This window comes from Tripterygium wilfordii, chromosome 14 (genome assembly GCF_013401445.1).
Source record: "Tripterygium wilfordii isolate XIE 37 chromosome 14, ASM1340144v1, whole genome shotgun sequence".
NCBI lineage: Eukaryota > Viridiplantae > Streptophyta > Magnoliopsida > Celastrales > Celastraceae > Tripterygium > Tripterygium wilfordii.
Genome location: NC_052245.1, coordinates 4360029 through 4431403, shown reverse-complemented (window position 1 = coordinate 4431403; position 71375 = coordinate 4360029). Strand labels below are relative to the sequence as shown.

Below are 71375 nucleotides of genomic sequence, written 5' to 3'. Positions count from 1 at the left end.
TGATCAAAAATGACATGTAGCCCATTAGTTTGGTAGCCTATGATGGCTTACCATATTTATTAAATTGATTTAATCAATGGAATAGTTTTATTTCTACTCTTTAATCCTATAATTCATTATCCAAAATTTATTGTTTTAGCATAGATTCTATTGTTTTCTAAAGCATAGTATATAATTCATTGTTTTAGTTTTTAATTCATTGTTTTTGAAAATTCCAGTCAAAAAAATAATGGTATTAAGAAATTCTATTGAAAAAAAACAATGGAATTAATATTTATCCAATTAAACTAAATCTATTGTTTTCTAAAGCACAGTCTATAATTCATTGTTCTAGTTTTTAATTCATTGTTTTGAAAATTCAAGTCAAAAAAATAATGGAATTAAGAAATTATATTGAAAAAAAACAATGGAATTAATATTTATCCAATTAAACTAGCTCATCGACAATGAAACTTTTTAGAAAGAGTGTCATGCGTTGATTCTAAATATGAATTTTTTAAAAAAATTTAACATGTATTTTGACAGTCAAACCGTTTTAAAATTTTATTTAAAATACTTGGGCTCCCATGGGCTATCACTATATGAGCTACCTAGCCCTACTCTTGATTGATGGATGGCACTAATGATAACAACTCCACTCAACAATGAATCAACACAACAACAGAGAAATTAAAATGGAGAAAAACAACAATAACAACACAAGATTCATGTGGAAAACATTCAAATACAGAGGAAAATTTGTACAAACACACACCGATAATTTTCTCTCACCAAGATATCCAAAAATACTAAAGAGTCCAAGAGATTACATAAGCCCTAATCTAGCCTATATCTCTAACACCTTAGATCTTGAATCTCTAACCGACAGAAACCTAAGCTAAACCCCAAGAGATACACCACAAAGTTATACCCTTTGCTCTCTCTAACAAACCTTTGATTTCTCTCTCTACCATGAGTTTTCACCACTCATGCACGAACTCCGCTTCAGCTCCATACCCGGCAACTGTATAGCCTTCCCATGGTAGCACAGTCTATCGTTGCACTGCTCTGCCCTCAGCTCCCTCGGCACTGCAACGACCTAGCACTTTTTTGTAAACAACTCTCCTCTCCAATTATATAGAAAGGCAACTTACCGTCTACCACAAGCAAAAGAAATCAAAACCAATTCAAACACCTATTTAATTCAATCCACAAATTCAATACCAATTTGCTTCATAATTGGTTTCCTTCACGTGGTCCCACAATGTCTAACAAAGTCATGGCAAATTAATTTTAATTTTTTAATCAAAATCAACAATCTCCACCTTGATCAAAAAATTTTCCATAACTTGCACTATACCACCATCTTCACCGATAGTCACAACTCTCTACACCAAGAATCATCCTTCATAACTTTCGCTATAACATCATCTTTACCGACAATCATACTCCACCATAAAAAGTATACTCACTTAGAACTTTACCATTCCAAGATTTTTCTTTTCGGCTTCATGTCGAAAAAACGTGTTGAAATTTACGATGTAACCCCCACGCTTGGCTTTTCCCGGGAGTTCCTTAGCCCATCTGACATACCTTTCCACCACACACCCTGCATAACCACTAAACCAATGCCCGTGTGCAAACCCGTGGATCCGCTTTCAGTAACCTATCCTCTTTCATGGCAACATAGAAATGAATCAATATGCCAAATCAACATGCCAAAATGATAACCATCCTCTTATGGAGAAAAGAGACTCCACTATTAGCGAAAATATCAACATCTCCATCTACTGATTTTGGAGCTTTTAGCCGAACATGCTCCTTTTTGACAATTTTTCTTCAGCTGTCAAGATTGTCCACACCTCTTCAACCCTTGTGTAACCCAGATTGAATCAGCACATCCTTGACTTGTACTCGCTACAAGTCAAAATTCATTATCCCATCAAACTTCTCGATATCAACTTTTACCCTTGACATATCTGCTCCAAAGAATTTTTGACCACCCAAGAAACTGAATTTTCAGAATATAAAGTATCGGGCAATAGAGTAGTGCAATTTCCCATGGGATAGAATGAACTGTACGGTTATGTGAGAGCCAATATTGCCTATGAATCTTTTTCCTACTACGGACAAACTTTTGCTCTAGTGGTAAAAGGCACTGCTATAAAGATTTTTCTTGCCCTAACAGCTATGAATAATTGATTTATTCATCATTTAAATGTGCATAATACATTTTTAAATGGAGAATTAAAAGAAGAGATGTACATGAAATTACCTCCAAGACAAAAACAGATAAATGATAAACTAGTATGTAAGTTAAAATATATATATATATATATATATTTATGGATTGAAACAAGTTTTTAGACAATGGAACATAAAATGTAAACATGCTTTACTAAAATTTAGTTTAAACAAAGCAAGGCTAATTATTCTTTATTTTATTATAATGATAAGGAAAGTCTAATTATCCTGTTACTATAGGAAAATAACATACATACATAATTTTTCAGGTACATAATATACATAATCTATGTGACATGCCCACTAAGCATGCCACATAGATATATTGACACAAAACCCTAAATGTCCATTTTCTTTCCCGCTTCTCTCTCTTTAGACACTCGCCTATATTAGTAGTAAAATACGCTGCTAATACGTAATGCATTAAATATTGGAAAATAAATACACTGTCAAAAACATAATGTAATAAGGTACCGCATGATAACATTAAACTTGTCAAAAAATGGGAAATAAATACACTTTCAAAATATAATGTAATAAGTCACTGCCATGATTAACTTGGCTAAATACACTGATAATTTGTAAATCATTAACAACTGAGAAACAAATACATTGTAAAATTATCATGCCCACCGACACCATGACAAATGAATTGTAACTCTTGTTCGGTCAAATTCCAGCAATATCATTAATTTGTAGTTGTCTTTTCACACTCAGGTTTATTTTCCTGGTACACACGAAGAATCTAGAATAACTAGGACTTAGATCGTGGTTGTGGATATCTTCAAACAATGTAATCTTCCACTTCCCATCGACGGAAAGTCTACCAACAAGCCTCGCCTTGCACTCATTCTTACTATAACCACTATGATTAACTGGATTCTTCGAACGTGACACAAATTTATTCGACCTCTCACATGTAAATATCATATATCTGTAATCACCATTTGTATCCTTCGTTATTGACCTCCTCTTGACTGAAAATTCATCTCTTCATGACTATAAAACACTATTGAAACAGACATTTGTTAGATAAATACATAAATTTAGTGATTGATAATGTAATAACTCATATAATATCAACACCAAAATGAAATGACTCTGTCATTATTACACTATCATACTAGAGTGTAATAACTCAATGTCATAAAAAGTGAAACCAATGTATTTAACAAGGAAAATGACTATGTAATGAACAACGACGCTAAATACATTGGTAATTCGTAATGCATTATAAATTGGCAAACAAATACATTGTTAAAAACATAATGTAATAAGTCACTGCCATGAAAAAAATTGGTATACCCAGTAATAAAGTCTCACCATGAAAGACATTAAAGGAATGACAATGTTCATCACTAACAAATTGTTCAATTTTTTTAGCAAATAATACTTCAGTCACAACAAAATCTAAAAGGAATAACATTAGCATCTACCACATCTAACTCAATCACAACAAATCTAAAAGGAAAAACATGAGCATCTACCACATCCAACTTAGTCTCAACAAATCCATACAGAAACACAAACATAAACTCCAATGTTCATCAAAATACGTTGAATAAGAGAATAAGAACCTGGAACAACTAGGGAAACATTATGCATACTGGCAATGTAGTTAGAAAATAGCAAAAATGGTTCCAATCAATTCACCCAATTCAATCCACTTTCTTAATAATTACATTTTTAGTTATGACGGTGCAATAACCCATTGTCAAGTTTCACAAATAATCCATAAAACGTTCAATGAACTGAAAAAAGCTAACCAAACAATAAAAAAAAAACAACATGACCTACTAATCTCAAATACATTATGCATACTGACAGTGTAGTTGACTATATTTTTCAAACAAACTATGAAACAAAATAAACTACTAAATCATAGAATGAGACAACACAAGCTAAATTTTCCAAACTGGCAGTATAGTTAAATATATTTTCCAAACAAACCATGAAACAAAATAATTACACTTTTCGTTATGACAGTGCAATAACCCACTATCAAGCTTCACAAGTAATCCATAAGACATTCAATCAACAGAAAAAAACTAAATACACTGTCAAATTTATAGTGTAATAACACACTGGAGCATACCTTCAACGTGGGTCTCCATTTTTCGGTGGCCGTTTCGGTCGACGTAGGGCTGGGCTAGATGCTCCTCACGTCGGGGAGTCCATTGGTGGTGTCGAGTTGCCAAATCGACATGAAAATCAGCTGGATCTGTGATTTTTGTTCAATGGATACCCATGGGTTCATGGTGGATTTCCGACAAAATCAACAACCGTTGATGGCAAGTGGTGGCTGGGTGTTGCTCCTAAGGGCCAGACGCTTCTTTTGGCAGCAGTGACGGTCATATCGGTGGCCGGACGACGGAGGTCCACTATTGGCCGTGAGAGAAGAAGAGAGAATTGCGTGAGAGAGAGGAGAGGGAGAGGGAGAGGGAGAGGGAGAGGGAGAGAGTGGAGAGAGAAAAATGAAATCTGAGGAGAGATAAAAGTGAATTGTAGGATTTGATTTTTTATTTTTGAAATTTGAATTTGCCTAGTCACTGGTTTACATGGCTTGTCATGTCATTATGTACACTTATGGATACTAATCATATGTATGAGTATCACAACCGATTACTATATGTTGATGTATGCCTATGGGAAGAAACAATAATGCCTTAATTAGAGATTTCAAACACTACATAGCCTCTCGTTTTAAAATCAAAGATCTAGGGCCACTTTAGTATTTCTTAGGGTTAGAAATTGCTAGAACTAAGTTTGGATTGACCATTGCTCAACAAAAATATGCAAAAGGTCTTTTAAAAGACACAGGTCTACATTATTCAAAAATAATCAAATCCCCAATTGATACAAATGCTAAGCCATCTGCAAACCAAGGTAACTTTCTCCCTGAACCTCTACAATATAAAAGACTTATTGGGAGGCTTATGTATTTAACATTGACTAAGCCTGATATTACTTTTGTTGTTAACACCTTAAGTCAATTTATGAAAAAAATCATACAAACATGCACTTAATAGCAGCTCATTGAATCTTAAAGTTGTCAAGGGGACTCTTTTACAGGGTCTCCTATATCATGCTACTAACATTTTACAAGTAGATGGATTTTGTGATTCTGATTGGGATGCATGTGTGTATAGAAGAAGATCAGTTACCGAATTTCGTATCAAATTAGGGGATGCTCTAATATCTTGGAAATCCAAGAAGTGGAAGACTGTTTCAAGATCTTCTGCAGAGGCAGAATATAGAGCCATGGCATCAACAACCGGCGAACTCTCATGGATTGACGGTCTATTGAAAGAAATTCATATCAACCCTGTACGTCTTATACTCTTACACTCCGACAATCAGGCAGCTATTCACATAGTTACCCATCCAGTACTTCATGAGCTCAAAAAAAAAAAAAAAAACATATTGAACTTGATCTTCATTACACGAGAAAAAGTAGAACAAGGATTGATTAGACTGACTCACCTTAATTCATCTGAGCAGTCAGGGAATTTGCTGACCAAACCTCTTGTTGTTCATCGGATTCATTATCTTATTCGCAAGCTGAACAAGATTCAGAATCATGATCAGGGAGTGACAAGATATGAAGACCATGGAGTTTCCTAATTCGAAGGTTTCAGGTTTGTATCTCGATGACAGAGCATGGTTTCTAGTGGGCTGATTTTTTGAACAAATAATCATTGGGCTCTTTTATTGGGCTCATATATATTTTGTTATTATTAGTTCTATTTTACTTTCAGGCCTTATTCAATTTTGTAATATTATTCAAACTTCCTTTTTTATTTCTTTTAAGGTTTTTTCTCTTGACCGTTGTATCTGTCAGAGGTGATATATATATAGATATTTGTACATTTCGACCCGTTGGATTTGTGTGAATGAAATGTCATCTTTCATTTGCAGGTCACTTCTCTAGCCTTTGATTCTTCTTTCATCTTCTTCCTCTATCTTCTTTCTTCTTCATTGCTTTTACCTGCAACAATATGCAAACTGTCAAAATCTATTAAAGACCAAACTTTGTCATCTGTACGAGTTGCCCTAATAGGCCTCACACATGGGCCAAAATTGAATACAAGTCAGCCCACAAATTTTGTAATTAATCTCATCCAATATATTTGGTGATGAGAATGCATCATGGTCGGATATTACTCCAACTCAAATCCCTAGTATAATCTAAATTGATGGGCTATATATGTGAAAAAAGTAACATGAATAAACTCTTTCCATTTTGATGTTTGATTAGTCTAAGGGAAATTACCCAATAATTGGAATAACACAATCGAAATTAACATGATAAGATGGAATCTAGCTAGTCATATCAAGTGGGGTTGCAAGTTCTACAAATATCACAAAGACACATTTCGTATACAAATATAATCATATTCTTGAGAATAAATTCTCACATTCCTATTGTAAGAATAAACATTTTGCAACTTATGCCTTGCGTAATATTATTAAATTCGGTATATTCATTTGACATATTAATTTGATTAAATAATCTCATCCTTCTCACAAACTTAACATAACAAGTATATAATTGTCCACGGAGAAATCTACAATAACCACACATCAGTAGTTGGGGTCCATGCTGTGACATAGATGGCGAGGACATAGATGGCGAATTTGTGACTTGCGAGAACAAAGGGAGGGCGGCCCTTTGTGGCCCGAGGACACTCCGACGCTCAAGTCAATGTCTTTCTCAAGAATGAATAAAAGTATAAAATATCGTAACTCAGAGTGCGTACCTCGTCTGGTTGACCATCACTATGATACAACATTTGTTGAGATTATCTTATTCTGGTTGTGATATGAGAAGTCGAGATTTGAGTTGGATTTGTTGAGATATGAGAGGTTAGGATTTGAGCTTATTCTCCGTCATCTATCTAGATCTTGACTTGACTTCCTAGGTTGACTCCTCTCTAGATTGACTCTAGGAAAAGAAACTCTTCTACATGAACTCTTCTCTTTATGTGCCACCTGTCATGTTGACTAGGCATAGTATTTTTTATTAATCCACAATAATATAACAAGAAGGTTATACACGATTTTAATAAAAAAAATTATAAGAAAGTTTGGAGGCATTTCCTAATCCAATGAAATTTTGTAGCGAAAGTTAGCAAAAACCAACTTTTCTACCAATATTTTCCGTTGAACGTGCATCATATATTTCATAGCTTATTAAAAGCTAAGAGGTTGAAACGATAAGGACGCCAAGTTATTAACTAATTTCCCAAGTAATGTCAAGAAGAAATTAATGATCTTTGAAATGTGTGATAACTACTAAGAGAATATGTAACATAATTACGTAACTAAAACAATAATAAAAGTTGACTCTCACCAAAGAATGAGGAAAAAATTATATAGATTGCGTACTGAAAAAGTCACCAGATTTTTTTTTTAATACAGCAGAGAAATATGTTTGCGGTTGAAATCAAACTTTGAGCATACGTATGCCTAACTTAGTCAATTATCAATCAAATCATTTCTCGTTGGTGAAAAACTCACCAGATTAGTATGAGAATAATCTAATAATTTGATATATTATAATTTGATATGAAAACTAATTTGGCCCAAAACATATCAAAGCATATTCTGTCACAGTTGCAAGCTTTCAACAATTACAACTTTCATGATTATGACATGCACTTGATAAACTTGACTTTACTAGTCAAATTTTCTGGTATCATTATCCATTGATGAGCCTTTTGTTTTGGGGTGGGAGGTGCGTCAATTTATCAGCACAAATAATTGAAAAGGAACAAGTATTTTTGCTGATAAGGTATATGAAGGTATAATAATTGACAAAAAACCAAATATGGAATAACTTCTTTAATTTTTATAAAGAATTCCGGCATTTATTCGAATCAAATACTTGCAAATATGTATGTTCTTTTGAGGGTATCAAATTGGTCTAGTGAACTATATGCAAAATTGCTTATCAAAAAAAAAAAAAAAGCTATATGCAAAATTGGGATGTTTGGATCATTTTTATTCTATCCAAGTCACTTGACAAATTATAAGGTATTAATGTGAAGAAATGAATTTAGACCTCCCTCTCAATTCGGCCACCCCTAATTGGTTGAACTCAAAACTTACTACTTTTTATTAGATATGAATATGGGTCTTAAATATAAAATGTTACATGTAATATATTTTCCTTCAGATGAATTCTTCTATATGCACCTAAAGTGCGAACGTAAAATATGGATTATTTTTTGTGAGTATTGAAAAGTAAAATGACAAGTGTAATACACTCTTTTAGATCCCATTTGTTTAAAAAACATTAGATATTCAGTTGAATTCTGCGTACGAGAATTCCTTTATTCTTACGTATTTGGATACATATTAGAAACTTGTTAATCCATGAATCATTTATTAAATTTATGAGAATATGACTTAGAACTCAAAGACAAATTGGCGACGCATATGCTAGGTCCTACTTGCCAGGGGAAAATCAATCTGCTTTTGTCCAAGGGAGGTTAATATCAGATAATATTCTTGTGGCTTTTGAAGTGTTGCATAGTATGAGTACGAAACAAAGGGGGCATTCTAATTACATGGCAGTCAAATTAGATATGAGCAAAGCCTACGATAGAATGGAATGGAGTTTTGTGGACATGGTTATGAGTCGGATGGGGTTTTGTTTGCAATGGAGAAAGTGGATTTTGGCCTGCCTTACTTCTGTGACTTATGCTGTGATTGTCAATGGTGAACCGGGGGAGTTAATTGTTCCAACAAGGGGGCTGCGTCAAGGAGATCCTCTCTCTCCAATGCTTTTTGTTATATGTTCGGAGGTGCTAAGTTTTTACTTGCAACAGGAGATAGAGAAAAAGACTTTTCGGGGATTTCCTTTTGGTCGTGGTTCACTGCTTGTATCACACCTTTTTTTTGCTGATGATAGTCTAATCTTCTGTCGGGCAACCAAATCTGATTGGCTTTGTATTCGGAATATCTTGGCAGTGTATGAGAGGCAATCTGGACAGATGGTGAATGTGGATAAAACAGCATTGTATTTCAGCAAGCACACATCTATGGCCACAAAGAATTTGATGAAGAGTTTGATTGGGGTAAAGGAGATTAAAGCCTATGAAAACTATCTGGGTTTACCGTCTTTATTAGGAAGATCTAAGAAGAAATCACTGATGTATATTGTTGAGAGAGTTAAACAGAAGGTTAATAGCTGGAAAAATAATTTCCTTTCTTTTGCAGGGCGAGAGGTCTTGATCAAGTCGGTTCTTCAATCAATTCCAACTTATGCTATGCAGATTTTTAGATTTCCAGTTAATTTGTGTCAAGATTTGGATCAAGTCTTTCGGTCCTTTTGGTGGGGAGGGAGGTCAGGAGAGAAACAAAAGATTTCTTGGGTGTCTTGGGAAAGAATGTGTAAAGCAAAGGAGGAAGGAGGCTTAGGGATCCGAAGTTCTCCTTCTTTTAATGAGGCTCTCTTAGCAAAACAATTCTGGCGTATTTTAAAGAATCCAAATTCCTTGGTGGGGAGTGTAATGAAGCTTAAATATTTTCCAAACTCTTCCATCTTATATGCAGTCCATAAAGCCAGTATGTCTTATGCTTGGCAAAGTATCCTTTCAGCTGGTGTTTTAATTAAGTCGGGGTTAGTTTGGAGAATTGGGGATGGAAGATCAGTGAGAATTTGGAAGGACAATTGGCTGGGAGAACCGTTAATATGGGATGAAAATCTGAGACTGCATGGATTCTTGGAGGAGGATAGAGTGGTGGTTTTAATGGATGCCAATATGGGGTGGTGGAATATGGACCTTATTGCTGCTATTTTTCCAGAAGATATTGCATCAAAGATTTTTAGAATTCCTTTGTATCCCAGAAATGGCCCTGACCAGTTGAGCTGGAATGGGACAAAGTCGGGTGTGTTTTCTGTTAAGAGCGGTTACCATCGTTCTTTATCTCAAAAAAGGATGATGGAAGCTTCTTCTTCATTTAGGAATGGCAGAGAAGGCTTATGGAGATCGGTGTGGTCTTTGAAATCTCACGCTTCTACTCAGGTTTTTCTTTGGCGTGTTCTGAACAATGCTCTTCCGACTTATTCTAATCTCTTGAGTAGGCGAGTTATTACAGATGCTCGATGTCCGTTATGCCACAAATCAGTGGAATCTCTAATTCATGTGATGTGGACTTGTGATTATACAGTGAAAGTTTTTGAAAATAGCTCTCTCCCTATCCAGAAGTTGAGTGCAAGTTTCTTGGATTTTGAGCAGCTTTGGAATTCAGCTTTGGCAAAACTTACAAATACTGATCTAGCTATTTTGGCTACAACTTGCCGATTGATATGGCAACGACGAAATTCCTTCTTGTATGAAAATGAATTCATGAACTCTTTACAGCTGGCCAGGTATGCTATTTCCTCTACTCAACCTAGTGTGCTGGACCCCTCTCCTTCATTACCATATATGAATTCTCTAGAGGTATGGCAGCCACCTGAGGAGGGTTTTATCAAAGTCAATTGGGATGCAGGGATTAATGAAGCAAAAAATAAGACAGGTATGGGGGTGGTTATTAGGGACTCAACTGGTGACTTGCTGGGGTCTCAAGCTTTATCTAGGCCGATCGCTTTATCTCCAACTATGGCGGAGGCGGAAGCTGCTCTTTCGGCTGTGTGGTTTGCACTTGATATGGGTTTTAGAGACATTGTATTGGAAGGGGATTCACAGTTAGTTATTAGGGACCTTCAAAGTGAGGAGTCTGGGTTGACGGAATGGTGCGGGATCATTAAGGAAATTAAGAGGGTGTTAAAGGGTTGTTTGTCTTGCCAATTCTCTCATGTGAGGCGGACGGGTAATGGGGCAGCTCATTTTATGGCTAAAGAAGCTTTGAAGTTGGAGTGCCCGCAAATGTGGGTTGAGGAAGGTCCAGATGGTCTGTCTCTCATTGTTCAGAGAGATAAGGAGGCATTTATATCTCACAGGTAGTGAGACACATCAGATGGTTCTGTGGTTTTTGGGCTTTAGGCTTTTTTTGAAAGCTTTTATTTCCTTTTTATTTTCCTTGGTTTGGTCTCTTGGATTGTGGTCGAAGAACTCATGTTCTTTCGTATTGTGTGGATGGATATGTCATCTTCCCCACGTGTAAGTTGCCCCTTTCTTTAAAGCTTACAATTAATGAGAAGGTTTTTCCAGGGTTTTTTCCTGGGTTTCAAAAAAAAAAAAAAAAAAAAGGTCCTACTTGCCACAATCCTAACAACTTGCATGGGACCGATATCATAATCACCAGAGTGCCACCAAATGTCACAACGTTTGAACGGCTATTTAGTTAGGGCATTTGTAATGGTATATAATTATTGGGCCAACAAAGATGTTATCTTTTACTGATGTGATTATATTGTAAAAAGTGTTTCGCTTATGTGGTTGTATTAGGACAAGTGTTTTGTTGATGTGGATGTATTGCTATTTGGTGTTTTGGTGTAATTTTGTTGTGGATAATATGGAGGAATGGAAGGTTGTTGGGTTGGGTGGACAGAGAAAGTGTGTGGGAAGAGAAAGTGTATAGAAATTTGTGTTTTGCTGATGTGATTGTATTAGAATACGTGTTTGACTTGACTTTTATGTAATAGAAATGGGACCCAAAATTAATTTTGTTGAGGACATTTCCCCCTAAACCATTGCAATTGTCCTTAGTGGCCCACCCACTAAACCCCCATAATAACCAAGACGCCAGATTTTGTAAGTATTGACGTGGCAAAATCTACATCGTCCACTTTGGATTGTACCTAATATGACGAAATGCGGTAGAGAATTCATCATAAAATCTCGCACATCCATTTTTATTGCATAATAAGAGAACCACACGATATTAACAAGAGGACATGACCAGTGGAGCATCCCCATCTCGGCCCAGCCCACACAGACACAACTCTCACAGTGTAAAATAAAACAAACGACACAGCAAACAACCTTTAAAAGCCCACACAAACAAGGCCCTGGGTTCACATTGCAACCAACCAAGACCCGACACGTCAGCCGCCGCTTTATTTATTAGCTAGTGCCGCAGCAGCACCGGATCAGAAGTATCCTTAAATGGCCAGGACAAGACCCGGCACGGACTTCCCGGCCCGACCGGACAGGCTGCTCTCCCAGACGGAGGGGCAATGCGATGGAACAATTTCCGCCACCGAAGGTCGTGGATCGGAGTTCCCAAAACGAGTGACGGTGAGAGAAGTATTGAAGTACTCCCTGACTTGGGTGATTATCCCATCAGCGACAGTCCAGGCGTGGATCCAGGAGATCTTGCCGTCGCGGTCACAGCCCTCGGCGAGGACAGTGGAGCCAAAGGAGGTAATCGAGAACGGGACGAACTCGAAGGATGATTCCTCTTCCTTATCCGACGTCGTACCAGAGCCAGTGAGAAGGCGCATCAAGAACTGGTATGTAGGCGGACCGTGAAACCACCACTCCAAATCGGGGGCTAGGATCTGGTGCACCGTTCGCACGTCTCGAGATCTTATGGCCTCATAAAGGGCTATCACCAACCCTTCGTTCTTTGACTTGGACTCTTCCAGTATTTCCGCCAGTTCTAGAGTACCTGCAAATCCGACCAAAAGATGGAAAGGAACCGAATCGTATTACAAAGAACCAGAGAGGATTGGTGGACATTTGTACCCTGGTAGGGGTGGCTTTATATAGAGAACCCACGCCGGGTTTCTGGATTATTCTGTTATTTTGTCAATAATCAGGGGTAAAAAGGGGATTAAAGATTATTCTGACGTGTCGTTTGGCGTTTTATGTGGGGGCCGGAAACAGGCAGGCAGCGTGTGCGTTTGCGACTTGACTTGGTCAAGCTAACTTTTGTTGACCCCTCGTCCCCACCCTAATTAATTAATCGATAATTGCGTGCCAATTTTGTTTAACCTAATTAATTATTGGATAATTACGTGTTTGTTACTGCCAAATATGGTTTTGGGGTTTCTCCCATTTTACGGTAACTAATTCTTAATTAAGAATAGCTTAAGTACAAATTAAGTTTAAAAAATGTATATTTTTACCATTTAAATTTTGAGTTAAAAAGAAGATAAAAGTAAACCACAAGGTATCTATTGGTATCGATAGATGTTTAGTTTGTTTTGTGTTGGGTCTTTTATTGATAAGATTCGTCTATCCATTGGGTGAAGAAAATTACTACATGATGTGATACTCTGTATTAATTTTTATTAATACAATCAGGTCAAAAAGCCTTTTAAAAAAAGAAGCAAATAAACCCTTTTAAAATAAGAGATTAATTAAGGCACACGTATTGCTTATTGCTTTAGGGGTTTCTCCCATTTTACGATAACTACTTACTTAGCAGTCAAGAATAGTTTACCTACCCTACAATTTGTTTAAAAAATGTATATTTTTACCATTAAAATTTTGAGTTAAAAAGAGAAAGATAGAGAAAGCAAAGAAACCCTTTTAAAGGAAGAGATCAATTAAGGCACACATAATGCTTTAGGTGAATGTGGATTTTGAAAAAGAATGATTGCAACTTTGTAATAAGCGTGCATAGGCTCAAATTTGGCCACTTCCTTGTTGAAAATATTATTGGATGGTGCATTTTTCTGAAGAAAATTATGTTCAAAGTTAGTAACATGTTAGAAAGACAATGCAATTGCAGTTTGACTCTCCAAAATAGTTAAAATTTTCTAATTTAACATTATATTTATAGAGAAATTTGACGATCCAAATATTCGCTGAAGATCTATAATGTGTGAGTTGCATGCGGTTATCTCAATTTTAAAAATGAAATTGGAAAGAGAATTTTGCTACAAATTATTATTATCATGACAACATTGTTTGGAATTCCAATGATAATCATTCAAAAGCATCCCAAGAGTGTCACACATTGTGTGAAAGTTTTTGAGATGATCATAACTGGAAGCTTTATTATTATAATTTTCTTGAAATATCACCGAAAAATAAGTTTTTCATTCGAATCGAATATTGGTTACATATTTACTGAAGTCAACTGATTGTTAACTGAACAATCTCTCATTGGTTAACTAGGATATTTATTATTTTTGTTATTATGAGGTGAAATTATAAAGGTCTAGCATTAATTGTATACTATGGTTTTATTAAAGCGCAGCTAAGGAGCCCTATTTATTTGGCCATAGTGAATTTTCGTTTTCATGATACATTATGTGTTTTTTTTTTTCCTTATTATATAATAAAAATTATTATTTTTTACGTCAGACCCGTATAAGAGAATAAACTCATACCCCATCCCACCCTAGAAATAAAATCCCCATTCAAAAAGTCTCCCATGGTATTAAGATCACAGGTCCCAGTAAAAACAATTGATTTGACAAAACTATGTAGTATTAATTAATTAATATTTTTTTAACCGAGAACGATAACATACAAATTTATTCTTTAGACATCCGATATGAATCTAAAACAAAAGTTTTTCATCTGACAATGGAGTAAGTTGGACAAAGCACAACTTGTGATCACGAGGATATTATTCTATGTAGTAATCAAATTCAGGATATGTTGGGTTAAAATCCAACTCGTGGCCACAAAAACATTATTTTCAGTGGGAATCAAACTCCTAATCTTCCGAATCCATATGGTTTGGACTCATAAAAATTCGTCAGAAGTGATAGATGTCCCAGTAAAAAATATTTCAATCATCTCAATAATGGATGTGTCACTATCTGATTCAATCACAAGATTTTATAGTCCCCTATACTTCCATCAATCAAAGAACAAGATTCACTATTAGCCTTAATTTTCTCAACGAAAGAGTGCTACTGGTCCCCCACTCTTTTGTTGAGAAAGGGCTGGGAAAAGATGGCAGCCATGATGTAATATATTACTGTAGTCTTCAAGTGACTGCTAATTTATACACACCCTAAAATCCAAAAATTGGAAAAATATTCCTAGAAAAGACAGAATAGTTTTGTCTTCTCCACTATGAATGTATAGTATGGATGTGTAATGACATAGGAAAATACCACTTTCATATAGGCTGGGTACAGACCACCTTGATGTGTCTATTTATGATGATCTGTCGTTATCTTCATCATATCCAATGAATTTTCTGTTGTCATTTAAATTTGAACCCCATTTAATTTATATCCATGAAAAACAAAACAGCAAGTCATATCATAATTTCTAAGCATTGATGTCATGTTCATGTATGCTCAATGTTCAAGACTTGACAGTATAATAGGAAGGTAACTGTAACAACTTTACTAACAACTCTTTCTTCGCGTACGACCGATCGAAAGGAGAAGACGACTTGGCATAAAGCAAATTAAGATATAGATCTAGCAGCTGAGAGAGCGGATAGAGGATAGGGAGGCATAAAGCACAGAGACATCTCATATCTCTAAGCTTAGTATGAGGTTCGACTGTTCGAGGGGACTTGGGTAACTCGAACCAAACCAGAGAAAGTTTATAATTAATGCTAAAAATAGAGAAATTAAAAACCAAGATCAATCACACATAAAAGACAAATGATTTTACTTGGTTGGACTCATTTTTAAATTTTATTTGTTTGTTACAAGTTATCACTCAAAAACTCTCTCTGAATACAATGATTTGTGTGCCTAACAACTAGTGGGTATTTATAGGCAAAAGTTTTCCTTACAAAAAGTTCCCAAAATTTTTTTTCCTAAAGAACTTTTACGTTCCCTTCGCATAAAGCACGGAGATGGCTCTCAGCTCAGTATGAGGTTCGAGGGGACTTAAGCAACTCGACCGGAGAAAGTTTGTCGATGCATGAACTGCATAGCTGGTTTAATTAGGGTTTAAAAGCGGAACTAAGCTTCTCAATAACAGAATCGTAAGCTTTTCATTTCATCAATTATGTAAGATTCCGACTGGGAGGCTCTCTGCTTGTCTTTGTTTGTTTGTTAATCCTTTCTGAGGTCAGAAATTCATACTGACAATAAGCAGATCTCTGAATGAATAGTTTAACTATGTTCACAATTTGACATCATTCCAAATCATCCACCCAGAATAGTTAACCTAATAACTCATTACTTACAGGAATCCGGCCGGAACGCATTAATTAAGGTCTAAGCAATTCTAAAATTTATCGTGCTCTCACGATCATCTAAGCAACTGATACCTAAAGGTAAGGAAAAAAGACAAAATTGATGATCATATGACGCAGGAGCTAGCGGCATATATGGAACAATATTCATGTGGTTTTATTCAGCATGCATCATCAAATTAATCAAAGCTTTTTCAGTTTATGGTGATTTAATCATTTACTCGTTTGTTGTTTGTCAATTTTCAAAACCTACCTAGCTACTTCTCCATTTTGTTTGTTGTTTGTCAATTTGTATGACCAATCAAAACCTACTTCTCCATTACACCGTCCATTGGAGATCACTTGACACGCGACCCACATACTTTCTACCCACCGTCCCAATAATGCAATTTACTATACATTTATGTTTTGTATGCTTTGATACAAATTTCTTTTGAGATTTCATTTTACATACTAAAATAATGAACATTTATATCACAGTTTTAGAGCTCACATCATCAAAGTAGCTCAAAACACACAACACACTGACTCAATATTTTCTTAACAAATTAACTACGTGTCTTTAGAACAAATGTTAAATTTAGAAGAAAATTTTAAAAGGCGAAACTATAATAATTTATATCCAAAGATTCAACTTTTTCCTTGTTTCACATCTTAAAATTTAAAATGTCTAGTTTATACCCTAATATTTTAAAAACCAACTCATTTTTATCCCCATCCTCATTTTCTGCTTGTCTGGTCTATCCCGAATTCCCGATCCTCATTTGCAAATAAATTTCACTTCTATTAATTTGCAAGCCAAAACCCAGAAGAAAAGGCCCAATAACCAGGTCCAATACCTGAAACGGACAAGGTGAGCTTTATAGATGGGCTTCCACGCAGCTGCACTAAACCCGTTGGACTCTATCCAACAAAATTTCAAACTCCGAAACAACAGGGGGAAATCGAATAATCGATGGAAGGCACGCAAAAGCCGAAAAAGCACAGGTGCACAACAGATTTCCACTTCAATGTTCAAAGCCGGCACGCCAGTAGACCTGGGCTTTGGCCCACATGAAATCCTTGAGATCACTTACTCTGACCCAGAAGCTGAAAGTCTAGTCCACAAGCTCCTTTCCAAATACCCAAGTCTCTCTTTTTGGATTACTACCATATGGAACTCGGATTTGTTTGTTTGAGTATGGAAGTAATCACATTAGAAGAATTTTACCGTGACCGAGTATGAAGAATCCTTTTTGATACATGGAAGAAATCACAACATAATGGAAGTATTTTCGGTTGGGCCGTATTGTACATGGATTGGAGAATTGATCGTCGGCTTCATCTTTCTGAAAAATCATATCAATATGGACCATGGATGCGGGCGGAGACATCTATTCGATTTCGTGCATCTCATCCATCACAGAAATTCCTACAGATTCGCCAGCATTTCCGTGGATAGACAACCGCTGGCCAGCACTACCGTGGAAAAATTATTTTCCATATTGTTTTCCTCCAAAGCGGAGTTGTTTCGGGAGATAACTGCTCCAAGGGATAAGGCCATTGTAACCAACAAGGAGATTCATTTAACACGAGTAATTGTTAGCAATTGCTGGGTATTGTTCGGTCTTACGTGGTTAATCGAGTGCTTGTTTGATGGTTGATATTTTTGTTTTGTTTGGACTGAATTTGGTCTTTGTTTGTCATTCTTTAGAGAATAGGTGCGTGCTATTAGTAAACAGTTGAATTCACTAAGTATATTTATTTGTCAAGTTTTATCTTCAAACCCTTTAAAAAAAAAGGATAATGCTTGACACACTCAAAAAGTGACCCAAAAGACCCCCATTTAATATGAAGTGTTCAATGTGAAGTGTGTCCCATATATATATATTTTTAATCCATTGTTATTTTAATGTCTTATAAATTTGTGTGACTTTTGAAGGTGATATTTTGAGGTCTCTAGGATTGTCAAAAAAAATTACTACTCAACTACTAGTCTACTACTAAGACTATCCACAGCAGAAACTCTTAACAAAAACTCTAAATTTACAGTAAAATTATACTTTTCATAAATTTACAGTTTCTTAAACAGTATCATCACGCAGCAGACACTCTAAACCATATCCTAAATCATTTAATGACGCAGACGCGGAAGCTAAAACGCTTGAATTCGTTCACGACGAAATCAAGAAACTAGGAATCCACCAAGAACAATTGAGAAAACCTCAAGAAATTTTATTAATAAACTGAATTGTATCAATTACAAACGTTTATGAGACTATTTATAGACTGACAAAACAATCAAACCCTTATTGGACTCCTAATTAAACTAGAATTGGAAAATTGGAAACATAAAACGTGCAGGAAACTTAATTAACTTCATTGGACACCAAAAAGATGCCTTTTTGATGTCCTTCCAATTCCGAACTTTAGGTCTTCAAATTCAGTCCTCGGAAACATATTATAATAAGGAAAGACACGAGGGAATCAAAAGTTATGGACGGTCAAAGTTGGAAACTGAATCTTTAATTCCTAAAAACAGCAACTTCAATTCCGATTTCGATTTGGATTCCTTCGAACATGTTCCAACTTCTCAAGGAACTCTTCCGTGGACCGTTCTATGTCAGTCCCCTCCACTTGAAAAGAACTCGACCCCGAGTTATAATCCGAATAAAGTGGCTCCTCAGCATGATACTCTGACAAATCAGCCACATTAAAAGTGCGCGAAATACGCATATCCTCTGGCAAATTGATCACATAAGCATTGTCATTGATCCGCTTTAGAACTTCATAAGGTCCATACTTCTTAGGTTGTAGCTTGCTATAAGTGCCAACTGGAAATTGCTCCTTGCATAGAAAAACCATCACTTGATCTCCAACATTAAAAATTTTCTGGCGCCTATGTTTGTCGGCAGTAGCCTTATACTTAGCATTTTGAGCCTCCAACTTCTGTTTCACCTCTGCCTGAACTACATTGGCTTGTTCAACCATGTTCTCAGCTCCAACATTCACTCCGAAAATCTTAGGCAAGGGTGCCAAGTCCACAGCTTGTTTTGGCGGCTTCAAATAAACAAGAGCAAAAGACGATCTACCCGTAGCACTATGGACAACATTGTTATAAGCAAACTCAGCTTGAGCTAACATCATATCCCACTGCTTTGGTTTATCACCACATATGCTTCGAATCAGATTGCCCAATGTTCCATTTAAGGACTCTGTCTGCCCATCAGTCTGAGGGTGTGCAGTGCTACTGAATTTCAGAGTCGTATCAAGGCGCTTCCATAAAGTAATCCAAAAGTGACTTAGAAATTTAGAATCACGATCAGAAGTAATAGTATTCGGCACCCCATGTAAGCGAACGACTTCGCGGAAAAATAATCGTGCAATATTGGATGCATCCGCTGTTTTGCGACAAGGAATAAAATACGCCATCTTGGAAAATCTGTCAACCACAACAAAAACAGAATCGACTCCTCTTTGGGTGCGGGGAAGTCCAAGCACAAAATCCATAGACAAATCTTCCCATATAGCACTAGGGACAGGCAAAGGCATATACAAACCTGCATTTTGAGACTGCCCTTTCGATGTTTGGCACACATAGCATCTGCGGACAAAAGCAGTCACATCTCTCTTTAAGTGAGGCCAGAAATATCTCTCCTCTACACTTGCCACGGTCTTGTCTCTACCCAAGTGACCAGCCAAACTTCCACCATGTAGATACCCATTAGAAATGCACAACTGATTGCCACTAAATAGATACCCATTAGAAATATGAAACTCACTAGGATTCTGATTGAGACTACAATTAGCCCAAATTTATGCAAAATCATCATCATTCTCATATAGATCCTTCAATAATTCGAACCCAATTACTTCTTGCTGCATAGTGACAAGTAAATTAGCCCTACGGCTCAATGCATCAGCGACCATGTTTAAAACACCAGATTTGTGCTTTATAACAAAGGGAAATTTCTGCAAAAAAGTGCTCCAGCGTGCATGCATCTTATTCAAATGCTTTTGGCTATTAATAAATTTCAGTGCTTGATGATCAGTATACAAAATAAATTCCTTTTGAACCAGATAATGCTCCCAATTTTTCAATGCCCTCACCACAGTATAACATTCTTGATCATAGGTACTCCACTTCTGCCTGGCATCACTTAACTTTTTACTAAAAAACACAACTGGCAGCTTCTCTTGTGACAAAACAGCTCCAACTCCTACGCCACTAGCATCACATTCAACTTCAAATAATTTTTCAAAATCTGGTAGAGCTAGAACTGGTGCTGAACATAAGCGCTCTTTAATTAATGCAAAAGCTTGTTCGGCCTCCTTACCCCAATTGAATTTTCCTTTCTTCAAACACTCGGTTATTGGGGCCGCAATGCTACTAAATCCGCGAATGAAACGACGATAGAATGTTGCCAAACCATGAAAACTCCTCGCATCACCCACTGTCTTCGGTGTTGGCCAATCGCGAATTGCCTTAACTTTCTCCTCATCCACATGAATACCATTGTGACTCACAATGTAACCCAAAAATATCAAACTCTCTATAAGAAAACTGCACTTTTTTAACTGAATATACAACTTATTTTCTTGCAAGGCCGTTAAGATTTCTCGAAGATGCGAAAGATGCTCCTCCTCAGTACGACTATAAATCAGAATATCATCGAAATAAACAACCATAAATCTGCCAATAAAAGGGCGTAATACTTGATTCATGAGCCTCATAAAAGTACTAGGGGCATTAGACAAACCAAATGGCATAACCAACTACTCAAATAATCCATCTTTTGTCTTAAAAGCAGTTTTCCATTCATCTCCTGGCCTTATACGAATCTGGTGGTAACCACTCTTCAAATCTATCTTCGAAAATAATTTTGAACCAGATAGCATGTCTAACATATCATCAAGGCGTAGAATAGGAAACCTATACCTGACTGTAATTTTGTTGATGGCGCGACTGTCTACACACATCCGCCAACTTCCATCTTTCTTTGGCGTCAATAACGCAGGTACAACACATGGACTCATACTCTCTCGGATGAACCCTTTTTTTAGCAACTCTTCTACCTTCTCTCGTAAAATATCATTCTCTTTCGGACTCATGCGATAATGTGGCAGATTTGATAAACTCGCACCTGGCATCAAATCAATATGGTGCTGAATATTTCGCATAGGCGGCAGCTCATTGGGTATCTCATCCGCCACCAGTTCACTGAAATATGCCAATATAGACTGAACTTTGTTCGGCAGCTTCTGCATCAAATCTTGTTCGTCTCCAATAACTAAAGATTGAACTACCAGAGCATGACATTCTCCAGATGCTTTCATGTCAGCCTCGAATGTTTGCTCGGAATCTGCGAAAATCACTAAAGCCTTCCCCTATACTTTAGAAGTGTTAGGTTTTTTTTGTCGAGGAACCATGACTATCTTCTTTTCCTTCAATATGAATGCATAAATATTATCTCGACCTTTATAGTTAACATCAACATCATACTGCCAAGGTCTGCCAAGAAGAACATGACTAGCATCCATATCAACCACATCGCAAACTACTTCATCCCGGTAAAATTTACCAATAGAAATAGGTATTCTGCATATCTCGGTCACCTGTAGTTTCAGACCTTTTTGAATCCATCCTATCGCATAGGGCGTCGGATGCTTTTCTGTACGTAACCCTAGGTGATCCACCAGTCTCTTCGTCACAAAATTCTCACAACTGCCATTGTCAACAATAAGCTCGGAAACATTATTATCAACACTGCTAAAACTCATAAATATTTTCCTTCGTTGAGACTCCTCCAGTCTCGGTGCATACATCACACGTTTCACCACACATTTCACCACACAGTTCACTAAAGGCCCTTCTTCCTCAGGTACATCGTCAGCATCCTCAATATAGTCTCCATCAAAGACATCATCACACTCACCATCAAAACCATCATACTGATCGTCCATTTGTCCCACCATATTAACTGGTCGACGTTCTGGACACTCATTAGAACGGTGACCAGGTTTATTGCACCTAAAACACTTATTACCAGTAGGACGAGTATATGGATTATTAGAATTGTTACCTCTGCCCCCTTGGGCTGGACGTGCTTGATTTTGCATCTGATTGGCCACGGGTTGTTTCAGTCCTGCACTACCACTGCCCCTTCCTTCTGACTGTTGGTATGCAGGTTTAGATTGAAACTGGTTACCCATCTGTGGTGATTTTCCTCTACTAGCAGCAACACTAGAGGATTCAGATTCATTCTGTCTTTGATATGCAGGTCTACTAGGTGTTCTCTCTTTAGCTTCAACCTTCAAAGCCAAGTTATATGCTTCAGTCACTGTCCAAATCGTTTGCAACCCAATTTTGTCCCGAATTGATGGTCTTAATCCACCCAAATATCGTGATACCTGAACATGTTCAGACTCGTTCAAGTTGTTACGCATCTTCAGCCGTTGCCACTCAGACGTATAGTCACAAACAGTTCGATTTCCTTGACTGCAATTCTGATATAGTTGAAATAAATACTGCAAATAATCAACAGGTAAAAATTGAGTGCGAATGAGCTGCTCCATCCGCCTCCATGTACGGATTGGCTGTTTAAATTGTCGTCTTCTGGTTGTTTGCAATTCATCCCACCAAACAGCAGCCCCGTTCTTCAAACGGTATGCTACCATCTTAACTCGTCTGTGTTCTTCGATTTTAGTCATATCAAAGAATCGTGATACTTCTGAAAGCCAATCAAGTACCCCTTCAATCGATAAATTTCCATCAAAAGGTGGGATATCCGCACGAAGCTTAAATCCTCCGGGAACCTGATTGTAATTCGGACCATCATCACCATACACATCATCCGCGGCTTCTTCAACATCAGAATCATCCTCCATGAGGTCGTGATGTGCTGGTTGCAACATCTGTCTACCACAGTTCGCCTGTTGATTCCGTCGATTGACAGCTGCTCGGCCATCAGGGAGATCTTGTGCCACATCACGAGCATCTGCCCTTGCTGCCTGTTGATTCTAGCCAGTGTTGACTCGCAATTCGCCAAGCATACGCAGAACTTCGGCCATCTGCTGCCTTTGTTGGTCCATCTGCTGCCTTTGTTGGGCCATCTGTTCTGTCATCTGTTGCCTATGCTCATCAAGCGCAGTCCATAGATCACCTATCCCTTGACTAGCATCGTTGGGATTTCGATTCCGTTCTGTGTTAGACATATCCGACAGGAAAACACCTGCTCCGATACCACCTGACGCAGACGCGGAAGCTAAAACGCTTGAATTCGTTCACGACGAAATCAAGAAACTTGGAATCCACCAAGAACAATTGAGAAAACCTCAAGAAATTTTATTAATAAACTGAATTGTATCAATTAAAAACGTTTATGAGACTATTTATAGACTGACAAAACAATCAAACCCTTATTGGACTCCTAATTAAACTAGAATTGGAAAATTGGAAACATAAAACGTGCAGAAAACTTAATTAACTTCATTGGACACCAAAACGATGCCTTTTTGATCTCCTTCCAATTCCAAACTTTAGGTCTTCAAAATCAGTCCTCAGAAACATATTATAATAAGGAAACACACGAGGGAATCAAAAGTTATGGACAGTCAAAGTTGGAAACTGAATCTTTAATTCCCAAAAACAGCAACTTCAATTCCGATTTCGATTTGGATTCCTTCGAACATGTTCCAACTTCTCAAGGAACTCTTCCATGGACCGTTCTACGTCATTTAAATATTCTTTTATACAATCAATTTTATTATTTAAAATCAATTCTTTTTTTAGCTATCATAACAAAAAATCTATCACATTTTGATAATAAATCAATTAACATTGATATTTTAATTTTATATATCATACTTTTATTTCTCAAATTATTTTATTTATGATATACTACTTCATCGATATTTAATAGTGGTTAATGAATTTAATATGTAATTGGTTGAAAACATTAAATAAGCAATGTATAAAAAAATTAATAGTGTGTGCTGCAAAAGCTTGAAATTTTAAAAGAATAAAAAATATTTTATTAGGACATTCTTGACGGACAAGGATATCCAGTGCAGGACTAGTTATTGTGTGGTCTATGTGGGCCCTTGAAATATTTTAATGAAAACAATTCACATGAGTTTGCTACAGTTGAACGTAAGATGTGCCGTTGAACTGTAGCAAACAATGGATTTACAGTTTCATTTGAAGTTTTAATGTGGGGTTCTTTTGCGCAAAATGATGACAATGAAACTCTAAATGTCCAGTCCAGTTTCAGTATACAGTCATTATTAATGTGGATAGCCTAAAAGCTCTAATGGAAAAGAAAAACTTAAAACCCCTTTCCACCAACAACACTGATTGGTGGCTTGAATATTTCAACATTTGGGTTTGAAGCGTTTGACTTTCGAAAATCCAAAGGTACCAGCCTACAAGGGGATGAGAGAAGAAGAAAACAAGGCCGATTTAGTTGCTCCACTCGTATCTTCCGATCTCCAATCTTTGGAAGATGATGGTATCAAAGGCAGATCAGCTTCGGTCCACAGCGCCGTGTTCAACATATCGACGACTATGATCGGAGCCGGAATCATGTCGATTCCGGCGACTATGAAGGTTCTAGGAGTCATCCCAGGATTTGCTCTGATAGTCATCGTCGCGTACTTCGTGGAGGCGACGGCGGAGTTCATGTTGAAGTATACAGAAATCGGAAAGTGCACGACCTACGCAGGCCTAATGGACGAGTCGTTTGGAAAATTAGGAGCTGTTGCTGTGCAAGTTTGTGCCATCGTCACCCAATTCGGCTGCCTTATCGTTTATTTGATTATTATTGGTAAGTCGAGCATCCATTTACTTAATTATGTTATGTCATATTCTCATTTTCTTTTCTTTTCTCTCTTTGTTTATTTGTCTCTTGTTGAAATTAAAAGCTTATCTCATTCTTATCCATAAATGGGTTAGTTGGGATGTCAGTTTTGTCGAAAAGATGGCGACCTTTCATGAATTGACACAATATGTCCTAGCATGGACCAAAACGTACGTGTCATGTTTAGGCCCATTCAGTGGGTAAACACATTACAGTCCTAAATCACCCCAAAATGATTATTACTTTGACACAGAAACTGACATTTTCTTAGGAAAATGTTAATGATTCCATTATTTTTGTTGGAGTATCTCAAATGTTGAGATGGAGACATATGATATTCCGTGTGAAATCATGTGCATTTATCTCAATATTGGAGATAATTGAGACAAAATATACTACACATTCCTATTCGATTGTGCGATGGACTACACGAGCAAAAATTTCCACACACGACAATATCGATGAGGAATTAATCTATGCATGTAGACATGCTTGACATGGTTTTTATATGTATTTGTGTACATTTTTTAAGGGGATGTGCTGTGTGGAAATCAATCTGGAGAAACCTTACACTTGGGAGTACTCCAAGAATGGTTTGGGAATCAATGGTGGACCTCACGGCCTTTTGCACTAATCTTCATAGTCTTGTTCATCATCCTCCCATTGGTCTTGTTAAAGCATGTAGGTCAGTACTGTCTCTCTATTATGAGCAATTAGTTGGTTTTTTTTTTTTTTTTTTCCTTCATACTTTTGAATTGTGAACTCTGTTTTTGGCATTGACAGATTCACTTAGGTACTCCTCGGCATTATCAATTCTACTAGCAGTGATGTTTGTTTGCATAAGCTTAGGTATGGCGATTTCTTCAATGTTGCAAGGTAAAACTCACAAAATCAGACTATTTCCAGACTTTGGGAGCCAACATTCCATCCTTGCTTACTTCACAACCATTCCAATCTTTGTCACTGGTTTGGGATTCCATGTCAATGGTACGATATCAGTCATATATATATATACTCCTATTTATAAAAATTTTCTATACAAACAAGGAATTTGATTAAAATCATTAGTTACTCTGCATTTGCAGTGCATCTAATTAGGGCAGGACTTGGTAAACCTACCCATATGAGCTCAGCCGTTCGAATTGCTCTCCTAATATGTGTGTTGATATATTTTGCAATTGGGTTTTCTGGGTACCTTTTGTTCGGAGATTCAATCATGGCTGACATACTTGTCAACTTTGATCAAAACAACGATTCCAAGATCGCTGGAATCCTAAACGACGTCGTTCGATTAAGCTATGCAATCCATCTTGTGCTTGTGTTTCCTGTTATCAACTTCACACTGAGAGCAAATATAGATGAATTGGTGTTCTCAAGAAGGACTGCTAGTCTGGGCGGAGAAAATACCAGATTTGTGTTCTTGACTTGTGTTCTGCTTGTTCTAAGTTACTTGATGGCAGTAATTATACCAAATATTTGGTATTTCTTTCAATTTATTGGATCAACAACTATTGTCTGCACCTCATTCATTTTTCCAGCAGCAATTGTGCTCAGGTAAAATTTATTATTTTATGAAATTATTCATTATTGTTTTTGATTTGTTATGTTAACTTTTATGTTTGAATATTATTTACAGGGATGTGCATGGTATTTCATCAACTAAGGACATGGTCATGGGAATAATGGTTATTGTGTTGGCGGTAGGGACTAGTTCGCTTGCCATATATACCAATTCGAACAGTTGAGGTGGTATTAAATGATGGTTATTTATATATTTGCTTCTTCTTTATGTGAAGTAATTTAGTCAAATTTGTAAGCAATTATTTATTTTTTTCATTGAAGCAATTTTTTTCTTAAATATCTAACTTTTTAGTTTGGGCTCTATATAAAGTTCCGTTATTAAAAATGTATTTAATCAAGTATTTTCAAATGCTAACTCATAAACATTATAAAATGAATTGATTTATAAGTAGGACTTATAAGCTATTAGGTGTTTGATAGTGTTGATTAAACATATAAAAACCTCTTTCTAGAAAAATTTGCAAACGACAAAAAATAATATCTTTCCTAATTCAGGGACCATTGTCAGATATACTTATTCTACGTTATTTTCTTGTGATTTTTTTTTATCTATGGCAAGTTGGCAACCATGATAGGTTTGCATAAAATATTATCTGGATAATAGTGAAATTAATGATATTTGAGAGGGTGGGTGGTAATAAATATTAAGTTTTATGGGGGGCTTAAAGCAAAATGCATTATTTTATTGGAGAAAAAGTTATAAAAATTGCTATATGAATTGACTAGAAGCATGCTCTGGCGGAATTAAGAATTGATGCTAAGGTATTGAAATAATATTATTTTTAAACATTCTAATTTAATGTTTGGTTTCATAAATAACTCAAAAGGTTAGCATAAATACATATTAAAATTGATTAACATTAATCAAAGAACATGTAAGATGAAATAATATATATGAATGTATAGTTAGAACACGTAAATATTGTTATGTATTGTTGTTTATATATAAAAACATATACATACACTTACTAAAAATACACATAATAATATATATACACATAAAAAGATACACATAAAAAATCTATACAAACATATATGTGTATATGTAGTGATGTAGTAATATATATATTATGTATATACTATATATGTGTAGCGTGTATATATATAGTATTATAAATGTACAAAAATTGAGGGCCCCTGGAAGCATGTAATCATCAATGTCATTTATTTCATTTGGTAGAGATTATTTAGTAAAGGCCTTTCTTTATTGATCACCAATCATGAAATCATACGTGGCAAAGCAGATATGGGGGCAACACACAGATCCATTCTTTTCGGACAAACAAAAAGAAAATAACAAAGCACATCGATCAATAATGTAGGTCCAGTTGTGTATGCAACGGCGATTTTATACAAATATGGAGGTGTACTCCTGAATCCTGATACAGTACAACTCCTCCACGCAATGCTAACTAGATATCTCCTACTTTTCACGTGTAATAGATATTGATGAGGTGTAAAATTGGACTGACCTATTGACTGTTCGGTTTTGCAATGCGTCTTAATTGATCATATTAGGGAAGAGGAAGTTGTTATTCTGTCTTAGAATGATTTACTTGAGTGGAAGTATCAGTTTATATGTATTTCGAAGTAGGGATATCTCTTGATTGCGGTGAGAATTTTAGGGTAAATCTCTTAAAGATCTTAGGTGGATCTTCTTAAAATCTTCGTAGATTTTCTTGAGATCTCTTTCCTGATCGATGATGGGTGCTTCTAGTAACCCCGAACCCGAGCTATTCTCATCACCTGGTCCTCTAGTTTGATTAAGCAAACAAAAATTACCATTTCATGTTTCAACATCGCTTTCAAGTCCATGGGCCTCTGGTTCCCACCCACACTCGCTTTTGCGTCCACATTCATTGTTGCCCACAACTATGTCATTCTCCACCCCATCCTGTCACTCTGACTACACCTAACCATTTCTGACCTCTGCTTTTTCTTTTCTATTCGATCAATTTTGTCATTTGGTCATTCCACAAGTTAATCATGCCCACCAAACTTTTTTTTTTTAATATATATAAATACGCATTAAAATGTGTTATTATGCGCAACAAGACAACAGCATTTACAAATAACAAACATTTACATACCCTCTAGTCGGAATCCATGTCGCCGGCCGCCGGACCACGTTCTCCGCTCCTTCCGGACTTTCCGGGGAAGCAAGTGAAGCGAGCATCGGTATCTGGTGCCGTATTCAATGTGTCAACAAGCATAATTGGAGCAGGGATTATGTCAATACCTGCAACAATGAAGGTGCTTGGTGTGATTCCAGCTTTTGTGTTGATTGTGGGCATTGGTTGGTTAGCAGAGATTTCAGTGGAGTTTCTTATGAGGTTTACACATGCTGGCGATTCAAGAACTTATGCTGGTCTGATGATGGAGTCATTTGGGAAGGCAGGGTCAGTGCTTGTACAGATTTGTGTCATGATCACCAATTTTGGGTGTTTGATCATTTATTTGATCATTATTGGTAAGTTGATCCATTTTTTGAACTAAAAACTGTGCTTTCCTTGTGGGTTTGGTTAGAAATCCTTGATTGAACTCCTGGAAATTTTCTTGCTTGATTCTTTGATAGTGGGTAGTATTAGTTTTGGGATTTGATTTGTGGGTCTCTACTTGTTTTTGGTTCTGCTTGTATGATCCAAAACTATTTTGTTTTCTTAGTGTATTTCTGGTTTCAGAACATCCCCTGTTTGTACTTTATTACCTGAAAATGTTTACTTTTAGCTTTACACATGGAACTAATGTTAGTCGTTTAAGTGTATGGTGAATACTCTGTTTCCCCTGCTAACTAAAAAAGCAACATAAAGTGTTTGTTCTCTGATATTTATGGACTATATTTTTTTTTTCTCCATCAGGAGATGTTCTCTCAGGAAATCAACCTGAAGGATCTCAACACCTTGGTGTTTTGCAAGAATGGTTTGGCCCTCACTGGTGGAATACGCGACCTGTTGCACTCCTTTTCATTGTCATCTTCATTATGCTCCCATTAGTCTTGTTCAGACGCGTAGGTCCGTGACTTTCTGATCCCAGTTCTCATTTTGTGTTGCAACATTTATTATTCTCAACGTTCATTCAATTGGAAACGGGGTTTAATCGATGACAAATTGTGTTGACATTCAAAAGATAAATTCGAGGAGGTAGTGGCAGGACTAATTGTGCTTGTGAGAGTTTTGGTCACTTCTGTTTGCTGTGTAAACTCATACTGGTTTGTGTGTTTGCAGAATCATTGAGATTCAGTTCAGCAATATCGGTTTTCCTGGCCGTGGTGTTTGTTGGTATATGTTCGGTGATGGCAATCTCTGCACTCTTTGAAGGGGAAACAAAGACTCCCCGACTACTACCTCAATTAAACGGCAGTGCCTCCTTCTTTGATCTCTTCACTGCTGTCCCAGTCATTGTGACAGCTTTTACATTTCATTTCAATGGTAAGCTCAGATTTGCTGAATACAATTTAATTGCATACTGAGATGGGTTTTACAAATTTTCTTACAAATGCCCTTTCAATATGTATGCAGTTCATGCAATTGGTTTAGAGCTCAGCAAGCCTTCTGATATGACAACAGCAGTCAGAATTTCAGTTCTACTTTGCGCGGCTATCTACTTCTCCGTCGGTGTTTTCGGGTACCTTTTGTTTGGGGATTCGATCATGTCCGATATACTCGTTAATTTCGACAGAAGTGCTGGTACAACAAGCGGTGCATTACTCAATGACCTTGTTAGATTAAGCTATGCACTTCACCTGGTGTTGGTGTTTCCTCTGCTGAACTTCTCTTTGAGAGCAAATATAGATGAACTAATTTTCCCTAAGAAACCCCATTTGGATACAGACGATAAGAGATTTGTTTCCCTCACCCTCATCCTTCTAGTCATCTCTTACATAGCAGCAATCGCAATCCCGAATATTTGGTACTTCTTCCAGTTCATGGGATCAACCTCTGCAGTCTCTCTCGCCTTCATTTTTCCTGGCGCTATAGTTCTGAGGTACACAACTGTTTCATTCCAGATACATTAAATATGAATGCATAACATGTTCTGTTCTGATCAGCTAATATTAAACTGTCCTAATGTTAATGGCAGGGATATTCATGGCATATCGACAGTGAAGGACAGAATTACAGGAGCAGTAATGATAATTCTAGCTCTAGGGACGAGCATAATTGCGATCTCCACCAATCTATATAGTCTCTTCACAAACAAGTCATAATATTGTCAGATTTTTCTATGATTCTCCCATTTTTTGTACTTCATATTTGTATTATCTTTCGAGCATAAAAAGCTAGGTGATGTGAGATTGCGAACCACTAAAATTATAATGATCCCAAACTCAAAGTACATTCACAAATGCACGAATTAATGATAACATAACTTAGTAAATGTGAATGTAGTATTCACGAGGATTAGATATTAGTTTACTCTAAGTTCAAAATTTGTTGGAATTATCACAGAAATAAAAGACAAGATTGTTTATGATTGTAAATTTTGAAATTTAATAGGGCAAAATTATAAGAGAGATCCTGAGAAAATTGTCAAGAGCAAATCAAAGAGTTGTAGGAAAAATCAAATCGGTCGAGTATTAACCTATTAGCTTTCCAATTTCACCATCTAAATATTTTAATTGTTAATTATCAATTCCTTCATTTATATCAAAGGCCAAGTACTCATGGCTTCTAACTTCTTACGTCTATTCTTAATTTGTAACTATCCATAACGTCTAAACTAATTTAACAAACAAGAACACAATTAGATCTATGTGAACTTATATAAAGATCACATGAATCCTAACATATGACGTCTATATTTAGGCAATCATAGTATTAAAATTGTAAGAAGCTATTCCTAATTCGAGCAGGACATCTACTACGAATTATATCAGAACAATCAAACGAAGATAGTAGCAAGCACCACAGTTCAATTATCAATTAACATAGCAATCAACACTTGATATAGAATAAAAAAATCAATAATTAATCAAACCAATTCACAATCAAAGAGACTACACATCATCCCCTAATAAAATGTTTAGTTCATTTGGGAGCTCTGAAATTTTGTAGAATTTATAATTTACATTTAATGGTGGAGAAAAAGTTAGATAAGTTCTAAAAATAGAAAACAAAAATGTTGTTTGATGTGACACATCTTTCAAACCATTGGATTCAAATTGTATACTCTATAATTTTAAACGAATTACGGAGTCCCCAGATCATCTTTAATGTGTTTAAGAAAGTCTTGTTTTTATTTCCAAAGAACGGGGCCCTTCTTTCTTCTCCTTTTGGATTTATGGGCTTTCTAAACCGTTCCGACCTAGGAAGCACCGACTTGGATGTGGGGACACGGAAAGAGGGTGCGCGGATGCGAGGATTCGTAAAACCTCAAAGAATCTTGTATTTGAGTGCGGGGGACTCGGCAAATAAAAAATATGTATATATTTTGTTTATACATGTAGTAGTTGTGGTTTAACCAATAAAAGAATGGGCTTAATGAAACAAATAGATATCTATAAGATATAAGCCCAATAACATAGAAGAATAAAGCCCAATGCAAAGCCCAATCCTTCAAGAAGAAGACCCAAGCTCACATTAGGGCTAGACAAAAGAAGTCTCTGGAAGAGAATGACAACACGAAGGCTTCTTCCTTGAACAAAGGAAGTTGTCGATCTAGACTAGTCGACCCAGATAAGCTCCTTTCTAGAGAAGTCGATGCAGATAAGCCAAACCAATGAAGTCGAAGGAGCAAGCAAAGAAGGCAAACCAGAGAAATCCAAGTCGAAGCAGAGAAGGCCAACCAGAGGACTCGAAGTCGTAGCAGTCGTAGCAGATAAGGATTCGAAGTCGAAGCAAAGAAGGCACGACGAGGGCAAACCAGAGAAGACGAAGGCACGACGAGTCGATTCTGAGGTTCGAGTTCTATTTTTAGGTTAGGGCTTCTTTCGTCTGAAACTCTGAATTAAGGGTAAAAAATGAGTCAGTCGCTCCTTCGACACTGGTCCAACTGTGGAGACGCGGTCATCATGCGTCTGAGCCGCATTTTCTCGAGTCACACGCGGGGGCGAACTCAATGCGCAGGGGACTTGGACTCGGCAACGATTTTGCCAAGTCAGTGCTCCTAGGTTCCAGCTTTCTATCTCAACTTTGCAACTCCGTAACTTCCTCATCTATGATCCGAATCAAGCAAACTTGACATCAATACAAAGATTGAGAAGTCTACTTTCCAACGTAGTTAAAATCGCTGAATTTGAAACTCCGTAACGAAAATTCTGGGCATCTGAATATCAACACATCACATGACCTGTTTTGAGCCCATATTGAGTTTATTTGTTCATTCAACCTACAAAAGTAAAAAACAACCAAAAAAATAGAGAAACACTCAAATAAATGTGAAAAAGCCTATACTAAAACACACACACACACACATAGAATGTCGACTCTATCACTAGGCTATGGCTGTGTGTATTTAGTACCCGCGATTTTGAAATCAACCAGAATTTTTATCAAAGCAGGCTCATTCATTTCTTAATAAGGAGCATAAAACTTGGGTTTTGGTGGTTTCAGTATCGGATTCCAGCAGGCCCATAAGCGCAAAATGGGTTTTCTGTATGAAACAAAACCAGAGTAGGCCCATTTCATGGTACATCTGTACAAGATTCATTTGGTCATGTGGGTTTGCTCAGTGTACTGTCCGGGTTATTACAATCATTAGGGCCCAGTCTTTTTTGTGCCTATGTACCGATCATCATGGATTCATAGATCTTGCTTGCTCACACTTGTTTTTGATAATCGAGAATTCCTCAACCTAATCTATCCACCTAACAATTACGTCATCTTTAAACTCGGGCTGTCAATTCACCATGTTGACGACAATAGAAACCAAATGGAAACCCGTTCGGGTGATAACGCCAAAACAGCTTGTCGTGGGAGTTAAACTTGCGACCTCCTTGCAATTGTTTGTCATGGAAGTAGCATTTACGACATCCCACATTTACAAAGATATATTACAATCAACTTTATCATTCCAATCAAAACTTGTTTGTTATTGCATATGGCCTACCAAACCACTAGTCTTTATTGTTTAAAGTATGCTATCGTTGTAGTGCAGTAGATTCTTTCGTTTGCTTTCTCTTGCGCTGAATGGAAAGGGCCCTTATCATTCTTCAACTTTATCGATTTATACGTTTTGTTTCCATTCTCACATTTGCATGTGAATGTACTTCCCCAAGTGCGAATCACGTGACTTTTTTTGCTACCAAGTTATGGGAATCCTTATCCTATAATACTGCTCTATCTAATATATATATATATATATATATATAAGTTGGAAATTAAGAATATTGTGTATAATAGAATGTCACGAGCAAGATTTTTGCATTTAGTAATAGTGACATTGCATGGTTGGGCCCTAAGATATGTGCTCCTTATTTGGTTTTATTTACTTTTTTTGTTTTGAATTTTGTTTCTACTTTAGTCACATGCATGATAAGATATCCAGTACAGATCAAAGCTACCCCTTAAAAATGGAGATTGATTGAAATCTATTTATGAATGATCTTAAATTCTATTTCAACTATCGAAAATTGAAGTTGTAATTAAACTAAACTAATAAACTAGAAAGTAAAACGTAAACAAGCAATTTCGATCACTTACAAGAGAAAATCATTAGGGTATCTAATTTTACCATCATCAATCCTACTTCGTTTATGTTTATATCGAAAGTATTTCTACTAACAATTTATGTTATTCCTAACATTTGAATTCATCTAGTAAAAAGCCATTAAGTTTTATGGACAATTATGTAACAACTATATAGGTTATGCCCCTATATTTCTATAGTTCATGCAACCTAGCTATAGTATCTATTATTGTTAGAAGTATAAAACACACAAATATATACTCAAACATGGAATAATAATTCTGAATTAGCATAACCAAAATCACAAAGTATTCATGACTAGGTGACTGACACCAATAAGTGTGTGGACTTACCTCAAATGCAAGGTAGTCTACAAGTGATATATCCGGTGAGACCATAATCGAATCTACAAGGATACGAATGCAAGTTCGGTGGTTGAATGCAAATAACTAATTAAAGAACTAAACGCAAACAATTATAAATAGAATGCTCAAAAGTAAATGGATTGAATGACTCGGTAGCATGAAAAGAGTTTGTAATCGACTGAAGCAAGAGATTTACGAAAATAAGTATTTAAAAACTCTAGCCTCTAATCCATCCCAGTGGATGATAAATTCTTGTGTTCAAGGTAACATTGCAAACACGTACAACCATACATAAGGAAATTGTGTGATATCACCAATCATGCAGTGCAATGGAAATTGGACATAAAGATTTCCATTCAAATATGGAGGCCATCAGGTTCATTGATCTACGATGAAAGCTTAGGGGTAGTCACCTAATTTTATGCATTAATGTTTCAAGCATGGCTGACTTTGTTAACATCCTAGTTCCACACTCAAAAAATCAATTTACCATAACTCTACCCTTACAAGAATGTTTCCCATTGATTATAATCGTTAAATGTCCAAAAAAACCGACATAAAATCTATTCTCGGATTGCAGGTCACAAACATATGTCTGGATAGATGTGCTTCTGTCTAACTAGTTTAGGTGCATTTTGACTAGGTGTCCGATGGCTGGTTATGGGGTCCGGACACCTTTTGGTCTTCTTGGGTTTTGCGTTGTAGCTCAGGATCTGACTGCTAAAATCAAATGTGACTCATCCAAACAACCAAATAAGGGTGTTCGAATGGCTTCTGGTCAAGTTCATTTTATCAGCTGCAAAATGTCCACTTTAACCCTATTTTCTGTAATACCAATGAGAAACACTCATAAGGGTAAAACCATACTAAAACAAACATAAATATAATAACTAAGCACTATAACATCCTAATTAAAAGATATTAGAGCATCTGCATCAGTTTTGATTAACAGATTCCCTAAAATATAGATAAAATATAACTTTTCTATATTTTACAGATTCTCTATCAAACCAACACTTATCATATTCTCTATATCATTAAAATAATATTTCTTTATCTATCTTATATTATTATATTAATATAAATTAATGTTATTTAAAATAATATATTAATGCTATTTAAAATTAATAAATTAATGATAATTCAAAGACTTTATGAACTCTGAAGTCTGAAGAGTTTGTGAAGCTGCACACGACCGAAGACAAACAATTTCTCCGCAATGCGGCGATGTCCCCAATTCCTCCAGATTCCGACGATTACATGGATCTGGAAACCCAAATATTTGAAGAAAATAGTATATAATTACCAGTTGACTTGAGACAAGGTGGGGCTTGTGTCATGCAGGAGTAGCATTCGCAGCCAGTTCCAAGAAGAACAACAAATGGGAGGTGAGGAGGGAGGTCGGGGCGGTAGAGATGATGTGACACAAGTGAGAGATATTATATTTTAATAGTAGATAGCAAATCCTTGAAATAGAGATATTCTAGGTAATCTGATGCAGATGTGTTTTTTCATAAGTTCTCTAAATTTATACCCCATTTTATGGATAGTCCCATGTTTAGATAATCTGTCGTGGATGCTCTTAAAACCTCAATTTAGAGGTCCAATCACTAAGCTACATAAGAGCCCTCGCAAGAGGCTGAATTAAATAATTGAATAGTTAGAGATAACCAAACATAAGAAAAGTTGAACTCGGAGCGAAATCCAATCTCTCTCCTCATGTTCTCTTCTTGCGTCAAAAAGCTGCAAAAATCTCAATAGTCTCCAAGGGTTAGCCGGCTATGCCTTAAATAATGTCTACGTTTCCTAGTTCTAAAATCCTAAGGACTCCTTTCCTAATTAGAATATAAAGATGTTTTTTACAAAGAATGCTAATAAGAATATAATTTTCAAATTCACAGCAAAAGCCCAAAGCTAACTCTAATTCTTTATGGGACAATGTCAAGCCGGTATCCATTAATGTATTTTTAGATATTTAGTTCTAACAAAAAAACATATGGACATAAAATTACTCGTAGGATGATCATTTACATTTATACCCCAACCTAGCTATTTCTTCTCTTTATTTTCTTTCTTTCTTCTCCGTCTCTCTTTATTTTTTTTCTCTCTCTTCTCTTGGTTTCTTTCTGTTTCTCTTTCTTCTTCTTCTTCTTCTTCTTCTCCCCTCTCACTCTCTCTCTAGATCTCTTTCTAGATATATTTTTTCATAATTTAAAGCTTAAAAAACTTTAAATCTATTGTTTCAATTCAACCTTACTTTTATTTAGGTGTAGATGTTAGGTACATGATTTTCATTAAGGATTTCCTTGAGTTTATGAGTGCTAGATGTGAAATAATTAATCTGTCAAGTTCTGCAAAATCATTCAGACATGTTCATGTAACTGTATCATAATAAACAAAATCCTTGTCATATTTCTTACTGGAGCAAATGACCCTAAAAATTTACTCAATCTATAGTACATCGTTTTGCATTACAACGCCAATATATTAACATGATAATGCTGGTCAATATTAGTCTAATATTAATTTCGACAATGGGTCACTACATCATCACCGTCGTTAGACTCCCCTCACTGAGATGCACAATGCCTAGCTATATTTTGTCCAAAATGGCCACTGAAAAGGGAGACCCAAAGCTGATACATTTTGCTCGCGTAATGTTACTGTTTCAAACAGTAATCTTGAAACAGAAACATACGATCTCAGATCTGTAATTATATTGAAACAGTAACATACAATCTCATATTTGTATGATCTCAGATTACGATCTAATTAGATCTCATATTACATCTTAGATCTAATAAGATAAAGACGAAATCTAATAAAAATAAGAAGAATGATAATAAAAAATGAAGAAGATGATTGTGGAGGTGCGATGGTGGTGGAGGAGCGACGGTGGTGGTGGCGGGGATGGAGGCGGATAGTGGCGGTGGTGGAGATGGAGGCAAACGTGACAATGGTGGAGATGGAGAGTATGTGTCTTAAATCTATGTATTTTTTTTATATCCATTCCTATTGAAGAAGAATGACAAATGTGCGATTATGTAATTATCAATTTTTAAAATAGGTTCTTATATGGAAAAGAGGTAAAGTGTTTTTTTCTTTGACCTAAGTGTCTAATTTTCATATAGTAGGTATTGATATGTCATTTTCCGATTCTACATTATAAAATGTCATGGCCGAGCTCAATGATTTATTGATCAATAATGAGCCCATATTCGTTTCTTGTCAGATAAATGACCCGAAAATTAGATTTATTAGAAAACATGCTGGAATCATTCTTAATTAAATTAAATGAGACATAAACAAAAAATATTTAGATATTAAATCATATAAAATATAAACGCATCAACAACCTAGTGGTTTCAAAATGTTAGAGAGACAGATTAGATACGTCATTGAGATTGACAAGACCAAAATAATATTGTTCAACCAAAATTGTGTGAAGACAAAATATTGCTTATCTGTTTAATTTGTATTTTTCCTATTTTTTCGTAATATTATATACCATCATATCCAAAAACAACCAGTCTTGATAAATATATATAATTCCACAAACAAAATGTTGAAGCTATGTGTCAAAATTTGAATGATAATATTTGTTTTTGAAACATTTAATGATAATATTTTACAAACAGTGCACTATGCGGTATATATAATGGATAATTACTATATAAGTCTTATTGCCAAATTTGAATTTGATCGAGCAACATATTAAAGATTAAGCAACTGTATATATAGTAAATAACTAATTCTGAAGATGTTAATTTTAAGATCCATTTTTGTTTCTTTGGTGTCATATTGTAGGATATGCACATGTGATTAAAATTACATATCAAGTATATAAGTATGAGAGAGTTAAAAAATCGATACCTTAAAATCTTCGGTTTAAATGAGTTCCAAAATATATGTTAGGCCATATACACGTATTCATAGCAATAATCACCTATGTTGTGGCTAGGGGTGTGAAAACTCTGTCCCGTCCAGATGACAGAATTTATCCGACTTGGATTAAACTAAGTTTGAACATAAGTTATATGTTTGAAATTTGAATCCAAACACAAAATTTTTATTCGGTTTAAAACCGGGTTCGGGTCTAAACATATAAATCTTGTCAAATTTACTTATTCGGACACTAACTCGGATTAGGTTATTATCCGATCTACTTATCCGGATTTAAACCAATCCGGGTTGATCAATTAAATATGTCCGGAATCCAATTTGGGTTAGGGTCCGAACATGTAAATAGTTCATAACCACGTGCTATTATCCGACCCCTAACCAATTTTTTGCCACTTCTAGTTGTGGCGAGATTGTTAATGTTGCTTCGCTTATGTAGTTTTCTTCTTCATTAATAAAATTACAGCTTTATCAAAAAAAAGAAAAAAAAAACCAATAATGTTGCTTCTCTAGGTATATAGACAAGTGAAGAACAACGAGAGGAGATAAAATTAAGGCTGGAGGTATGTACATGTAGAGTATTGTTTTGTTGCAATGATTCATGAACACACATGTGAATAGGTGGGTATGTACCTTATTTGTCTCTCTGCAATCCAGACAATGTTGCTGGAACCAAAGGGATATATATATATATAGAAATTATATAATGTTACACTAATAGTACTAGAGAAATAACATGAAAATTAAGCATCTTGATCAATTGGTGGTATATGATATGAGAAAACTAAAATAATTATTTTAAAATTCAAATTATAGAAAAGAAATGGTAGAACAATGCACGTGAGGGGACATGAAAGCGAAGGAAGAGGTTGTCTACTAAATTAAAATAAAATAAAAAAGAAAGCACCCCCGTGAGGAGTGTTTGGAGGCATTCCAAATATGACAAACCCTAATACACTAAAACCTCCCCTCTCTGTCTCTCTCTATCTCTATCTCTCTCTCTATAGATATACATCTCACTATCTCTCTGTGTTTTATTTTGTTTTTGTTTGCTTATTAAATCTTTTCTCTCCTTTCACTTCTTTCGATGTCCACTTCTTTCCATCACGAGCTCATGATTCCCTTCTTCCATTTCCCTCCCTCTGCTCTCTTGTTTATTACAAATTCCATTCTTCCTCAAATACCCTTCATATTTAAAAAAAATGCAAAATATTAATGGTCCTACAACATTAAACATCTTAAACCCTAATTGTTCCTATATTTATGGGTGATTCCCTTAGTTGGGGATGAGTTGAGATATCAAGCTAACTCTTCTATTATCTAAGAAAAAAAAACGATGGTTGTATAGCTATATATATCGTGTTTTTTTTTTTTTTTTTTATGAATATAGCTTATATATTGTAGATGCGTATTTTTGCATTCAGGTATTTTCCGTTCCGAGATACGGTGCGGGTTTTCTTACCATTTTCTCACAATTTTATCTAGAAAATATTCTTATTTTCCTGTCTCTACTACTGTTAAAATCTATAACCTCTTTAGTTATGCAGGGTGAGTACACATCTTACCACTCAATGGGGGAGGCGGAAAAATAAGAATATTTTCTAGATAAATACGTGCGGGTACGAGGAAGGTCTAAAGCGCACAATACCTTACATAGAAAGATTTCTACATCCATATATCATTGTCATCAAAGAGCTAGCTCACAAGGCCAATTCAATTGTTGTGGAAAAGAAAACTCTGCAAATATACTATTTTACTGTGTATATATATATATATTAAGCTCGTATCTAGGATATATATTAGAACTAACATAATTATCTCTAGCCATATATATTCCCAAATTTTATTTACTTTAGGATCCACCAAATTTTATTTAGTTTATATATTTCATAAGTACTAGTAGTGATTTCAAAATTAAATATTCTCGACGGGGGCTTTTTGGTAAGTTTAAAAGATATTGCATATTATTGTAAAGAAATTGATGCAGTAGTCATGTGGGGGGAAGCAAACTGGAGAATCCTATAGATTTGAGAGCTCAATACACACACACACACCATCCTCTATCTTTTAATTTAAACAGTCTCTCAGACCTTTCAGAGAAAGCAAAAGCTGAATGAAAGGGAAAGAGAGAAGTAAAAGTCTAACAATGGTTTCTAGGGAGCACAAGAAAGCAGCAGCAGCACTGCATGAGAAGCTGCGACAACTTCGTTCCATTACTAATTCTCATGCTGTAATTATTTTCTTCTGATTCCTTTCCTTCAATTGGCTTATATATATATATATATATATATATATATATATATATGTGTGTGTGTGTGTGTATATTCTTTCCTATTCCAATTAACAAGAACAATAATATTCATATAAAGAAAATCAATATCTGTTAGCTCCTCAATTTATATTTTCTCTTTACACACAAAAATCAATCTCTCTCTTTTACCTCTATCTATTGTTCCATATATAAGTATATATAAGGAGGTATAGATGTATGTATTCGAATTCCTATACATTTGGTCCCTATTTTTTTGTCTTCCTGCCAAGGTCTTTATCCTTATGAATCATTGCTTTAATTAAGTTTCTAGTATATCACAACTATGAATCATTGCTTTATTTTATGCTTTCTTGTATGGAAACAATATTCACATATGCATAGTTTCTACTGAATTATGGTTTTAATTAATTTACAGCATAGAAAAACTTCAATAATTATAGATGCATCAAAGTACATTGAAGACCTTAAACAAAGGGTAGAAAAATTCAATCAAGATATAGAGGCTTCAGCACAAACTTGCCATGACCAGAACCCTTTGCCTATGGTATTAATTGCATACCTTCGACTTCTAAATATACATATTGAATTTTCCTAATTAATTAATTGTTATTTCATATTAATTAATCTTGTTTGGTTTTGTTGCAGGTTGCAGTAGAAACCCTAGAAAAGGGTTATCTAATTAAAGTATATTCAGATAGAAGTTGCCCTGGATTGCTTGTGTCTATATTGGAAGCATTTGAAGAACTCTCTCTAAATGTGCTTGAAGCTAGGGTTTCTTGCAAAGACAGTTTTCAATTAGCAGCTCTTGGAGGAAAAGTAAGAAACTGCATGAATTTTTATATCACTATACATATGTACTTCAATTACCTTGAGATATTATATATATATATACACATATATTGCTAGATTGTTTGCATCTTATATGATCTTTAATTTGCAGAATGAAGAAGTTGGTGAGAGCGTTGATTCTGAAGTTGTAAAACAAGCCATGGTGCAGGCTATTAAGTGCTGGAGTGAAAGTATCAATTGATGATTAATTTATTAAATCCAATGTCAATATGTCATCATATAATTAATATATATATATATATATATATATATATATATTTATATGTACGGTTATCCCTTTCAACTTTGTTTGATTTCTACTGCTAATTAATTTGTAGATGGTTGGTATGAGTCATCCAAGTTTAGGCTACAAATTCAGTGAATTGTCAAGAATGCAATTTATTGGTGATCGTTGTAAACAATGTTGTCCTAATAAACCAATGTTGTGGATTAATCAATCAATTCCTTGTGCTTTTGGAATCAATGAAATATGACCTAGTAATTATCTAATCTCCAACCCCAAATTCTCCATGTTCTTCACTATGAAACTCAAGGCAGACTCCTTCAATGTTGCGTTTGAACAAACATGGGAGACCTCTAAAACATACTCCATATCAAGAGCATTAGACGAGTCTAAAGATGTAAGCTTGCGTCGCTAACAGAACTTGAGCAAGTAAGGGATTTGTTGCTTCTTGCTCCTTCATAGCATGCGCCACATATGGTGTTTCTTGGAGGCTTTAGGATTGATGGTATTGGTAGTGTACAACAGATGACGCAGTCCATTTCCCCTGCCTCTCCCTCAACGTCTCCACTCAAAAGAAAGAGAGGATGAATGAGAAGAAATGGAAGATGATGATGATTCCTTTATTAATGTTTATGTATATATCTAGCTAGATAGGTATATACTAGATACCATGACCAATTTTCAAGACCTCTATGTTTTGTGTTGGAATTTTATTGTAGAAATGGTGAAGGGCAAGCTCACAGCCTTGACTCCCTTCAAAGATGACTGTAAGTACCCTCGGCTTTTGTCATATTGGGGGTTGGGAATAGACTGGAGTTGCTGCTGATTGTGAGTGGAGTTTCAAGTTGATGATGATTATTGATCTTGAGTGGATGTTCCTGTTGGCGGAATGGTGTCCAATTTGGACTTGGTGATGGGTAATGGTTTTGCAAATAGGGACTGGTTTTTTTTTTTTTGCTGTTTTTGTTCCTATTACTGTTTTTGGCATTAAGCTCTTTTTTGGTTTAATTCAGCTTGGGGTATGCCCTCGTATCTTGTACTTTTTTGGTTTAATTCAGCTAGATAGGTATAGGGTTTGCTAGACCTTAATCACTTGCATGCATGGATAATATTTAAGTTTTAATTAAGTTTTCAAACTATATATCCTTTTGGCCATCATCCATCATCTGTTTAGTTTCAATGATAACTGTGGGTTGGCTTGCTAATATTTGCTGTGTTGTAAGGTTGGAAAGTCCCTTTCTTCTTCATAACTTACCAGGCTGGCCAATTATACAAACCTTGTTGAATTGAGCGACATATCCACCACAATAATGTGCTGACTATTGTTTACTAATTTATGATTAACAATAAACTTCCATTTTAGGTAAACAATAATCCATTATGCATTAGTTTATGGAGCCATCTCTATTTGTTTGCATAATGTCGATTTGATTCCCAAGCAAGGATTATTGTCAAAAGGTACGTAGAGTATTAATGGGTCCGGAAATCTTTTTAAATGCAAGTCTGGAGGTTTCAAGCCCACAGTTTATCAACTAATAATGGATGGCCCAAGCCCCCAAGTAACTAAATAATATAGAAATAAAGAAAGGAGAAATTGGCATATCATGGATTGTGGCTGAAAGAAAGTGCCACCAAATCTTGTACGCCAATCTTTAGAGCTAAAAAAGAAATAAACTTGCACAAATTAAGAGGTAAATTAAAATGCTGATTATGGGGCATGAATAGTGTCTTTTTGCTCATTAGGACGTCCGGCTTGATTCTGGCAGTAATGGTAGACGGCAGCACCGGATAGCACTGCAAGTGTTATTGCCTGTGCATGCATCCTAAAACCACAACAAAAACAAAAAGCCCACTCAGTTTTATGATCACATATTACATCAGCCATTGAAGAAGAGAACTCTTAACAGGTGGAGGTACAAATACTCATAAATATGATACCTGGCATGTATGAGCTTAAGACTTGGCTTCATAGTAGTACTTCTTGCCCTGGAATAAGCCAGTGACCCTCCAATTGCTGATGCCCAGAGAGCTCCTGTGAAAGGAAAAAAAAAAAACCCCCATTGCATATCACAACTATATGTATGTATTAAAGTCGAATTGAAGAGTAAAGGAAGCGATTATGGGGTACTGATAAGTAATAACTGACCAATGCTGGAGAGCTTGTGATCTGAAACCCATGACTGAATGGCCTCCATGGCTTGTTCAATTGAACTATTCTATAATTCCGCAAATATGCAATTTTAGTAGTGCTGGCAGGATGGGGAAGAGTTGGGTTTTATAGAAGACTTGAAAGGGATCGATGATGTGTATTTGAAAGCTTGGTGTTGGGCCTAATTTAGTTTTCAGTCAGTCTTTTCGTCGAACACTGGATGTGAAATCCGGAGGCTCCTCGACAACCTTTACCTGTTTTGGCCTCTGGTTTCATGGGATTTGTTTTGTCATTTTTGTCAAGAAACAGTGCATCCACCGACTTACATGGACAAACCAAAAGTACTGTGAGTTCTGCAATGAAGTCTGAGTATTTGCATTTATCAACTGATTTAATAAAGCAAGAAACAGGTGTCAACATCTTAAAGCTCTCTTACTCCTAATTAATGTGGTTTTGTGTAAACCGTGGGCGCTAATGTTTACTCGATTGAAAGAAGAAAATATGTATATGTATTAGTATATGTAGTAAGGAAAATGACATGAGCCCAAAAATTTGGCAACACAAAGAGCCTAAGTCTACATGGCATATCCATGTCATCATTCAAGGTGGATAAATTTAAAATTCAAAATTTGAAAGCCTCTCACAAATACTCACTCTCTCCCCCGCCCTCACACTCACCTTCTCTCTCCTTCTCTCTTTTCTCTCTCTTTTTCCCTTATTGTCGGAATCCAAGATCCATCATTCGACCACCGATAAGGGTGGCTGACCCACCGAAATGAATATCACGGGCATCATGAATCATGTCAGCCTTCGTTCTCCGTCAATAGCCACTTACTTCACCGGAATCTCGCCTTGAAGTCCCGACCAATCAAAGTTTTTGGATCTCGATCCGATCACTATAGACCACCCCTCCACGCACCACCACTATTGGACTTGTCTTAACGAGCTCTACAGGTTTCAACCTTTGGATGCCCAAAATAATCATCGGATAATTATTCCATTGATTTTGTGGGTCAGCACACCGTACACAAGATTGTGTAAAACTAGTGGAAGGAGATCACTTGTGTTTATTAGATATTGTAATCATACTGATTGTTGTCTTTAATGCTTTAATGATGTCGTTCTCTTAAATTTTTTCCCAAGTTTTTGATGTTGTGATACCTGCAGTTGCAAGCTTTCATTTATTTAAAACAATGAATTTTGTTATTTCATTGATTCAATTTAATGGAATGAAGACAGGTCTAAAACAAAATTTAAAGGAATAAGCTATTCTATCACTGATTTAATTCAATAGAATAACTAATTCAACTTATTTAAATCAATATTTTTATACATGATTTAACTAATTCAATTGATTTCTATTAGTGGAATTACCTTTTAAAAGTAGCTTCTCAACATAAGAACAATAGCTATGTAAAACCCATTTCTTGTGGCAATAAGCAAGTCCCTTCAAGAGATTATGTGGTCATTGTTTTTTGATTGTTTGGACATGGTGTGAGTCCCTGAGCTTTATTTCTTTTACACATAAAGTAGAAGTGTGTTCTTGATTGCATTTAAGCTTTTAAATAGATATATATTACATTGATTTTACACAATGAATTAATTGTTCCATTGGTTCAAAACAATGAATTTAGTTGTCCCATTGGTCTAACAAATGGATTTAGTTATTCCACTCATTCAAAACAATGAATTTCGTTGTTCCACTGGTTCGAAACAATAAATTTAATTGTTCTACTGGTTCAAAATAATGAATTTAGCTATCCAACAACACCACTCCTGATTCAATTATGATGTCTGTTTACTTTACCCAAGCACATCCACTCCTAATTCTACAAAAATAAAAAGTTTTTGTTCAATAACTATACATCTTACAATAAAATCAATGGGATGACATCGAAATGAGTGGAATGAGTAAATACATTGGTTTATATTGACTAAATAACCAGATGTCTCAAAAAAAAAGAATGAACGACATACGAAATCAATGGAATAACTATTCTAGTGATTATTCCGACCGTTGAAGGGCTGAAATCTGTAGAGCTCAACAAGACAAGTCCAACGGTGGTGGTGGTTCGTAGAGAGGTGGCTTATGGTGGCTGAATCGGGCTCCCAAAAATTTGTCTCTTTTGCCTCACATGTTTTAGGATACTATTTTGTCTCATCTGTCCAGTCAACATCCTAGTCACATTGTCACATGTATTTGGGTTCTTTTGGGCCACTACTTTTTGGGCCATGTAGCACTACTGTTATATTTGTATTTGTATCTAAGCGAAGAGTTCTAAAGCAACACAGGGCCTCATCAGAGCCCATGAGTCTTGACTTTCTGGCCCAGTCCAATTCAGAAAATAAATCAGAGCCCAAAAGCCCTCTTTCTTGCTTTAAATCTAGGGAAGAAATGTAACAAATTCCAACCCTCTCCAGAAATCCAACCAGAACTTCCCGCCAATTCACTAAAATAGCTTCCTCTACGCACAAGTTGAAATCAATCAATAAGTGTAGTCGAGGAAAGCAAGAAAGCTTTGAGAAGAGCGATATTGGCGACTGTGAGTAAAAGAAGAAACCAACACCATCGCCTCCGCCAACTACTCTTCCGTGTCTTCTAATTCTTCTTCTTTTGTCAAGCCCACAAAACCTGGTCCCTCTGATCCTGTTTCTTCTGTCTTCAAGAAACTGCTTAATGACATCAAAAACGACACCAGCATCGAAAGAAACGAGAGCAGCAATCGCACTAATGCCTCCTCAAACATTACTACATTAGCAACCACAACTTCTTACTGAGACCGCCTCATACAGTGCGACATATCGGCCGCTCAAATCGATGTCTGCTTCTCGTAATGGCTCTTTTTTCTTCACTAGAGTCCCGTTTGTTTCATTCTATTGTAATGGTAATAGGATTATCATTATAAGTAATTGAATTGTGGTAATGTAATTAAAAAATAAACCTTTTTGGGCCATGAGTTCTTGTTTGGTTTTAATTTTTGTAAATTTCGGGTTGATTTTGTTTAATCTGACTTGGAAGGAACCACAACTATGAATTCCTGTTTACGCATCATTTTTAAATTTTGATTTGTGGGTTTGTAATAAAAAGTTTTGAGGAAACTATTTTTTATATTTTGTTAGCCAGAGCAACAAGTAATACAATATATAGACTATGATCTGAACATATCAGTGAATAGCACAAGAAAGTAGACCTTAAAAGCAGAGAAAATAAAATATGTCCGTTGAGAGTAACGGAACTATTTTAAACATTTTCACATCAAAAGATGGGACATCAAAAGGTAAGCCTAGTGTTTGCTATTGATTGTGGTCTTCGGTTGACTGGGCCTTGTAGTATCCTTTTTACCCTCCCGCAAGGTTGGTGGCCCAGCAAGGATACCAAGCTTGGAGCGCAGACGGTGAAATGGAATTTTGAGAAGAGACTTGGTGAGCAAATCGGCCAACTGATTAGAGGTATGAATTTTGTGAACTTGAACGATGCCGGTGTTGACAAGATAGCGAACAAAATGGAGATCCACAGCAATATGTTTCATTCGGGAATGTAAGACAGGATTGAGACTGAGATGAGTGGCCCCTTGGTTGTCGCAATATATGATGGGGGAATGAGTGACATGCCAGTGCAGATCATGCAAAAGGTGTTTGATCCAGACAACTTCAGAGGCGGTAGAGGCTAGGGCCCGGTATTCAGCTTCAGTAGAAGACCGGACCACCGCACGTTGTTTCTGAGATCGCCAAGAAATGGCGTTGGGACCAAGGAAGACAACGTAGGCTGAAGTTGAGGAGCGATCGTCAGGATGGCCGGCCCAATCAGAGTCAGTGTAAGCATGTAGGCGAAGATTGGATGTGTGAGCGATGAAGATGCCATTGGTGTAGGTACCCTTAAGATAACGAAGAACCCGCTTGAGTAGAGAAAAATGGATATCAGTAGGCTTATTCATGAATTGAGCTAGGCGATTCACAGCAAAACAAACGTCAGGTCGTGTTAAACTCAGATACTGAAGACTACCAACAATTTTACGGTATGGTGTAGGATCAGCCAGGGGTTCACCATTAGATTTTGAGGTGGTGAAATGAGCAGGCAGCGAAGTATTAACGATCTTGGCACCATCCATATCTGTACGTTCCAAGAGATCCCGGACATACTTTTGCTGAGATAGGAAAAGGCCAGCTTTGGTGTGAGTTACTTCTATACCAAGGAAATACGATAAGTCTCCAAGCTCTTTGAGTGAAAACTGTGAAGCTAGAGCAGTGGTGACCCTGTGAAGTAACGCATTGTTAGAGCTAGTGAGAATTAAATCATCGACATAGACGAGGACATACATTAAATGAGTATTATCCTTAAGAATAAAAAGAGAAGTGTCCGCAAGGGAGTTTTTAAAACCATGGTCAAGAGACTGTTGCGAAGGGCGGTGTACCAAGCGCGCGGAGCCTGTTTGAGGCCGTAAAGGGATTTCTGCAACTTGCAGATGAACTTGGGATGTTGGGGATCTTGAAACCCTTTTGGTTGACGCATGAAGATTGTCTCTGTCAAGTTACCATGCAAAAATGCGTTATTAATGTCTAGATGTTTAATGGACCACCAGTGAGCCACAACAATAGAAAGAACAGTTCGAATGGTGGCAGGTTTAATAACCGGGCTGAAGGTGTTCGTGTAATCAATACCAGGGCGTTGTGCATAGCCTTGAGCAACGAGTCGGGCTTTGTAACGTGCAACAGTACCATCAGGATGATGTTTAACCCGAAAAATCCATTTGGATCCAATGGGGCGGATATGAGGGGCAGGAGGTACTAAGGTCCAGGTATTGTGTTTCATAAGCGCATCATATTCACACTGCATGGCAGCTTTCCAATGGGGAAGTTGAAGAGCTTGGGCAACAGAAGTAGGTTCAAGCGATGGTGGAAGAGAGTGTAAAGTAGTAAGATGCAAGGATTTTGGCTTAAAAATATTATTCATGGATCGTGTTGTCATTTTGTGGGATCTAGAAGGAGCAGGAGGTTCAGCTGGTGGTGCATCAATAGGTGTAGGTGGGACAGACGAGTCAGGAAAAGAGGGAGATGATGATGATGTAGGAGAGGTGGGCCTTGTAGATGATGATGATGTTGGAGAAGTGGGCATTGTAGGGAGCTCTATAGGTGGTGGGGTAAGGTGAGGAAGTGTGACGGGTAGGTGAACAAGCGGAGCAATAGGGGGGGTTAAAAAGTGAGCACGTGGGGTAGGGGTTGAAGTAGGTTGTGGTGGGTCAGGAAAACCTGGAAAAAGATTTTCATCAAAAGTAACATGACGAGACAAGTATAGACGCTGGTTTTGAGGGTCATAGCACTTATAAGAACTCTGGGAGGTAGAATAGCCAAGGAAAAGACACGATTTTGAACGGGGCTCAAGTTTATTGCTTGTGTAGGGTCTCAGCCAAGGATAACAGCGGCATCCAAAAATCCGAAGTTTGTGATAGTTAGGTAACTTTTGAAACAACATTTGAAAAGGAGTAACAGCGGAAGTAGGGGAGATAGGCATTCTGTTGATAAGGTATGTAGCAGCTTGAAAAGCAAATGACCAGAAGGTGAAGGGTAAATGAGCAAAATGGAGTAAGGTTCGAGCAGTCTCGGTGAGGTGTCGATGTTTTCGTTCAGCCAAGGCAACATGTTGGGGGGTGTGGGGAGGGGATGGAAACCAGCTAATGCCTTGTTGAGCAAAGTAAGGTTTGAGTTTGACAAACTCCCCTCCATTGTCAGAGTAGAAGCTACGAATAGATGTTTGGAATTGTTTTTCAACTAGTTTTTGAAACTGAATAAAAACAGATTGTACATCAGACTTTTGATATAGGGGAAATAGCCATGTGTATCGAGTAAAATGGTCCACAAAAATGACATAATATTTGTACCCATCAATGGAGGATATGGGAGCGGGACCCCACACATCACTGTATATAACATGTAGAGGACAAGAGCTGGTAACAGAGGAATGATTAAAAGGTTGCTTGTGGCTTTTATTAAGTTGACATGAAGGACATAGTGGAGAGGAGTCAGAGCCTCGAACACATGGTAGCTTAAGAGAATGCAAAATAGAAGTGAGGAGTTTGGAGGAGGGGTGACCAAGCCGGTAATGCCACCTATTGACAGTAGTAGGACTTCTAGGAAGATGAGTTGAGGCAGTGAGGCAAGACATGGTTTGTTGGTCCAAGTGATATAAACCATCAACGCAGCGGCCTATTGCTAACACGCGACCCGTGCCCTGATCCTTGATAACACAGTGGAATGGAAAAAACTCAATATATACGTTATTATGTTTAGTAATAGCATGAACAGATAAGAGATTTTTATCAATGAAAGGAACACAAAGAGTGTTATTAACTGAGAGTGGTCGTGTGCGTGTGTTTAGTGTAGTGGCACCTATGTGTGTGATAGGCAAACCTGAGCCATCCCCAATGCGGACTTCCTCCGTTCCATCATATTCCGAGTGGATAGATAAATTGGAGAGGTCGTGGGTCATGTTATTGCTAGCCCCGGAGTCAAGAAGCCATGAATGAGTATGTGAGGGCACCGAGGGTGAGGTTGTAGTAGAGGCTGCATAATTAACAGAGGGGGAGGGGTAGTTTTGAAACACCTTGAACTTGCGGCATTTGTTGGCAGTGTGACCAGGTTTTTCACACAGTTGACAGAACACTCTGAAGTTACCACGACCACGACCTCCAGAGTAGGCTGGTGTTCGATTTCCATTCTAGTTATTGTGTGATTTTTGAGACTGCCAGTTAGACCTTGAGGAACCATTTCCTCGACCATGAGGTTGAGAAGCATCACTAGGTTGCTTGTGATGATAGTTTGCGGTGGTGAAGGATTGAGGTTGAGGTGTAGCAAATCTGGAAATAAAACCTTCTTGAGCCACCAGAATGTCTTTGAGTTCCTCAAAACTGAAGGGAGTTTCACGGGTTCTAATGGACCCAACGATTCCAGTATACTCTTCACCAAGACCATCAAGAATATATAAGGTCAAGTCATCCTGTGGTATAGGATGATCGATGAGAGCCAGCTCATCAGCCAGACATTTAACGTCGTCCATAAATTCAGCCATAGTTTTGAGACCTTTTTGACATCTTGAGAGTTGAGACTTGAGTTGCAGGACACGGGATCTGGAAGTATTTGCATAAAGCTTGTGAGTCTTCTCCCAGACAGCAGCACTAGTGGAGACATCACCAATAAATGGTAAAACAGTCCCATCGATTGAAGCTACAATCGCATGATAGATAAATTGATCTTGACTGACCCATGTCTGAAAAAATTGGGCATCAGTGTCATCTGAGGTTGAGGTAGTTGGTTTATTAGGGCAAGTTTTACTGCCATCAACATACCCAACTAGGCCATAGGCCCTTAGAAGAGAGAGCATATGAAGTCGCCAGGACGTGAAGTTCTTAGCTGTAAGCTTAAGGGCAATAGGAGAAATGGCATGGACAGTGATGGTAGATGAAGAACCAGAAACAGGTATAGTTACAAGATGAGTGGAGGAAGTGTGAGAAGCCATGACAGGAGATGGAGACAAGGATAACTCGGTGGAGTTTTAGACAGGCTTCGATACCATAAAAAGTTTTGAGGAAACTATTTTTTATATTTTGTTAGCCAGAGCAACAAGTAATACAATATATAGACTATGATCTGAACATATCAGTGCATAGCACAAGAAAGCAGACCTTAAAAGCAGAGAAAATAAAATATGTCCATTGAGAGTAACGGAACTATTTTAAACATTTTCACATCAAAAGATGGGACATCAAAAGGTGAGCCTAGTGTTTGCTATTGATTGTGGTCTTCGGTTGACTGGGCCTTGTAGTATCCTTTTTATGTAACAGCTTACCGGACTTGTTTCTTTGTTTTAATTTAGTCGATAATTAGGCTCTATCTTCTTCTTGATTAGTGAAAACGGTGCATATTTACTGGACAATTCCGCTGCAACGACTTGGCATATGAAGGGTCGATATTGGAGTCGTTGTATATATGAACTCGAAACGATGTGCACCTGGCTAACCCAATGGTGTGTTAACCTATTTCTCAGGTGAGTAACCTTGTCAATATACTGGTATGCTTGATTTTCGAATAAATAGCAATGTAATAGCTTAATAGGAAGGAACTACTGTAAGAACCTGATAGGGCTACCATGTCCTTCAATGAGAGCCCAACTGCAGAGAAATTTGATATAAGACCAGTTAAATTAGTTTTGGATCGAGGAAGAGAAGTGTCTGCGGCACTCCTGCTTGCGGTCAGAGAATCCCTTCTTCCCAACCTTACTTCCCATGATGGACCCCCTAACTGCCATTGCCAAAGCATCAAATCAAACCATGAGAATAAGAGTCAGCACAACTTCTGACTATTGAGAAAGAGTTCATGTATATATGCTAACAGATACAACAGAGTCGCGCGCTGTAATAGCGACAACTTCAGCGCAGGAAACCACTTCAGGGCAGGCTTTCTCTACCTGAGCTTTGATTTCATCAATCACATTGTATCCTCTGATGGAATTATTGTTACGTACTGCTGTTTTCTCGCCTACAAAGTTTGCAGAATCATCCAACAGTATCAAACCATCACAGCCCTGTTCATCCAAAAATTGGGGGAAAAAAAAACTTTGTTTGATCAAATAGGTTATGAAAGAAACCTAGCAACTGAACACCCATGAATTGCAACTGAACTCACATTGACAAAACAATCATGGAAGTGCAATCGAAGCAACGATGCACCCATTATGGTTTCGTTCTTGATCGCTTTTCTCACTCCTTCCCGAACAATGGATAGTGCTTTCGGGCACGTCGAAGAGTAGTAATTTGTAGAGAGATTCCCATCTGCAGCTTCAAGAATTGCAATAAGAATAAGCAGAAGAAAGTTATTAACGGCCATTAAGAATACAAAATGTACTGAAATGCAGATATGTATATATACACACACGCACATAGACATTGGGTTACAACTTCAGGGAGGATTTCAATGATTTTAGCACTTATGAATAGTTAAAAGCGAGTCTGTTTTTTTTTTAAACATGAAACACACCCAGCTGCTCATCGGATAATTGACTAGTACATCTCGGGTCACATGGAAGATCCCACAATTTCCTTGGACCAGTTGAGACTTGGGTCGAGGCTTAGTGCAGGAAAATAGCATAGGATGATATCCGCACACGCTAATTAATTATGTTAAAGTGACATTTCTAGATGAAGTTTGGTTCCTCTACGTCGGTATGTTAATGTGGCATGAAATGCCAAAGAAACTTCTTGGTTGGCGATTATCAAAGACTAAGAAAAGTGGCCGCCTACTTTCTTGCCTATTAAGAAAACATGAGGAGGTTATTCTTTGAAGATGGTAGTCAAAACAAAGCATGCATTACATGTGAAAGGAAAAGACAAGTAAGCAAGCTACTTTAGTAGCAATTGGTGGCAAATTGATTATGGCAATGGAATTTGACAATTACAACATGGATATCATATGGCTACACAATTGTAGGAGATAAAGGAAGAAGTGCTTTACAAATTGACTACGTACACCACCTTGGAACATCTCTAAATAGAGATCACGTATTACTCTATTTATGATACACAATTTGAGAGATCACAATTGAGAGAGAAAAAAGAGAGTGTGTATTATCCTAGTATTCTCCTATATTTTAGAGAGAGTGTCATCATTGTACTCTCCTAAAGATAGAGTGAGGTCATAATTTCCATATATTTTTTCCTAATAAAATGTTCCTGCATTTACCCTTGGACGTAGCCTATATTGGGTGAACCACCCAAAATACTACTTGTTCATTTTATCGTTCTCAATTTCGTTTTAGTTGCGAGTGTGCTTCAACCCATAATTTCCAAACAGTCCAAATTATTGTGTGTCATTAGCATGCACAATAGTTACAACTCAACTAATATGTCTTCCTGCATGACATATTAGTTGAAATGTAACTATTGTGCAATTTGTGAGTTAAGGGGATTTCGACAACGGATTCCACGATTCTCTGTGTTTGTTTTCCTTGATTCTCATGGACTCTATTAGTTTTATTTTCTTGTGTGAATATAGCATGAGGAACTAAACCTACATTGGCCTTCTTATCCTACATATATTATGAATACATAATTAAAACATTAATTAATTATTGTTCGTGACTTGTAAACTAATAAGAACTTATAATTAAAACTTAACCATGCTCCAGCGAAGCTAGGATCGAACTCGAACTCTTTGCGGCTTATTAACTACTTCTCCTAGAGGAATAGAGAAATCCTCGTCTAATAGATGAATCTTATTTGCACCCCCACTTTTGCTAAGTAAACCCCAAAACTCGCAAAAAACACTCATCTCTTCACACCCCCTACTGACCCTACCATTTCCCTCCCATTTCTATCGTTCTCCTTCGTTTCACTCATCTCTGTGTTCTGCAACGACTCTCTCTCTCACTCGAATCACGCGATTCTCTCTGTTCGAATGCCATTCTTTCCAATGGGCAAGGTCGACGATGATGATATGGATTACGAGGCCGCGATGGAAGATGATGAAGCCTCGTTCGATGAAGAACCTAACTTTGGTGAAGATGAAGAACTGGTAAGTTTAACCCTAACCCAACCGCGACCAAAAGCTAGGGTTTTTTCGAACAGATATATCTCCTTTCACTGGGTTGATCACCATTGCATGTGCTTTCACAGGGCGACGTTGTTGAATCGCATACTCCTTTGATGGTTGAAGCAGACACAACCCAATTTTTTCGAACAGAAATGGTATGAACTATAGCCCAGTTTCTTGTTGATAAATGTAGGAATTTTCTGGTAGTTTAGAGGTTATTTAAAGTATTGTTGATGGTTGGTTTATGGATTGTGTAGGAATTTCACAGTAAAGAGGATGTTCTTTCGTATGTTAGGAGATGTGGCCGTAGGCATGGAGTAGTTGTGGTTGTCAAACGATCGGACTTGAACGATCAGAAGAGAACTCCTAGGATTTTATTTGGGTGTGAGAGGGGTGGTGGATACAGGGCAAAAGGTGTTCCAAAGAAGAGAAAATCATCAACAAAGAAATGCCAATGCCCTTTTTCTCTGAAAGCTCAAGTAACAGATGCATCAACTGGGACATGGGGGTTGGTTGTTATTAATGGGAAGCACAACCATGCTTTGGTCAAAGCTTTTGAAGGGCATTCATATGTAGGTAGACTAACAGCAGAGGAGAAGGACACTGTTGAGAGGCTAAGTAGGTCAGGGGTGAAGGCAAGAGAAATATTGAATCACCTGAAGCTGAAGAATCCTACAAATGCAACAACAATCAAGACAATCTACAATGCCAGAACTGCTCTAAGGCTTTCTGAGACTGCTGGTAAGTCACATATGCAACAGTTGTTCATGTTGTTAACTGAGAATGGGTATGTTACAAGACATCGTTATGAACCAGAAACTGAGGTATTACAAGACTTGTTTTGGTGTAACTCTACTTCAATTCAACTGGCCAGAGCATTTCCTTCTGTTTTTATGCTAGACTGCACATACAAGACCAACAAATATAGACTACCTTTGCTGCAAATTGTTGGAGTTACTTCTACAAAGAAGACATTCTCTGTTTGTTTTTGCTATATGAGTGCAGAGAAAGAAGAAAATTATGTGTGGGCTTTGAATTGCTTCAAAGACTTGTTTGAGACAGTATTGGCAGGTGTTTTCATATGTGATAGAGAGATTGCATTGATGAATGCATTGAAGACTGTTTTTCCAAATGCAAAGAATATGCTATGTCGAGTACATGTATCTAAGAATGTTCTTAGCAATTGTGTTGGTTTATTCAAACTTAAAGCTGAGTTTGATGACTTTATGAGCTGCTGGAGCACTGTCATGCATTCCAAAACATTGACATATTTTGATAAGGTAGTGAATGACATGCAAAACAAGTTTAAAGCTCATCCTAAAGCCCTAGCTTATGTCAATGATTCATGGTTGAGTAAATACAGGTCATACTTTGTGGCTGCCTGGGTTGATCAGTTTTTTCATCTTGGGAACACAACAACAAATATAGTTGAGAGCAGCCATTCTAAGCTTAAGAAGTACCTGTCTAACTCGGTTGGTGGATTTGTCCAGTCTTTTAGCAAGATTAACTTGTTACTTCAAGGTCAAGTTGTTGATATAAAGGCCTCATTTGAAGATAGTCTAACTAGAGTGCCAATTCGATTCAGGATACCTTTCTACAAGGAATTGGTGAATGTGGTATCTACTGCTGCCTTGGAGAAGATTGAAACTGAATGTTCTTCCATTGGGAGTGAAGGGGTTAGTGTTGATAACTGTCTCCATACAAATTCTCAATGTTTTGGTCTGCCATGTGGTCATATGCTTACAATTTATAGAAACGAAGGTAAGGCCATCCCACTTAGTGACATACATCCATATTGGAGACTGTTGTGCATCCAACCATTCAGTCAAGACCCTAAAGATGAAGTGAAGATTGATACTGAGATGGAGATGGTGTGGAGGACATTTGAGCTTGCTACTGTGCCTCAAAAGCTAGAAATAAAAAGACAGCTCCAGTCATTAGGCAAGGCAAGCAGCACTTCTATATTAGAGCCAAAACCTAAGGTGAATGTGAGGGGGAGGAAGAAGGGGCAGAAGGGGTTGAAAGCATCAAGCTGATGAAAAATCAACCAAGCGTGATCCTTCAGCATTTGAGCATGCTATTGAGTCTCATGTGTTTGAAGATGTTCAACAAAGTCAGAACTCCAAGCAGAGTGTCAAACAGAAGGGAAAGTTGAAGGTTCACAGAACTAGGAAGCCAAACACCAATCAGTGGGTGTCCATGTTTCCTGATTTCTTACAAAACTACATTTTCAAAATTTTTGATGTCCCTGGAGATGGCCACTGTGGGTTCAGAGTTGTCGCATCGTTCTATGATTAGGGTGACGATGGTTGGAAAATAGCTCGGAGAGATCTTGCAAATGAGCTTCGCATGAATGAATGTCAATATGACAAGGTATTAGCTCCTTTCTCAAGCACATTTGAGCTGTTATCCAGTGTTGAGTGTTTTCCCACTATGGCAGATAGAAAGAATTGGATGATCATGTCTTATATGGGAAATGTGGTAGCTACCTGTTACAATGTTGTTGTTGCACTAATTTCACAAGAACAGTGCCTCACATTTTCCCCCTCAGGGATCCACTGCCACTGGATTATAAGCAAGGGATCATGGTATTCGGGTATATAAATGACTCCTACTTCATCAGACTTGAGTTAGCAGAAAATAGTCCCATACCTCCTGTTTCAAAGATGTGGACAAATCATCATCAAGCCAATGCCAGAGGTTGGCTAGAAATGTTTTCTTCTAGGATCGAAAGATTCAAGACACTTTCTGGGTGTAAACCAAGTAACATAGCGACTGTGGAGTTGATAGATTGATTGAGGGCAATGTCTCAACTGATTTTGTTTAGGACTGAGATGACTTCTATGTTCATTTTGTTTAGGACTGATGTTTAGGACTGATATGAAGACTATGTTCATTTTGTTTAGGATTTATATAACTTCCTCCTTCATTATTGTTGGGTCTAACTTAACCTTACTAGCAAGTGTACTAGTCGGTGACTACAGCACAATGATAAGCAAGGGTCGAATCCACAGGGACGGTGTTATATTTAATCCAAATGTATATTTGTATGTACGTATGGACAATGCAAACAAAAGTAAAGTTCAACTCAAGATTGTTTGGTTTGGTAATTAAACTAAAACAAGCAAAGAGCAAAGTGTTTTTGGTATTTTCTTAGAATAAGGATGCAACTAATGCAAATGAGATGATTTAACGAATATGAGATGAACACCAAGGCTTCGGAATCCCCCTTGGGAAATGACTTGCAATGACACAAATTCACACACATATTTGCTAATTCGGGCATAACGAATCCGTACCTAAGTCGGTTTTAGCGCACTTAAGCCGAATCTCCCTAAAATCGATTACTAGCCATCTTATTGGTCTAGGTCGGATATTCCTAAATACATTCTAGCCATCCTATTGGTCTAAACATGCATAGGAATTCATGAAGTGCTATGGAGATTAGGATTCATACAAATTGTCACCTAATTAAAGGGAGACACATTCATAATCAAGTGTTTCAAGAAGCATAATCTACATGACATATTATTGTCTAAGCAAATTCTCCAAACAATTTCATCCAAAAAACCTAGGTGTTGGCCAAACACCACAAGCACGAAGAAATTGCAATCAAACATAGAAACACAAGATTTATACCCAAATCAACTCATATATATGTAAATCAAGTCATAAACAAAGTCATCAAACCCAAGGCTTCAACCTAGCCTTGGCACAAGAGATTTAGTTACACATAATGAGAGAAAAACACAAAAGGAGAGATGAGAAAATCATGAATAAACCCAATTAGTTGAGTAGATCCAAGTTGAGCTGAAGAATCTCTCCTCCTAGCTCCAAGAGTCGCCTTCCCCCTCTGGTTTCGCTCTCCAGAAACTCAGTTCTAGGTCTCAAATCGTCGTGCGGCTCGGCAAGTTCGCGAATTAAAACATCCCAAAAAACTGTCTTGTGCGCCTAGGCGCGTTGTATTCACGCCTAGGCGCAATCCTAGGCGTGCACAACTTCAAATTCACGCCCCAACTCGCTGGACTGGGCGTGCAGGAGTGATACTGGGCGTGCACAAATATTGCGCCTAGGTGTGGAATGATTCCAAAATCTCCATAAGACGTCCGATTTGCACGATTTTAGCGTCTACGGAAAGCTTGAGATGTCTAGTTTCCAATGCCTTTTATTTCGCTTGATTCCGATAACGTGACAAAAAGTTATAAGTATTTGAACACACAAAGGTCGGTGGACATTTTCTTCAGTTCAGCCCTTTTTTAATCACTTTTCATCCAAACCGCAATCAACCTATCAAAAATACAAATCAAAACATAAATACACTCATTATTTATTTAAAGGAAGCTTAAGAGGGGGAGATTCTTACCAAAAACAATAGGTATTATCACACCTATCAATTATATATAGGACTGATCTGAAGAACATTGATTTTGTGTAGGTTTTGATCTGAATTATTGAAATGATTTTGTTTACGTGATTATGGTTTCATTTTGTATATGTTTTTGTATATATACTCTGTTTTTGTAACTGTTGTGCAAGGGGTGTAGGTTGCAAATTTTTAAAAACTGATAAAATGGAATGAACTCATAATTGTTTTAATTTAAGCTGTGATTTATTTAGAATGGGGTGTACTTAGCAAAAGTGAGGGTGCAAATAAGGTTCATCCTTCTAATATTCTTAGGAGAAGTAGCCGTACACACACACAGATATATATATATATATATATATATATATATATATATATATATCCATCCATATTTCATTCTCAATGGATCCAGAAGAAATTTATGAAGAATCCATGATACCAAGATTAACAGCACTAGAAGGCACGAGAATAGCAGAATACCCCGGCACGGGAAGAGCCATGCTTGAAATTGAGCTGATAGAGAAATGCCTTACGGTGACTTACGTCGACGGTGAAATCCTCCTCGACCGCGAATGAGATACCCGCCAATCTCATTTCCCCCAACTCTCACTCGGACAACTCACCGAATCGTACATGCTCAGACCTATTCTCTACGACAGTCCATCCATTGCGACATCTTAATGTACAGTGATTTGGATATATTGGCTGAAGATATTGCATTCTATGCACGGGGTTTGTTTTCTTCTCCCGACTCCTCTAATTATTTGTCAACGTTGACTTGGACTGGGAATGGGGCTTACATCTTCGCACGAGTGGACGCTGCCAGTTGTTTCTACGTCAAGAGGATGAGCAAGCAGCAGTTGGATGATCATGGTTCTTATCCCGATTGTTTGGAAGCCTACTCCGCCGCCGCGGTGGAACTAATTCAACTACCTTGTCGCCAAGTCTTCCATGAACATTGCATACTTTCTTGGTTGAAGAACGCAGCGACATGTCCCATCTGTCGCCGCCAGCATCCACAACCACTGCATACTGTTGGACCTATGGTCCTATATGTCTAATTTTGATGATATTAAATCATTTATAAATGATAATGAAACATTAAAACAATATTTAATTTATATGAATTGAATTTAAATGACTATATATTTTTGAGATAGTGCTGGAAATTAAGTTTTGAAAACAAACATACATGGACTAAGTTAGAGCATCAATTTTCCAATTATCATATCTTAACCAACTTAGGTCCAAATGACTTGAAACTTGAACCACATGCACATGAAGGTTTAATATATGTTCTAGGACTATAATCATGAGAAATTAAGTGCATCACATATATATTTGGTCATATGCTTAAATTCCGCCAAAACTAGGTTTTACCTAATTTTGTGCATATGTGTTCTTTGTGAACGTGGTGAACCAAATGAACTCCGATTTAAATGAAATTTCGTGTGCATCTTAGTTTCATCACTATGAACATATTTGATTTAGTAAAGTTCAAGAGAAAAGGTCATTTACACTGAGTTTGCAAAATGACTTTGAATTTACACCTAGAATTTATCGGTTTCACTATTAGTGATCTAATTGCTTGGTTGAGTGACCAAACGATTTCCGATTGTTATGAAATTTTACATGGACATTCTAATACATATAAAATGATTTATCATGCAGTAATATGAATTTTCTGGGTTGTTGTTCTAATGTAATTAACCTATGCGCTCTATATGAAGCTCTTTGAGCTTACATGCAATTGGGGAGTTCTATCTCCTATTTCCTTGTAGGTTAATCATCATTGTGGTCTCATATGGCTCAGAATTCAGTATGTTCAAAGAGTGGTCGAAATCATGTTTCTAAGAATGAGCTTGGAGCTCTAGGAAACTATGAAAAATCCTATATTTGCGAACTTTCCACTAAGGCACTTAATCAAGTTGAATGAATCAAACATTGAGGCTATTGGTTGTGGTCTTCATGGAGATACAACTCTTTTCAAACATGTTGGACAAACCTTGTCCTCTCTATCATTAGTGATATATTCTTGTTTGACATTTTCACTCAAGACATGTGCTACCAAGAAAGTTAGGATTGGTGCAATCAAACAAGATCATTGACATTTTCACTCAAGACATGTGCTACCAAGAAAGTTAGGTTGGTGCAATCAAACAAGATCCTTGACTAAGGGATCACTTTTGAAGTCTTTGATTCAAAATGAAGGGACAAGATGGCATCGTACAATCTACATCCATGGCTGAGAATTAAAGAGAGTTTGAATGATCAAGATTTGAAGACATACATTGATCAAATGGTTGTGCATAAGACAACTTTCTTGCTTGCAATTTTTGACTTAAAAGAGGAGCATGTGCAACGTCTATATGCTCTATGGTGGAGATTTGTTTGCTCAAATCATCAATGACCAAGATTAGGAGCTGCAATGGATGATAGAGATCAACTCTTGAAGTTTGATCCAATGGCTGCAAGCATAGGAGAAAATTGCCTTTAAAAGAGGATCTTCCCTTTCATACAACTTGGAGAAGCAAATTGAAAATTATCCTTGAGAGAAACCTCTTGCTATCAAGTTCATCAATCATCAAGCTTTCTTGCTATTTGCTACAACAATCTTCTCCAATACAAGCCTCTACAATCAAGGACTTCTCACTACTCTTGCTTTTGCAAAAGGGAAGTTCCTATATCCTTTAGGCTTTGTTTACTTACAATCTAAACCTCTCTTGTTCTTAAAATCCTATCTTTGAGAGTGTTGCTGTAATCTTGAGAGTTCCACACCAAATATCTTTGAGGTAACCTGTGAGAACCTTGGCTGAAAATCCCATTGAGAAATTCCCTTTGTTAGGGGAAATTGTAAACATTGAAGTTTGAGGGAGTTCTTAGAAACCCTTGGTGTAAGGAGTTTTGTGGGTCTCTTAAAACCACACCTTAGTGGAGTTGGGAAAATCCTAGGTTGGTGAATCTAGGTAGTAGACGTAGGAGAAGGGTCTCCGAACTACTATAAATCGCTGTGTTGATTTCTTTGTTTACTTGTTTATATTTACTACTTGTTTCAAACTGCAGGATTTTCAAAACCCTAATCTGTCCGAGATTAGCAGACTGCCTTAAACTTTGAATTTTGATCTGAAATTTTGATATAGTGTTTATTAAGGTGTTGTGACATTGCATATAAAATTTCGTTGCATTTCGACATCATTTGATAGGTAAAATCTGAGTTGAAAAATCTGTGTGCAGTGTGTTGCTTGAAAATCTGTTTTGTGCAATTCTTGATTATTTGATATTTGGTCATTCACTATATTGTATCACATCTTGCATTGGATTGAATATTGATTAGGAAAATCATTAGAGTCCAAATTTGTGTGCTACTTGTTAATTGCCGTTAATTTGTTTAAATTGAAAAAGGGATTCCAATTGGAATTTGGGGACACAATTCACCCCCCTTCTTGTGTTAAACTCGATCCGTCAATTGGTATCGGAGCAGGTTAGCTAAAACTAGGAGTTATATCCTATTTGGCATATTTATGGCAAATATTAATTCTTATGGTGAGGCCGAAGGCCTATCCATGAATAGACCACCATTTTTCAATGGCTTGCAATACGGTTTTTGGAAAAATAGGATGAAAATTTTTATAAATTCCATTGATTATGATTTGTGGGAAGTTGTAGAGAATGGTCCTTATGTTCCTAGGAAACTTTTGGGTGATGAGATGGTAGATAAGGAAAAGAGTGAGTTTACTAAGGAAGATAAGAGATTACTTAGCCTAAATAATAAGGCAATCAACACTTTGCACATTGCACTTATTAGGAGTGAATTTGATTACATAGCTCAATGTAAGAGTGCAAAGGAGATTTGGGATATGTTAGAGTTGAAGCATGAAGGAACAAGTCAAGTGAAGGACTCTAAGATAAACATGCTAGTCACCGAGTTTGAGAGCTTTAGGATGAAGAAGGGTGAGAGCATTAGGGAGATGTTTTCTAGACTTACTTGCATATGTAATGAATTAGAAGCTTTGAACAAACCATATGAGGAAGTTGATAAGGTCCAAAAGATCCTTAGGAGTTTACCTAGGATTTGGAAAGATAAGGTAGTAGCCATTAAAGAGGCTAAAGACCTTAGGAAGCTTAAGATAGAGGAATTAATAGGAAGTCTAATGACACATGAGTTGGAGATGTCAAGATTAGATGAGGAAGATGCACCACCTAAGAAAAATGGCTTAGCTCTTAGGATCAATAGTGACACTAGTTCGGATTCTAGTGATGATGATAGTGAAATAGGGGCAGCCCTATTAGCTAAGCATTTCAAGAAGTTCTTGAAGATGAACAAACGTGGAGGATTCAAGAATAGAAAGGCTTTTAAAGAAAAGAGAGAGGAGAAAGAGAAAGAAAAGAGTACTTGCTTTAAGTGTGGCAAAGTAGGTCACTTTATGGCCGATTGCCCTAAGCTTCAAAAGAAGAAGCATAAGGAATATAGAGAGAAAGAGAAGAAGAAGGAAAAAGGGAAGAAGGAGAAGAAGGCATTCAAGGCCACTTGGGATGATTCTTCATCATCATCTTCAAGTGATAGTGAAGAGGAACTCCAAGCCAACTTGTGTCTCATGGCAAATGAGGAAGAGGAAGTGTCCTCATCAAATTCGGATGAGATGGTAACATCTTCTAAACCTTCTTATGATGAGCTCTCTTGTGTTTATGATGAACTTTATATTGCTTATGAGAAATTGATGCATAAACACAAGCATGCTAAGAAAGAAGTTAGTAGACTTTCTAAAGTAGAAAAAATGCATCTAAATGAGTGTTGTGATTTGAAATCTAAATATGATGATGTATGTTTTTCACTTGATGCATTAGTTCAAGAAAATGAGGATTTAAAAAATCAATTGAAAACATGTGTTAATTCTAGTAACATTGCATCATCTAGCAATTCACATGACTTAGATGCTTTGCATGCTAGGATTCATGAGCTAGAAGGTGAGTTGGATACATGGGATGATCATGAGTGCATTATTATGCCTAACTCTTCTTCTCTACAAAAAGAGCTTGATATGGCCAATGAGAAATACAATATGCTTGAAAAACAATTTTCAAAATTTTCTATGAGTTCTTCTAAATTGGATGAACTTCTTGCATCTCAAAGACATTATCTTGACAAGAGTGGATTAGGATATGATCCTATGAAACTTAAGGACACCCTAGAGGCTAAGGAGGCCACGGTCAACGTGAACAAAAATGGTACCTACCCCAAGGGTAAGGCTAATGTTCCTAAGGGAACTACACCTAGGAAGAGAAAAGTTTATGTGAAGAAGGTTTGGGTGCCTAAAGGGTTGAATGACTTTGAAAAGAAAGCATATGTGATGAGAACTTTCAAAATTGATGCATATGCCTTTATTGCTACTAACCCCAAAGGATCCAAAGTTTGGATACCTAAGGTATATTAAACATGTGTTTATCTAGGTGTGCTTAAAATCCAAATCCGAGTCATGCAAATGGTATTTGGATAGTGGTTGTTCTAGACACATGACGGGAGATGCGTCATTATTCACATCCTTTGAAGCAAAGAAGAATGGAGGATTTGTGACCTTTGGAGACAAGGTCAAAGGTAAGATCCTAGGCTTGGGATCCATAGGTAACTCTTCTTTCTCCCTTAGTGAAGTAAGATTGGTTGAAAATTTATCTTTTAATTTATTGAGTGTTAGTCATTTAGCCGATAAAGGCTTTGATATTCTTTTCAAAAATGATAAATGTTATGTGTTTGATGTTTATGGTAATGTTGTGAAATTAGGAAGTAGAAGTGGTGATATGTATGTAATGCATTTTGATGCTATGAAAAATTCTAAAATATCTTGCTTGCTTGCTAAGAATGATGATGCTTTGCATTGGCATAGAAGATTAGGTCATATCGGAATGTCTACATTGAAAAAGTTGTGTGCCAATGAACTTATTAGAGGATTGCCTAAGTTAAATTTCAATGTTGAACATGTTTGTGATGTTTGTGTTAGGGGTAAACAAACTAAAGAGTCTTTTAAGCCTAAACTTGATATTAGTACTTCTAGGCCTCTAGAATTGTTGCATATGGATTTATTTGGTCCTAGTAGAGTTAGGAGTCTAGGTGGAAAATACTATGCATTTGTTATTGTGGATGATTATACTAGATTTACATGGTGTTTGTTTCTTGTGCATAAAAGTGATGCATTGCATGCTTTTGAAAACTTACTTAGGAGATTGCAAAATGAGCATAACTTAAAGGTTTCAAAAATTAGAAGTGACCATGGAGGTGAATTTGAAAATGCTAATTTTGATTCTTTGTGTGCTTCTTTTGGTATTAAACACGAGTTTAGTGCTCCTAGGACACCTCAACAAAATGGGGTTGTAGAAAGGAAGAATAGAACTTTACAAGAACTAGGAAGAACCATGCTTCTAGAATATAATCTTCCTAAATATTTTTGGGCCGAAGCAACTAGTAATGCATGTTATGTGAGTAATAGACTTAGCATTAGAAAAGGATTAAAGAAAACTCCTTACGAACTCTTGTATGGCAAGAAACCTAAAGTAGATTACTTTAAGGTTTTTGGTGCTAAATGTTTTATTTTAAATACCAAAGACAATTTGGATAAATTTGATGCAAAGAGTGACATTGGAATATTTTTAGGATATTCATCATCATCTAAAGCATATAGAGTATTTAACTCTAGAACTAAAATTGTGGAAGAAAGTGTAAATGTTAAATTCGATGATATGACCACACTTGCTCCAAATGTGCGTGTAGAAAATAAATTTTCAGATTTGGAACATCCTTTGAAGCACAAAAATGAAGGTACACATGAAGTACAATTGCTAGAAGAAGATGAAGATGATGTCCCTTTGGTGGAGAACTTAAGGGAGATGAATATCTCAAATGAAGAAACACCACCAAATGAAGAAAGTGAAGGTGAACCCAAGGGAAATGAAGAACAAAATGAAGCTGAAAATGCTATGGAACAACCGGGTGTTCACAAATACAAGGTGATGAAGTCTCATCCAAAAGAACTAATTATTGGAGACTTGCATCAAGGAAGGCAACTAAGAGCCAAAAGGGACTCTACGGTCAATTCTAATCCTTTAAACTCTTTTGCCATGCTTTCTTTAGTAGAGCCTAAAAATGTACGTGATGCTTTGCATGATGATGATTGGGTGTATGCCATGCAAGAGGAGTTAGAACAATTTGAGAGAAGTAAGGTTTGGACTCTTTGTCCTAAACCTAAAGACCACACCATTATAGGAACAAAATGGGTCTATAGGAATAAGATGGATGAAAATGGTAATGTAACTAGGAACAAAGCTAGATTAGTGGCCCAAGGATATTGCCAAGAAGAGGGCATTGACTTTGATGAAACCTTTGCACCGGTTGCAAGGTTAGAGGCTATTAGATTATTGCTTGCATTTGCATGTTACAAAAATATCAAACTTTTTCAAATGGATGTGAAAAGTGCATTTTTAAATGGTGTGATAAATGAGGAAGTTTATGTTAAACAACCTCCCGGATTTGAAAGTAAGAAATTTCCAAACCATGTTTACAAACTAGACAAGGCTTTATATGGTTTAAAACAAGCTCCTAGAGCTTGGTATGAAAGATTGTCTAAGTTCTTGCTTGAAAATGGTTTTCAATGTGGTAGTATTGATGATACTTTGTTTATTAAATACAAAGGTCTTGATATGCTAATTGTGCAAATATATGTTGATGATATTGTGTTTGGTGCTACATTAGAATCTATGTGTGAAGATTTTGCATTATGCATGAAGAATGAATTTGAAATGAGTATGATGGGTGAGTTGACTTACTTTCTAGGTTTACAAATTAAACAAACCCCACTTGGCACTCACATTAGTCAAACTAAGTATACAAATGAGATATTAAAAAGGTTTGGCATGGATATTTCTAAAGGTTCATCCACACCTATGGGAGTGGGAACCAAATTAGAACCCGACCTAGATGGTAATGATGTTGATCAAAAGAGATATAGGTCAATGATTGGTAGTTTACTTTACTTGACCGCATCTAGGCCCGATATTATGTTTAGTGTTTGCATGTGTGCAAGATTTCAATCTAATCCTAAGCAAACACATCTCATGGCCATAAAGAAGATTCTTAGGTACTTAAAGGACACACCTTCCCTAGGGTTGTGGTATGATAAGAAATCTTCATTTGACTTGCATTCATTTGTAGATGCCGACTTTGCGGGTTGCAAAATAAATAGGAAAAGTACTAGTGGTACTTGTCAATACCTAGGAAATATGCTCATATCTTGGTTCTCCAAGAAGCAAACTTGTGTTGCTTTGAGCACTACCGAAGCCGAATATATGGCTATTGGTAGTTGTACTTGCCAATTGCTTTGGATTAAACAACAAATGCTTGATTTTAATATGGAATTTTCAAACATTCCAATTCTTTGTGATAACATAAGTGCCATACATTTGTCTAAAAATCCTAGATATCATGGTAAAGCTAAGCATATAGACATTAGACATCATTTCATTAGAGATCATGTTGCTAAAAAGAACATTGTGCTTGAACATGTAGAAGGGGAACATAATATTGCCGATTTGTTCACTAAGCCTTTAGCTAAGGATAGATTCATAAAACTAAGAAATGCATTGGGTTTGTGTGAAGCACCTTGAGTGCATATTACTTGAATGCATATCCTTGTTTGATTGATATCCCAAATTTGAAGTTGAATGCTTATTATATTTTCTTGGTGATATGTGCTTATAAGCTAAATATATAAATTGGTATGCATGATTGAAAGGGGGAGTAACCTAGTGTCATTAGGAGGCCATGGGTCACTTAGGTTCTACTAGTTCAATTGGTGTGTTGCCATGACTATTTGTTGATGAGAACTAGTTTTGATATTATTTGAAGCATGTTTATGGTCTTAAATCACTTTTGTGATAAAATCTCAAAAAAAAAGTTAATAAATCTTTTACAAAACTTGCATCAACCCCTTAGTTCTCCACTTTTTGAATTATTACAAAAAGGGGGAGAGACATGATGATAAATTGCATTAAAATCATTTGCCAAAATGCATATATAGGCATAACTTAAGGGGGAGTGTATATGCCATGATTGAGAGAGAATAGATGTTAAAGTAAGGGGGAGATAAGCTTACTTAACTAAAGTTGTATATAAGTTTCAAAATTGTTTTAAATTGATATCATTAAACTTTTTAATGCACTTTGAATTGATATTAAATTCAATTACAATCAAATAGACATTTATATCATGCATGTTTTGTAATCATCAAAAAGGGGGAGATTGTTGGACCTATGGTCCTATATGTCTAATTTTGATGATATTAAATCATTTATAAATGATAATGAAACATTAAAACAATATTTAATTTATATGAATTGAATTTAAATGACTATATATTTTTGAGATAGTGCTGGAAATTAAGTTTTGAAAACAAACATACATGGACTAAGTTAGAGCATCAATTTTCCAATTATCATATCTTAACCAACTTAGGTCCAAATGACTTGAAACTTGAACCACATGCACATGAAGGTTTAATATATGTTCTAGGACAATAATCATGAGAAATTAAGTGCATCACATATATATTTGGTCATATGCTTAAATTCCGCCAAAACTAGGTTTTACCTAATTTTGTGCATATGTGTTCTTTGTGAACGTGGTGAACCAAATGAACTCCGATTTAAATGAAATTTCGTGTGCATCTTAGTTTCATCACTATGAACATATTTGATTTAGTAAAGTTCAAGAGAAAAGGTCATTTACACTGAGTTTGCAAAATGACTTTGAATTTACACCTAGAATTTATCGGTTTCACTATTAGTGATCTAATTGCTTGGTTGAGTGACCAAACGATTTCCGATTGTTATGAAATTTTACATGGACATTCTAATACATATAAAATGATTTATCATGCAGTAATATGAATTTTCTGGGTTGTTGTTCTAATGTAATTAACCTATGCGCTCTATATGAAGCTCTTTGAGCTTACATGCAATTGGGGAGTTCTATCTCCTATTTCCTTGTAGGTTAATCATCATTGTGGTCTCATATGGCTCAGAATTCAGTATGTTCAAAGAGTGGTCGAAATCATGTTTCTAAGAATGAGCTTGGAGCTCTAGGAAACTATGAAAAATCCTATATTTGCCAACTTTCCACTAAGGCACTTAATCAAGTTGAATGAATCAAACATTGAGGCTATTGGTTGTGGTCTTCATGGAGATACAACTCTTTTCAAACATGTTGGACAAACCTTGTCCTCTCTATCATTAGTGATATATTCTTGTTTGACATTTTCACTCAAGACATGTGCTACCAAGAAAGTTAGGATTGGTGCAATCAAACAAGATCATTGACATTTTCACTCAAGACATGTGCTACCAAGAAAGTTAGGTTGGTGCAATCAAACAAGATCCTTGACTAAGGGATCACTTTTGAAGTCTTTGATTCAAAATGAAGGGACAAGATGGCATCGTACAATCTACATCCATGGCTGAGAATTAAAGAGAGTTTGAATGATCAAGATTTGAAGACATACATTGATCAAATGGTTGTGCATAAGACAACTTTCTTGCTTGCAATTTTTGACTTAAAAGAGGAGCATGTGCAACGTCTATATGCTCTATGGTGGAGATTTGTTTGCTCAAATCATCAATGACCAAGATTAGGAGCTGCAATGGATGATAGAGATCAACTCTTGAAGTTTGATCCAATGGCTGCAAGAATAGGAGAAAATTGCCTTTAAAAGAGGATCTTCCCTTTCATACAACTTGGAGAAGCAAATTGAAAATTATCCTTGAGAGAAACCTCTTGCTATCAAGTTCATCAATCATCAAGCTTTCTTGCTATTTGCTACAACAATCTTCTCCAATACAAGCCTCTACAATCAAGGACTTCTCACTACTCTTGCTTTTGCAAAAGGGAAGTTCCTATATCCTTTAGGCTTTGTTTACTTACAATCTAAACCTCTCTTGTTCTTAAAATCCTATCTTTGAGAGTGTTGCTGTAATCTTGAGAGTTCCACACCAAATATCTTTGAGGTAACCTGTGAGAACCTTGGCTGAAAATCCCATTGAGAAATTCCCTTTGTTAGGGGAAATTATAAACATTGAAGTTTGAGGGAGTTCTTAGAAACCCTTGGTGTAAGGAGTTTTGTGGGTCTCTTAAAACCACACCTTAGTGGAGTTGGGAAAATCCTAGGTTGGTGAATCTAGGTAGTAGACGTAGGAGAAGGGTCTCCGAACTACTATAAATCGCTGTGTTGATTTCTTTGTTTACTTGTTTATATTTACTACTTGTTTCAAACTGCAGGATTTTCAAAACCCTAATCTGTCCGAGATTAGCAGACTGCCTTAAACTTTGAATTTTGATCTGAAATTTTGATATAGTGTTTATTAAGGTGTTGTGACATTGCATATAAAATTTCGTTGCATTTCGACATCATTTGATAGGTAAAATCTGAGTTGAAAAATCTGTGTGCAGTGTGTTGCTTGAAAATCTGTTTTGTGCAATTCTTGATTATTTGATATTTGGTCATTCACTATATTGTATCACATCTTGCATTGGATTGAATATTGATTAGGAAAATCATTAGAGTCCAAATTTGTGTGCTACTTGTTAATTGCCATTAATTTGTTTAAATTGAAAAAAGGATTCCAATTGAAATTTGGGGACACAATTCACCCCCCTCTTGTGTTAAACTCGATCCGTCACATACTCTCTTGGTAGAAGAAAGCCGCCACATGTCCCATCTGCCGTCGCCAGCTTCCACGAACACTGCATATTCTCTTGGTTGAAGTAGAAGTAGGCCGCCACAGGTCAAATCTGCCGCGGCCAATTCTAGGGCTCCACTTGGGTTTTCTCACTCTTTGTATTGTAAAGAGTAAAAAGGGGAAAGCTTCCCAAATAAGAACCTGAAATTATATAAAGACGAGCCAAACGGGCATGGACATCACAAACCCAATTACCACTATCAAGCATCAGCAATAACAAGAGTGAGAAACCATAAAGCAAACAACTTACTTTAGTCTCTGGATCAGAAACACAGTATTTGTCTTTTGGTTGACATCTATTGAACTAGCTACAACTGAAAACAGTTGCAAACAACTTACTTTAGTCTCTGGATCAGAAACACAGTATTTGTCTTTTGGTTGACATCTATTGAACTAGCTACAACTGAAAACAGTTGCTTATACTGACCAATATCTCTCCTTTTGCGCCAGTGGGTGGTGAGGAGAGAGACAGAGACATGGAGGCCCAGTACGAAAATGGGGTGATTAAAGTCAAAATCCAAAGGCAGATAGGAGGTGTTGTAGTCCCCAAATCGGATACCCTAGAAGACGATCTCGAAACGGTTGTTGTAAATCCACACCCCCATACACATC

At 36.7% G+C, this 71375-nt stretch overlaps 8 protein-coding genes across 8 annotated transcripts; 5 read left to right on the top strand and 3 right to left on the bottom strand.

The window, feature by feature from the left end:
- Positions 1–12003: 12003 nt before the first annotated feature.
- Positions 12004–12859, bottom strand: LOC120014353 (senescence associated gene 20-like). Its single transcript, XM_038866282.1, has one exon. It carries the CDS (start codon positions 12620–12622, stop codon positions 12281–12283), a length of 342 nt encoding a protein of 113 aa, XP_038722210.1. The 5' UTR covers positions 12623–12859; the 3' UTR covers positions 12004–12280.
- Positions 12860–24562: 11703 nt separating this feature from the next.
- Positions 24563–26964, top strand: LOC120014469 (amino acid transporter AVT6C-like). Its single transcript, XM_038866429.1, has 5 exons — positions 24563–25049; positions 25615–25767; positions 25866–26069; positions 26168–26636; positions 26719–26964. The coding sequence occupies exons 1-5, from the start codon at positions 24659–24661 to the stop codon at positions 26825–26827; spliced, it is 1326 nt and encodes a 441-aa protein (XP_038722357.1). The 5' UTR covers positions 24563–24658; the 3' UTR covers positions 26828–26964.
- Positions 26965–28693: 1729 nt separating this feature from the next.
- Positions 28694–30973, top strand: LOC120014436 (amino acid transporter AVT6C-like). Its single transcript, XM_038866390.1, has 5 exons — positions 28694–29133; positions 29522–29674; positions 29888–30091; positions 30182–30647; positions 30744–30973. The coding sequence occupies exons 1-5, from the start codon at positions 28770–28772 to the stop codon at positions 30868–30870; spliced, it is 1314 nt and encodes a 437-aa protein (XP_038722318.1). The 5' UTR covers positions 28694–28769; the 3' UTR covers positions 30871–30973.
- A 9591-nt stretch (positions 30974–40564) lies between these two features.
- On the top strand, positions 40565–41889 carry LOC120015724 (transcription factor SCREAM2-like). Its single transcript, XM_038868263.1, has 4 exons — positions 40565–40784; positions 41242–41370; positions 41472–41642; positions 41767–41889. The coding sequence occupies exons 1-4, from the start codon at positions 40668–40670 to the stop codon at positions 41854–41856; spliced, it is 507 nt and encodes a 168-aa protein (XP_038724191.1). The 5' UTR covers positions 40565–40667; the 3' UTR covers positions 41857–41889.
- Positions 41890–43402: 1513 nt separating this feature from the next.
- LOC120015466 lies at positions 43403–44205 on the bottom strand. Its single transcript, XM_038867912.1, has 3 exons — positions 44045–44205; positions 43837–43930; positions 43403–43721 (listed from the first exon to the last, which is right to left on the bottom strand). Exons 1-3 carry the CDS (start codon positions 44091–44093, stop codon positions 43607–43609), a joined length of 258 nt encoding a protein of 85 aa, XP_038723840.1. The 5' UTR covers positions 44094–44205; the 3' UTR covers positions 43403–43606.
- A 7973-nt stretch (positions 44206–52178) lies between these two features.
- On the bottom strand, positions 52179–52924 carry LOC120014129 (peroxidase 4-like). The gene is made up of 2 exons (XM_038866050.1): positions 52724–52924; positions 52179–52622 (listed from the first exon to the last, which is right to left on the bottom strand). The coding sequence occupies exons 1-2, from the start codon at positions 52922–52924 to the stop codon at positions 52413–52415; spliced, it is 411 nt and encodes a 136-aa protein (XP_038721978.1). The 3' UTR covers positions 52179–52412.
- Positions 52925–54490: 1566 nt separating this feature from the next.
- LOC120014128 (PKS-NRPS hybrid synthetase CHGG_01239-like) lies at positions 54491–57420 on the top strand. The gene is made up of 6 exons (XM_038866048.1): positions 54491–54607; positions 54709–54780; positions 54883–56642; positions 56740–56888; positions 57066–57153; positions 57249–57420. Exons 1-6 carry the CDS (start codon positions 54491–54493, stop codon positions 57418–57420), a joined length of 2358 nt encoding a protein of 785 aa, XP_038721976.1.
- A 1936-nt stretch (positions 57421–59356) lies between these two features.
- On the top strand, positions 59357–70903 carry LOC120014709 (uncharacterized RING finger protein P32A8.03c-like). The gene is made up of 2 exons (XM_038866742.1): positions 59357–60017; positions 70705–70903. Exons 1-2 carry the CDS (start codon positions 59561–59563, stop codon positions 70785–70787), a joined length of 540 nt encoding a protein of 179 aa, XP_038722670.1. The 5' UTR covers positions 59357–59560; the 3' UTR covers positions 70788–70903.
- Positions 70904–71375: the final 472 nt, after the last annotated feature.

Bases quoted from the DNA above. Each gene is read 5' to 3' on its own strand.
- LOC120015724 (XM_038868263.1), top strand. From the start codon at position 40,668: ATGAAAGGGAAAGAGAGAAGTAAAAGTCTAACAATGGTTTCTAGGGAG. The intron at 40,785-41,241 runs GTAATTATTTTC...ATTAATTTACAG, and splicing joins CCATTACTAATTCTCATGCT to CATAGAAAAACTTCAATAAT. The intron at 41,371-41,471 runs GTATTAATTGCA...GTTTTGTTGCAG, and splicing joins ACCAGAACCCTTTGCCTATG to GTTGCAGTAGAAACCCTAGA.
- LOC120014709 (XM_038866742.1), top strand. From the start codon at position 59,561: ATGAGATACCCGCCAATCTCATTTCCCCCAACTCTCACTCGGACAACT. The intron at 60,018-70,704 runs ATACTGTTGGAC...TCGATCCGTCAC, and splicing joins CCAGCATCCACAACCACTGC to ATACTCTCTTGGTAGAAGAA.
- LOC120015466 (XM_038867912.1), bottom strand. From the start codon at position 44,093: ATGGAGGCCATTCAGTCATGGGTTTCAGATCACAAGCTCTCCAGCATT. The intron at 43,931-44,044 runs GTCAGTTATTAC...TTCCTTTCACAG, and splicing joins TCACAAGCTCTCCAGCATTG to GAGCTCTCTGGGCATCAGCA. The intron at 43,722-43,836 runs GTATCATATTTA...TTGTGGTTTTAG, and splicing joins CTTAAGCTCATACATGCCAG to GATGCATGCACAGGCAATAA.
- LOC120014353 (XM_038866282.1), bottom strand. From the start codon at position 12,622: ATGCGCCTTCTCACTGGCTCTGGTACGACGTCGGATAAGGAAGAGGAA.
- LOC120014129 (XM_038866050.1), bottom strand. From the start codon at position 52,924: ATGGCCGTTAATAACTTTCTTCTGCTTATTCTTATTGCAATTCTTGAA. The intron at 52,623-52,723 runs GTGAGTTCAGTT...TTGGATGAACAG, and splicing joins TCCATGATTGTTTTGTCAAT to GGCTGTGATGGTTTGATACT.
- LOC120014128 (XM_038866048.1), top strand. From the start codon at position 54,491: ATGCCATTCTTTCCAATGGGCAAGGTCGACGATGATGATATGGATTAC. The intron at 54,608-54,708 runs GTAAGTTTAACC...GTGCTTTCACAG, and splicing joins TTGGTGAAGATGAAGAACTG to GGCGACGTTGTTGAATCGCA. The intron at 56,643-56,739 runs GTTGAAAGCATC...TGTTCAACAAAG, and splicing joins AGGAAGAAGGGGCAGAAGGG to TCAGAACTCCAAGCAGAGTG.
- LOC120014436 (XM_038866390.1), top strand. From the start codon at position 28,770: ATGTCGCCGGCCGCCGGACCACGTTCTCCGCTCCTTCCGGACTTTCCG. The intron at 29,134-29,521 runs GTAAGTTGATCC...TTTCTCCATCAG, and splicing joins CATTTATTTGATCATTATTG to GAGATGTTCTCTCAGGAAAT. The intron at 30,648-30,743 runs GTACACAACTGT...TGTTAATGGCAG, and splicing joins CCTGGCGCTATAGTTCTGAG to GGATATTCATGGCATATCGA.
- LOC120014469 (XM_038866429.1), top strand. From the start codon at position 24,659: ATGAGAGAAGAAGAAAACAAGGCCGATTTAGTTGCTCCACTCGTATCT. The intron at 25,768-25,865 runs GTCAGTACTGTC...TGGCATTGACAG, and splicing joins GGTCTTGTTAAAGCATGTAG to ATTCACTTAGGTACTCCTCG. The intron at 26,637-26,718 runs GTAAAATTTATT...TATTATTTACAG, and splicing joins CCAGCAGCAATTGTGCTCAG to GGATGTGCATGGTATTTCAT.